The 66,374-nt window shown below is 44.1% G+C and overlaps 6 protein-coding genes across 11 annotated transcripts in view; 2 read left to right on the forward strand and 4 right to left on the reverse strand.

Annotated features, from left to right (window-relative positions):
* Positions 1-5,761, reverse strand: part of CACFD1 (calcium channel flower domain containing 1) — a 6,666-nt gene extending 905 nt beyond the window's left edge. The window contains exons 1-3 of the mRNA XM_010570829.1: positions 5,638-5,761; positions 586-658; positions 28-153 (exon numbers count right to left, since the gene is read on the reverse strand). Coding sequence (XP_010569131.1) covers positions 28-153; positions 586-658; positions 5,638-5,761 — 323 coding nt within the window. The remainder of the gene's footprint in view (positions 1-27; positions 154-585; positions 659-5,637) is intronic.
* Positions 5,762-7,410: 1,649 nt separating this feature from the next.
* Positions 7,411-28,528, reverse strand: ADAMTS13 (ADAM metallopeptidase with thrombospondin type 1 motif, 13). Of its 2 annotated transcripts, none has more exons than XM_010570831.1 (29): positions 28,057-28,528; positions 27,687-27,753; positions 26,570-26,850; positions 26,229-26,370; positions 25,715-25,851; positions 24,843-24,926; positions 24,633-24,757; positions 23,688-23,834; positions 23,219-23,353; positions 22,512-22,662; positions 21,742-21,846; positions 21,120-21,271; positions 20,929-20,992; positions 20,258-20,384; positions 19,886-20,034; positions 18,409-18,529; positions 17,757-17,837; positions 17,312-17,493; positions 16,733-16,868; positions 14,887-15,016; positions 14,037-14,226; positions 13,202-13,319; positions 12,723-12,852; positions 11,119-11,323; positions 10,307-10,613; positions 9,781-9,927; positions 9,124-9,300; positions 8,594-8,778; positions 7,411-8,311 (listed from the first exon to the last, which is right to left on the reverse strand). In XM_010570831.1, exons 1-29 carry the CDS (start codon positions 28,129-28,131, stop codon positions 8,153-8,155), a joined length of 4,209 nt encoding a protein of 1,402 aa, XP_010569133.1. In that variant the 5' UTR covers positions 28,132-28,528; the 3' UTR covers positions 7,411-8,152. The 2 variants fall into 2 exon arrangements, with proteins under 2 accessions (XP_010569133.1, XP_010569132.1); XM_010570830.1 differs by having other exon boundaries at positions 25,715-25,854.
* A 191-nt stretch (positions 28,529-28,719) lies between these two features.
* Positions 28,720-33,819, forward strand: REXO4 (REX4, RNA exonuclease 4 homolog (S. cerevisiae)). Its single transcript, XM_010570832.1, has 8 exons — positions 28,720-28,929; positions 29,273-29,631; positions 29,927-30,082; positions 30,299-30,492; positions 30,925-31,013; positions 31,604-31,678; positions 32,357-32,431; positions 33,173-33,819. Exons 1-8 carry the CDS (start codon positions 28,720-28,722, stop codon positions 33,284-33,286), a joined length of 1,272 nt encoding a protein of 423 aa, XP_010569134.1. The 3' UTR covers positions 33,287-33,819.
* Positions 33,820-33,868: 49 nt separating this feature from the next.
* Positions 33,869-48,354, reverse strand: STKLD1 (serine/threonine kinase-like domain containing 1). Of its 4 annotated transcripts, XM_010570834.1 has the most exons (19): positions 48,161-48,354; positions 47,535-47,630; positions 47,008-47,052; positions 45,520-45,594; positions 44,787-44,891; positions 44,514-44,584; positions 43,767-43,882; positions 43,173-43,285; positions 42,911-43,071; positions 42,335-42,465; positions 41,612-41,695; positions 40,169-40,285; positions 39,460-39,588; positions 38,411-38,539; positions 37,157-37,285; positions 36,106-36,234; positions 35,423-35,560; positions 35,033-35,112; positions 33,869-33,924 (listed from the first exon to the last, which is right to left on the reverse strand). In XM_010570834.1, exons 1-19 carry the CDS (start codon positions 48,173-48,175, stop codon positions 33,877-33,879), a joined length of 1,911 nt encoding a protein of 636 aa, XP_010569136.1. In that variant the 5' UTR covers positions 48,176-48,354; the 3' UTR covers positions 33,869-33,876. The 4 variants fall into 4 exon arrangements, with proteins under 4 accessions (XP_010569136.1, XP_010569135.1, XP_010569137.1 ...); XM_010570833.1 differs by lacking the exons at positions 33,869-33,924; positions 35,033-35,112 and having other exon boundaries at positions 35,240-35,560; XM_010570835.1 differs by lacking the exons at positions 33,869-33,924; positions 35,033-35,112; positions 41,612-41,695 and having other exon boundaries at positions 35,240-35,560.
* Positions 48,355-48,582: 228 nt separating this feature from the next.
* SURF4 (surfeit 4) lies at positions 48,583-60,587 on the forward strand. Of its 2 annotated transcripts, none has more exons than XM_010570838.1 (6): positions 48,583-48,764; positions 56,220-56,529; positions 57,678-57,754; positions 58,381-58,424; positions 59,400-59,586; positions 59,842-60,587. In XM_010570838.1, exons 2-6 carry the CDS (start codon positions 56,337-56,339, stop codon positions 60,106-60,108), a joined length of 768 nt encoding a protein of 255 aa, XP_010569140.1. In that variant the 5' UTR covers positions 48,583-48,764; positions 56,220-56,336; the 3' UTR covers positions 60,109-60,587. The 2 variants fall into 2 exon arrangements, with proteins under 2 accessions (XP_010569140.1, XP_010569139.1); XM_010570837.1 differs by having other exon boundaries at positions 56,343-56,529.
* Positions 60,588-63,023: 2,436 nt separating this feature from the next.
* On the reverse strand, positions 63,024-66,221 carry SURF2 (surfeit 2). The gene is made up of 6 exons (XM_010570848.1): positions 66,109-66,221; positions 65,592-65,746; positions 65,270-65,373; positions 64,631-64,822; positions 63,868-64,034; positions 63,024-63,127 (listed from the first exon to the last, which is right to left on the reverse strand). Exons 1-6 carry the CDS (start codon positions 66,214-66,216, stop codon positions 63,044-63,046), a joined length of 810 nt encoding a protein of 269 aa, XP_010569150.1. The 5' UTR covers positions 66,217-66,221; the 3' UTR covers positions 63,024-63,043.
* Positions 66,222-66,374: the final 153 nt, after the last annotated feature.

Raw genomic sequence — 66,374 nt, forward strand, 5'->3', positions numbered from 1 at the left:
CACAACACCCCCCAGGAGCATCCTCACCCGCAGTAGAAAGCGGCTTTCTGCCAGGGCCGCAGCTTGTCCGCCCTCGCAGAGACGGCATTCGCAAACTCGATAAACTGGCAGCAGAAGGGGGCTTCGCACAGGAACAGGACAAAGGCGTTGAGCCTCCAGATAGAGCAAACCAAAGTTAATTCTGCCCACTTGGCCCAGATGAAGGGTTGGCAATGCCCCCCAGTCTCCCAGAGACCAGCTGCTCCCATGGCCAAACGCAGGTAGAAGGGAATGGTGGTGCTGGACCCCACCGCGCTCCCTCCCCGCTTCTGGATCATTCCCAAACCCTGGTGCCCCAGACTTATTTTGGATAAGGGTATCTCAGTATTTACCTAAAAAGGGGTAAAGAATGAATGTAAACAGAATAAATCCAGCATCTCAACATGCCCGATGGAGCAAGATCTGGCAATTCACAGAGCCTGCAGTGCCCGACGGACATTTCCCTCACGTCCACTGCCCAAGCAGGGCAGCTCTGCCCCTTGCTCAGTGGTGTCTAATTAACCAAGCCTTCCTCCCGGCAGAAAAAAGAAAACAAACTCTGCTCACATCATCCACACGCCGGCCGCGATGTTCAGGGGATTGATGGTGACACAGTTCCAGAGACCAGCGAAGGCACAGGCTGGAAAGCAAAGAGGATTTTGGTGACCGTGAAGACCAACCCAGTGCGCCCACGGGGGCAGAGCCCAGCAAGCAGGGGTGGCTTCTCCTCCCAGCTCTGCCCTGCAACAGGACCTTGCAGCCACACCAGCACAATTTTGCTCTCCCATATTTTGGGCTGTTTTGCAGAGCAGGGGCTGCCCAGAAGACCCCTTGCCTTAGCCGGCACCTCTAGGCACGGCAGAGCAGCCTGCACCAGCACAGGAGGGTGGGTGGAAAGGTCTGATGGTCCGAACAGGACCCCGGGATGCAGGGGAGAGGGTTTGTTCCCAGCTCCTCCGGTCGGGTATCCTTTTGATCTCAACGGCTGGTTTTTCAGCGTGACACTTGCACAACTGTTTCACTTGCGTAGAACAACAGAGCATTTGCCTTTATGTGGCGTCACGTATGTGGCACTCTAGTTTTTCTTTGGAATTACTGCGTTGTCCTGGGATGAACAAAGAGGTCCCAGCAGACACCTGTCTCTGAGCAGCATGCGGAAAGTTCAGCAAAAACATGACTTGCAGCACCAAGGCACATGGGCACACACTAAATAAAGCAGAGGTGAACCCAGTCTCACACATGCTGCTGGTTCTGTGCAACTCCGCTAGAGATGGGCAGAAAAGAGCCAAGTTTGGGTCTCCGCTAATACAAATGGAAGCGGATGCCAGATAAAGCAGAGCCCAAAATAGCCCCAGCACTCCTGATTCTGTAATGCAAGGAGAGGAACGAGGCAGCAGCATCCAAGCTGAGGCTGCATGCACCTCCTTCATGCCTCATTAAACTTGCAGAGCGTTCCCGGCACTTGATACGGCCCTTTTCCTCCGGCCATGCCAACAGGCTGCTGCTGCTTACCTGGGAACCCGAGCCTGGGCAGGGAGGGCAGCAAGACACAGACTGAGTCCACAGTAAACACCCCCAATCCTGCAAAACTCCAGCTAAAACTATACAGCCCTTAAAGGCTGTCTTGGGGGTGATTAGCAGCACAATGAAGAGCAGCAGAGTCCATCTCTGAGAATGAGACCAGCCTGGGTTTGGGTATTTCAGATGTCTGCTCGTGTTTTGCTAAGGGAATCCCTGAGCAGAGCTGCTGCGAGCAATGCTGACCTTCAAAAGCCTGGCATGTGTTTGCAAGGTTTCTTTTAAGCAGCCACACTGCTGAATCTTCAAAGTTCCCTTAAAAATAGTTATCCTTATTTACCAGACTGGAAAACAAAACTACAGGCCTATGACAGGACCGATCTAAGGTCAGCCCAGGAGCAAGTGACCTCCTGGTTTTAGGAAACAACCAGACAGGGTTATTTTTAAAGGCTTCCTAGGACTATTCCACAGGACCCAAAATCTTTCAGAGAATCCTGCACAAACAAGATGAGCCACCAGAGGAGAAATGCCAGAGGACATGTTACCAGCCATGCTCCAAGGGCGCTCCTCATCCTCCCATCACAGAGGGACCGGTGTCAGTGTCCCCACACTGCAGGGGAAACTGAGGCACTGGGGTGGGATCATCTGTTCATAGTCACGCATGCAAACAGCTGGAGTGCTGGAAAAGCAATGGCAAGCAGGATTGCTGGGAGCAGTGGGCAGCACAGAGAGCAGGGCACGACGTGGCGGTTTCTAATTCTTCTCTGTGACCAACAGACCCTTGGACGCTGACAGGAGAGGAGCTATGGGTAAGTACCACAGGCTTGTGACACTTGCTCTCTCCCAGGAAAGCACACCTCTGAAAATAATGTTAAGTGACTTTCAGGCACTTTATAACTGGCAGAACAGCAAAAATCAGCTGCATCTCAACTATTCCCAAAATGCAGCCGAGGCTGGGGCAGAACTTGCCTGGTTTAACAGCACGGCAGAGAACAGAGCTACAAAACTGATCTCATCCACAGAACAAACCCGGGGAGGCAGAATGTTACTTTTTCAAGCAGGTTTTTGGCCTTACTCTTGTTTTAATCTAGCCAAGCAGGGGTTGTTTTGTCAGGGTTCTGGTTTGGTTTTGTCCTCAAACACCCCAAAACAACCCTTGAGCACTAAGTGTCCCTGTAGGAGTCTCAGCTAAGCAACCACCCCGCTTGCCAATGGACTAATGACCCAGCAAGCCTGAGCTGAGCAAGCCCCTACGTCAGCACGAGCACCAGCCAGCGGGAAAGGAGTCAAAGGTTTATAATCGCAGGAACACTGCACTCGCTGGCGGCTGCCAACAGCCACAGAGATAACGATTCAGTGACCTTCGATCTCCTTTGCAGAGCAGCGCATCCCACAGCAGCCCGGTACATCCTTGTCCCACTGGGACGGGATCGGCTCCTGCCTCTGTAGCCAAAAGGAGATGGAGCTGCCAAGCCAGAGACTTCTTTTTGCAGAACAGAGGCCTCGCAATAGGTTTAAAATGCAGATAATGCTCAATGGCACGTAAGCTATGGAAGACAGACAGTTCTGCCATTTGTTTAACTGCTGTCCCATCTCGAATCCCTGAGGAAGCACAAATAACTGGGAGCTAAAATGGGGGGGGAGAACACCACCCCCTACAAAGGCTCTATTCATTTCAAGCAGCTGGTCACTGTCCTCAACACAAGCCTATTTTTGCTCCTAGAGCATTTTACAAAAGCCACAGACTCTCCTCATCCTTTTACAAGCAGGAACACAAGGGAGAGAAGGGACTTGGCCAAGGTCGCCAAGCCAGCCTGGGCAAGAGCCCGAAACAGATCCCAAACCTTGCTGTTCTTGTTCCTGCTCCGGCCCCTGGACCTTTCTGGCTTAAGCAAGTTGTAGGCTGCAGGTGTTTGCCTGGGGTAGATGTTGTCCACCAGTCTCACCTCCACTAACCAAGTTTCTCATCCTTTCTACAGAGAGTTTTTCCTTCTGTAAGAAATAATCCAGCCCTGTAGCAGGACCATAAATCCAGTTGCTCAAAATCCATATAAATTATTTCTGCTCTTTCATAGCAAGCTCTGAAAATAGCAGCAAGCTCCAGCCTTGCCGTGTTATTAGTCACCCCTTTTCCAAACTGTCCACCTTCAACAAGGTGATGCTGAACAAGGAGCATTTTGCAGAGGGCCATTACTAGCACGGGACATTGGAGGGTTGCCTCTTTCCACAGTCCCCCATTTCCCTGCTCGTAAGAGGAGTCTGTGTCTCACACTGCCTCATTCTCTGCCTGATGAACTTCATGAAGGGAGACTGTCAGGGCTACAGAGCAAGCTGACTGACTCCCCAAAGCATCAGCAATCCTGTTAAGAGCCTGACACTTCTTCCAAAAGCTTCTTCTCACAGGCTCGCCCAAATACGTAAAACTCTTAGCTTCCTTTAAAAACAAGTCATGAGCTCCCAGAGCTGTGAACAAAAGGTTGGGAAAATAATCCAAGTATAATTCAGCTGCTTTGAAACGTGAAGACGGAGAAAAAAATATGTCTTCAAAGACTCGCGCTTTTAAACCACTCGTGAGCTGCTCTAGCACGAGGTGGGCAATGCCACCAACGCGACCCAACAGCCGTCCTCTCCAGCTCTTCACCCTCCATCCGTGTCCCCCTGAGCTCTGCACGGGCCAAAGCCACGCAAAAAGTGCCGAGGCTCCCGCTACAGCTCCAGTCCGTGGGAAAGACGCCGCTACACTAAACCCCCACCTGGGACCTGCGCCGAAGACACGTCCCAGCTGGTCTCCTGGCCGTCTGCCGGGACCAGAAGCACGGGGGCCCCAGGCAGAGCACGGCGAGGCCGGTACGTTTTGCCCCGTAAGAGCAGTCCTACCAAATCTTTTCACACCTCCGGAATTTCAGCACCTGAGACATAAAACAGTGAGAGTAGCATATGTTTTACCAGCCTAGCCAAAAAGGGCTGTAACGAGCCTGCCCAGCGATACCATGGTCTACAAGGTCGGCTGCAAAAATGCGGTGGGCTTGTGCAGTCAAGTCCCGAGGCAAGAGGCAGGCACGGGAAGGGGGCAGGGAGAGAGGGGGATCAGACAAAACGCCACAGCCGAGGGAATAAATCAGGGCTGACTGCACTGGCTGAGAAACACTCTTGTTTTACTAGAAGTTGTGGACCTGAAGCAGAAGAAATTCTCCATCCTGTGCTCTGCAGGAGATCAGACTAAGCGATCATAACAGTCCCTCCTGCTTTTAAGAGCTATTAATCTCCCCACAGAATGTAGCAAAACAGCACTACAGGACAGGCTGATTTCTGGCAAAGTTGCAAAGACTCTTTCCCTGGGAAAATTTTTTTCAGCAGCAGGTAATTCAGAGCGCAGCCAACTCACTTTGCTGTACACCGGCTCCCTTCTTTGTGTCCAAGACTAAACCCCTTAAAAACACACAACACAAACCAAGTCCATTATTCACCTTCAAAAAAAAACACAGGCAGGCCCTCTGCAATCAACAACAGGAGTAACAGGAAACACACTCCGACATTCAGGATGGGGAAAGAAAATAATTTGCAGGAACATACAAACACCCAAACAGACAAATAGGATGAACCAAATCTCGCGGCCCCTCTTCAAGCCCTGAACCTGGCCCTGCTGAGCACCCTGAGCCTGGTCCTCGCAGTAAAATCGTCATCTAGTTTATCTGCCCACAGCCCTCCCGCAGGACCAGGGGCTCGGCTGCTGCTCCCATCACTTCCAGTGAGTGCTGTATCCAAGAAGAAGCTCGAGGATTTGCAGATCCCCCCGTGACGTCCCTTCTCCCAGGTGCCGAAGTTCAGCAGGTTCGGTGAGCGCAAAGCACATTCCTCGTGTGCCAGCTAAAACCGCCCCACTTTGACACGTCCACGACTCTTCCTTCTGCCCGAAACGCAGCAAACTAACGTCTAGAGCAGACACAAAACCCATAACCCCAAATGATGGTTTCGTGGGGCGGCCCCCCTAACACAAAGGTGACCCTAACAAGAGGCAGGCGGGACCCCCGACGCGTGCTTTCGCATGCACGAGCGGCGCCGGGGGGGGAACCTTTGTCTGCAAGGGAAGGGGATACTTACACATGCCCCCGATGACCCCGGCAATCCTGCAGAGCCACCTGTACCACCAGGTCATGCCATCATCGGTGGAGGAAGCCGCTGGGTCAGGGGCTGCTGCTTGGAACTGCTCATCCTGAGAGCTCATTGCACCCCTGCTCCCGGGGGGTCAGGGGGCAGCACCCCGCTCCCCGCCTGAGCCCCAGCAGCGCAGGATGCACACCCACACCCCCCCCACACACACACCCCCAACTGACGCTCCCCCCTTGCCCCCCTCCAGCCAGCCCAGGACACAGTCCCTAAACCCAGCCCTGCCGCTGCTGGACCTCTCCCCGCACCCCCATGCAGGGCCTGGCCCCCGGCAGCCCCCCCCCAGGGCTGACAATGGAGGGTCTCTGCCTGCAGCAGCGATGCCAGCGGCCGTGGGAGCTGCCTCCACGTCTGCCTGCGTATTGCATTGTGGGTCCCCTCCTCCAGCAGGCAGGGCTTTGATGTCACTCTCATTAAAAGGCTGGTGGGCAGAGCCCGTCGTGTACATATTCATAAGCAGCCGCGCAGGCATGCACTCCATCCACGCCAGGGTCTGGGGTGCACAGGAGCTCGGGGTCCCGCTTCCCCTGGCTGACAACTAGATGCCGTTATCCAGGCAGCCAGGGCGTGCTCGGAAGAAAGGGAAACATGAATTTTCTGCATAACGTGATTTACAAAGTTCTGCCCTCGAGATAAGAGGGAAACACTCCCCTTAATCTGAATGGAATCAGGCTGTCTCCCTAGAAAATGGGAGCAGAAGTAGAACTTTGCACGTTAGAGATGTCCCAGTTAGCAACCTGTTGGTATCCAACCAAATGGTACAGGAAAACAGCCTTAATTCTCTTAAAGACAGCTGCATTTTTTGCAAATTAACATGGAGCATACAGTCCGTAACCAGAGCCCATCTCCGCAGACCAGGGAGTCTGCATTGTTGATCTGGAACAATAAATAGCAGTGAGACTTGGGATCCAGAGCACAGTGGGAAGATAGATCCCATCTGCTAAAAGGTTACAAAAAAGGATTACGAAAAGGATGTCTTTTCATTAACATCTCCTGTTAGACAGGAAATGAAGGCCCAGTGCCTGCATCACCCACGCACTGCAGTGGGATAGCTGATATATCCAGCTCCTCAAGGATCTCGCTTCAAGAATCTACTTTCTACCTCTTCCAGGAATGGAACGTAAATCTGGAGACTGGCAAGCAAAAACCTTCAGGCTTAACGAGCAAAAAACAACTAATAAGAAGACAGAAGAAAATAAGATTTTGTGGTTGTAAAAAGATGTCAGAGAATTCAACCGAAAGAAAGCAGAAGCATGGTTAAAACTGCCCAGGCAGAACCATTTATTGCATCCAGCATGAAGAGCAAGGGCAGATGTGTCCAGCCAGGCTCCAGGTGCAGAAAAGACCCCTTAAGCAATATATTGTGATTTTGAGGAGGATGACAGATTTGGACTAAAGCATGGTCCAATGTTCAAGGTATTAAATGTTCAAGATATTGAATAAAACCAACCTAAAAAACGTATTTAAATCAAACTTGAGTGAATATTTGTCACTGCTCTAAAATACCTCTTCCTGCTACAACTTGTATCGTGCAGTCTCAACAATCTCTCATTGCACAGTTCCTGTGAGAAGATACGAGCAGATTAGTAGCACAGCTACTATTGTTATCTGAGCAAATATGTCTCAGCAACAAACCCGTCATTAAGAGACAGAATTCTTTTATTTTCCCATAGAAAAGAAGAACTGGTATCACTGTCAGATACATAATAGTAGAACCACAGAAAGGGTGGCTGGGGAGGGACCTCTGGATGTCATTTAGTCCTCCCATACAAAGCCAACTGTCACCAGGGCTTGACCAGGTCAGCAGTGCCTTGGTATAGCCAACTCCTGAAAACATTCAAGCTTTCTGAGTGACCTGTTCTAGTGTTGCACTACCCTCCTGGGCAAAGAAACTGTCTTGCCCTCACATGTCTCTAGTCTTTTTGGGCTAACAGTTCGTCCTCACGCACATCTTTACCTTTTTTATAACATTGCAGAATTTCAATGGGCAGTTTTAAGGGGCATTTTAAGGGGCAGGAGAGTGAACTTAATGGCTAAACCATAATCATAGCTACTTGTGGTATACAGAGGTTTATAATGGGACACTGAGCCACTGAGAAATTAAATGACTATCCTAAAAGGTCACAGTGTACTACAGAAGCAGGATCCTGAGCCTTCAAGTGTCCAAGTCACTAACTGCAGACATGTAAACTGCATTAATACCAATCAACACAGACAGAAAATCTGCATGAGGACTATTTCTAAATATTTGGTAGTTATATGTCTTTTGCATAACCTTTATAACTATTAACTGAGAACCCAAAGGAGTCAGTAGATATTATTGTTCTTACTCAACAGATAGGGAAGCAGTGGCAAAAAGATTAAATGACTCGTGTGACCTCGAGCAGTGAACAGGCAGCAGTGACTAACTGGACCACAGCCCTTCTCAGTGCAGTGGCCCTCGCCCCTTTTATTTGGGCCCAATAGCACGATATTCAGCCCAGAAACTGGCTCGGTGATCCTTAATATTTTCATGAAATTCAATTTCAGCTTGGCTTCCTGTTGATTGCCAGAAGAATTGTTGTTTCCCATGGAACACCATCGTCTTCATGGTGCTTACATCACGGACCTGCGTAAAGAAAGACCAAACCATTCTATCATAGCATCCTACAAGTGAAGTACCCACAAAATACTGGGGACTTGCGAATTGGTCACTCAGGGGGAAAAGCTGCCCTACACGAAGGTTAGAAGAAGTACAGTAGACACCAGTAGTGCTCATTCACATCTGTTTACATAAGAGATCAGAGTCTGACCCTCTAGAATTTGTGATTGAACTTTGCATCTGGATGGAAATGTCTAATGAGATGAGTCCGTTCCTATCCAAATCATCCCCTTCAGGCTTCTGACTCACCAGGATGTAATTAAAATGCGTTTGGTTGCTCTCATTGCCCAGGTCAATATATAGGGCACGGATAGCTATGCGATGCCGAGGAGCCACATTGATGAAGGTCCGACACACTACTTCTTGCCTTTGATCAGCCAATTGCACAGGATTCACTATTTCACCTTGGGGACCAAACAGCTGCCTGTCACAGTCTGAGAGAGGGAAAGGGAGCAGAAAAGAAAATGATTTAAAGAAGTGTCCAGCACCTCCAAGAAAGAAAACATTTAAATTAAATACAGGCAGAAAAGTTTCTCTAAGGATTTTCATCTGGAAACCTCCAAGCATCAGCAAACACCTGCAGGAGGCTTGCCTTTAAAACGGAGGGGTAGTCCATAAATAGTATTAATTCCAACACTCCTCGAGAAGGGGCTTATTAGCTGCTAAAAATGAAGCAAGGTTTCTATAGATTTCCATAGGCAACCATGATCTGTAGAACTCTGTGGGCCTTGTCATGGGTGCCTCAATCTAAAGCAATAGCAAAGCTTTCAGTAAGGTACCTTGGTAATATTTTTTAGTTGCAGTTCTGCTGTTGTACTGAAGAATGACCCCATTTCCTGGCAGCAAAACACGCTGTTTCACAATCAGTGTATTCGTTCTGGAATTTATCAGTGACAAAGGGAGCTTCCTGCAGCCTGTCCGCCACATCATTCGCCCAGAAAACAGCATTACCTCACCTGGAATGGATGAGCAACAGGGACCAGAAACACTTTTACTTTAAGTAAAAGGCCGCAACCTATCTTATACAGGTCTGGAATCAAGTAATTTCTGCATCTTGTTCCTATCTTATCAAAATCTGTTATGAAAACAGTCCAGTTAACTAATCTAACTGTACTGATTCCAACAACAGGGTATATTACAGAGAGAGTTTTTAACAGGCCAAAGCAAGCAGCTTCTTTAACCCCATAAACTCCTTTCATCTCATATCTATCAACAAAACAGGTAAGAAACTATTATGTAGTGGGAGGAAAGGCATCAACTTCATTTAGTCCCATCTGGCAAAGACTTGGTGGGACAGAAAAAATGGTAAAATGGTTTCAGAGATTACACAGCCTCCAAGGTAGCAAGAACCATTCAGGGCACCAAAAGCACGTCGGCAAATGAGATGCAGATTTCCCAAAGGGCCAGGCTAGTCCCCAGCACACCCTGGGCAGTACCTGCACTGCAGTTGAGGGAGCTCTCCAGGACGCTGACTATTATCTCCTCCCCAAGAGGACGTCCAATGGCCACAGTGCAGTCACTGCTCTCTACACCCATCATGTTGATGACCCCAGTGGCATTAAGAAAGAGCTTTCCACAGACACCTGTACAGCAGAGACAGATGAGAAAAACATCCAAAAGGAACTACAGCTGCTGCAAAATATCCCCCATTCCCTTCGTGGCACTATGAACAGACAAGTGCCAACAGTGTGCCCACCTTCTGGGTGGAGCACAGGAAGAGTCAGCTGCTGCCTCAAGGAGTCCCAAGTCAGAAGAGCTTTGGGAAGCCCAGGGAAGGGAGTCATTGTTCCTAGCTCAGATAACACGGACAGCTCATGGCATGCTGGAAGGAACAGCATGTTGTCTCTCCTAACCAGGAGTATTCCCTTCCCATGCTCCTGTCCCTGTATGGCAGTAGGGTCACCACAAGCCAGCTGCACGCAGTAAGCACCTATCTCTACCTTTTGGTAGTGTCCTCCTCACCTCCACTGGTCTTTGTCTGTTCCCACTGCACAGCTGGCACAGCAGAAGGAGGAAGATCCAGGTCCTTGTTTCTCCCCTCTTTGGCAGTTGCGGCTGTCGTCAGCACGGCTGGCGTCACTGTCTGTAGTCCTGCTCCGTGGGACCTGGTCCCCACCGCCTGCTCAGGACAGGGCCCTGCGGAGCAGCCACGTACCACAATGGCCTTGGGGAAGTGCCTGCAGAAGATGGGGTTCACGTGCTTACGGGTTAGCGGGTTGAGACAGAAATCCTGCCGTGTCTGAATGCCATTCCCACACGAAGTTGAACACTGCAGAGGAAGAAACCCACAGGCCTTTATGCACGTGTTTCAGTTGGTATTTAGAAATAAACACATTTATTGGCTCAGGCATGATCTGGAAGGCTGATCTTTTGTTCACTGATGCTGTTCTGTCACTTGCCCTTTCAGTGCTCTAGTTTCATCAGCTATAAGATGGCCGACCTCGCAGGGGATCTTCCAAACTATATCTTTCAATTGCAGAACAACTTCCTAAAAAATCTGAAAAGATCTGCATTCCAGAAGAAAACATGCCAAGGACCATTTTTAAACTGCAGCCAAAACCTTAGCTGAGAAAGGTGGGAAGCAGACCTATGGCTGCTAAACACAGGGCAGTGGAAAGGATGGAAAACATCCCTAGAAACACTTTAGCATTTCTGTGGGAAGTAAATATACAAGGCAGAAGTGGTATTTCTCCCCTGTATGCTTTAGGGAAGTGAATGGCTATAAAACCACTGCAAAGAGACACCAAGTGCTGCATCTGAACCGGAGCAAATACCTCTGTCCACTCACTGAAGCTCCATTCATAAGAGCACATTCGGATGACACAGGGGATGCTGGTAAGGGGCTTCTCTGCCACAGGACACAAACGCTCCTCCAGCAAAATCTCCTCGCCTTGGTGAATCTGCACACAGGTGACCAGCTGAACAGCTAAGCCGAGCCCACAACTGGAGGAACAGGGGCCAGCTGGAGTTACCTTCCATCTGACAGAGGACATGGAGAAGAAAAATTCAGTTAGTGATGAATCCCCACCCTGTACTATCTCTCACTGTAGAAAATGCACTGCAACTCCCTCATCCTTCCCCCTTCTGCTCCTCAGCAACTTTCTTCATCCCTTCGCCTCACACACTTTGCTGCCTATGGTACTTAGAAGGCAGCCTTTGAAACAAGGCTAGGCAGTCTGGAGCAGGTTTGGAATTGGACCCAAACAAAGGGCATTCACATTTTGCAAGAAGCCCACACACTCGAAATATACATTGAATCTTACTCTGCATCCATTACAGTCTTCCCCAGGGTGACGTACACAGGCTTAACTGCAAAAACAACCTTATCTCCTTCCGAAAGGCACACCACTCTGAACAGTCAGATCAGAAACTGACCCAGGGTATTTCATCCTGGGAGCAGCATCCTGTAGTACTTAAATAAAGTTCAGATGCCAGTGGCTTTCCAGTCCCACAGCAAATAGGGTAGGGCAAGCTCTGCCCCATTTATCAACCCTGAGCCATATCCTAGATCACACCATACATGTTCACGAACAACTGCTCTTCCCCAGTGCATGCTCTTGTGACCCATGCGGCCATTTTGATCTCGGAGGGCACAGCTCCAAACTACACAGCTCCTGCTCCTCTGGGCGAGGCAAACCATCACACTGGACACCTGCCACAATTTCTTCTGCCTTCTCCCTGGCCTCCCTTGCGCAGGAGAGGACCTTGTGCATCACACCTCCTCCACAGCTTACACTGCATGAGCCCATTTTGTAATGCCACCTGGGAATAATGCAGCCATCAGTGAGAACCTCCAGCTGTCACCTGTCTTCACTGGATTTTAAATCCAACCAGTCCATGGAAGTACAACTGGAATTCTGTTAAGGCGCTCATACACACTGGCTCATGTTTGAGAGATCAGCAGTCATGCCACTGAGTGCACTCTGCAATACCATAAATCCTAAGGCAAGTGCAACCAATTTCCTTCAGTTCTCAGAGCAGCTATTCCATATTCTTAGAGCATTTAATTCTAGTTACTTTCCTTGATGCTATGTGGAAACAGTACAGCTGGCAAATATGTCACCACCTTTTGCAGTTACGGATTTGTTCCTACTTCCCCAGGGTAATAAGGGATCAAGAGGTTTTCAGTTTTTCCCTGGACTCAAACTCCAAAGACTTCACTTAGTTCTGCCTGAGAATATACCAGCCCAGGAAAGACTCTCGGTTAGTTTGCTGAGTATGGATCAGTGCTACTGTTTTTGCAGCTGGCTGTGCTTTCAAACCAGGGCAGAGGAAGATAACATCCTCAGAGTAGCTTGACCCTTACTTTACCATGTCCCTGGAGATAGAGGAAGGAAAGACCTCTCACTGGCTTGTTTTCTCCTGGTAACTGCTTTACCTTGGTGGGCAGGGACCGAGATCACAGACTTCCATCCTGCTCTCTGGCTTTGGCACTGGATGACAGTTTTCTTCTTGGGTTTCTTCTTTGGTGTCAAAAGCCACACATACATACTGTAGCTGAGTCTTACCTAGAAAGGGAAGTGATCTTACTGCATGGCATGCATACAAGGGTTGAAAATAAGCCAAGCAGTGTCAGTCGCATCTGTGTGTACAAAAGAAGCAAACTCTGCCCAAGCCCCAGGCACTCTTACTGCACTCATCCCCGCCAACGCTGAAGCACAGCAGCAGCCAGCCAGGCCTCTAAACTATTCCCTGAGCCAGGCCCCCTTGCCTCTTCAGGCTTAAAAAAAATTGTGACCACAGCTACACATGCACTTAGAACTGTAGAGGGGAAAACACCAGGTCCCTGAGGTTCCTAGGCACTAAGCTCACACCTACAGCCAAGTAACATTTCTCTGCAGCACTAAAAGATCTCACCTCTACCACAGGAGACGGAACACTCTCCAGCTAGAGGGCTCCAGACATACACGGTCCGATTTTCCAGCTGGATATGCCCAAGTGATTCCAAAGTCTGAAGTAAGCGTGAATCTTCCTCCTCAGAACAGAGCAAAAAGACCCAGACTGACATTGGCACCTGTTTTCCACACCGGTCCCGATCTAATGAAGCTGGGGGATACCTCCAGATCGAGCCTACAACATATTTGCTGTCCCTGAAGAAAGAGGCACATTTAAGCACCTTCTCCATTTTTGCAGAACATATAAGTATCAGGAATAGCTAAGGACATCCAACAGCCAAGACCCCTCCTAATTCACACTACCTGAAGAGAGCTACCTGAGACTGGAGATGCCTAAAGAAGTATCTTCCCCATCTGTAAATGTAAACCTGGCAGTGGCTCCCCAGTACGGACTTGGACCACTGGATCCTGTGCTGAGAAGCCCTCTTCCCTGCTAGCAATCCTCCCTACCATGTCAGAACCTCTCTGTTTGCCAGTGAGGTATTTCCTAGTGGACCAGAGGTTATTTCTGTTTCTGGTTTTGTTGGACTCTGCGAGGAGAAATGAAGAAAAAACACAGTCAACAGCTGCCTTAAACAAACCACCACTATGAACTGATGAATCCAGCAGCATAAATTAAGAGGGACACAGCTGTCTGAAGTGACAGGATGAACCTTTAACTGAGCAGACATCCTTGGTGCAAATCGCCCACCCAGACTCCAGCAGTAAGGTGGTGGCTCTTAATTGGTAGCCTCCTGTGGATCACAAGTGCAAAGCTCCCAGTGAGACTCCTGAAAAAGCCAAGCCAGTAAACTCACTTTGTCCCAGCCTAATGGGCAGACATTAACCACACACGGCACAATGGAGAGGGGTTTTTCTTCTGCTGGGCACAAGCTGTCATCCACAACAATCTCCAATCCATCACGAAACTGAACACAGGTCAGATTCTGCTGGGCAACTCCAGTTCCACAGACAGCAGAGCATTCATCTCTCTGAGACATCTTCCACCTAAATGGGAAGTAATTGTATCACCCTATTTCTCACCTAGATCATGGAGGTTTATTTCTCACACCACTGACTACAGAAATGGGTCCTACAGAGTATTCAGCTTCTCTATTTCAAGAGCCTTGTCTGGATGTGATTGAGAGAACAACTGCTGGAAATTAAGCCCTTGCACTGACAGCTCTTTAGGACTAAAAGCACCTAAGCTAAAGAGCTGTAGTTCACAGTGTAATCACTTCTTATTAAACACTAAAATGTCTATGAGATCAACGTCTGGGCAGGCTTGGCTCTTGGTCCTCTTTCCAGTCTAATTAACACAACTGTCTCCTCCAGAGTAAGACCAAATCTTTGTTGGCACAATCTTGGAAAGGATGTGAGCAGACATCTTCTGGCCATGCCCTCGAAGTATTTTCATTTAGTAGACTACCGTAAAATATTGGAAGGACTATCTCCCATTCATTCATTTGACATCTCAATCACCTCATAGGACCAGGAAAGACAACATGGTTTGGGATCCACTACGCCATTATAATTAGGAAGAAGCTACCTCATACCTCTCCTTTTTTTTCACCTTGCACAATGCAAATGAGACTTCAGAGGCTGGGTTAGCTGGCAGAGAAAGGACAAGTGAAGCAAGAATTCAGCTGAGCTTCCAGGAACACCAACCTGTACAGGCATGGCTCCATGGCACAGGGCTTGTGCTCTGAAAGGGGCTGTGGTAGCTCCAGACACCATTGATCCTCTGTTATTTCATTCTTTGTCTGGTCAAAGCACACATGATGCACTGGTCGCGTCCCTGGGATACAAAAAGAAAAGGAAAGGAAGTTATAAACAAAGTGAACAGTTCACCTCTAGTATGCTAGGAACATGCAGTAATTCCTTTACTCAAATCATCTGTGTAGGAAAATGGCATATTTGGGAATACAGACTTTCTATAAACACACAAACCCCTTCTTTCTGATATAAATTTTTCCTCAAGAGTTTTAAAGTGACTTTCCAAGATGAACACCCCAGAAGATGAAGTTTGATGGATAATCCACTGCCAAAATGGAAAGATTGCTCTAAACTGGTCGTTTGCAAGAACAAGGATATCAATCATAATTTGGTCCAAATTACTTTTAATGATCTTGATGTCTGACTGATGAGGGACGGGTTGCTGAAAATAAGCTTTAGCAATCAGCCATTTTTAAATGACATTCTGTAGAACTAATCATGTAATATCATCACGCTGCTTTTGTACCCAGACAGCACTGTGCCAGTGTACTCAAAGTGATCATCAATATCCAAAACTAGACTAGAGGTACTGGGAGAGAAACTGCAGACTTGCAGTGCCTGTGGCATGCAAGAAATAAAATATTGATAAACTACAGCTATAAACAAGATTTTTAACAATACTGAACCTAATAGGTAAAGCAGGTGAAAATCCAAACTCAAAAAACTTACAAGCAAAGCTGTAAAGAGTCTCCTTTGCAGTGAATGAGCTACCCACAAAGAGAGACAGGCATTCCTGAATCTTAAAGAGCATGACCCTGAGAAGCAAATGTCAAGAATCAATCAGCAATGTTATCTTTTTACTACCTTCCTTGTTTTCAAATAATGTCTATTGGTAAGGAGGGCCTGAGCATCACTTTCAGCTCTCAAGATGCAATTTCAGCTCGGATTCTCAACTTTCTGTTATTTTAAGTCCCAGCTTTCTCATGTTTTTTGTTTGTGACTGCATTAGCTGGGAGGCCCCAGAGCATTTTGAGTTCTTTACTTCAGAGTTTCAGCAGTCAGTTCAGCTGGGGAATCTGCTGGAGAAAACCTCTCCAGACATAACTAGTCCTATAGAGTGACTTTCACAACTATTCATTAATGCATTTTTCTAAATCCTTGTCATAAAAATCTTGAGAGGCTTGCCAGTGTCATCTGTATTATCTGGTAAACAAAATGTCAGACCGTCTACCAGAGTGATCTGTTACAATCTGCATTATGATTTCTTCAGGGAGACAGAAAGGATTAGCCATGGCACAGGAACAGAATTCTAAGAAGGAAGTTTCATAATTAGCTCTGAGGCTTTAGTTAGACACTAGATACCACTTTGGTCTCAGACTTTTGATGTTTAGCCAACTTCAAATTACAGTCTTCAATAACTTTGAAAAATCTGAGAAAATTATTTAGTCTTAAAACCAAAAGTTCGGTTAAAACCTATTTAAAAATCCTCTTCACGATCAAACGTTTTCACTATCATTTTATGTTTCAGCTCATTTGCTGATTTGCTAATTTAATTCAAAAGCTGTACCACTCTTTTCTTTTGTCCAGTTTAACACTGGCAACTGCAGCTCACTTTCAGCAATTTGCTTTTAAATTCAGTTCAGTTGTTTAGTAAGTTCTAATCAAGTATCTATCACTGATGTCACATGTCTTTCAGTCAGCCCAGGAGAGCCCATGGAGTAAAGATCTGGGTGACTACCAGCTAGCCAAACTAGAATTCTGCCCAGATCTCCATAAAGATTGAGTACTGCTGCCTCACCTTCCCCACAGGTCACTGAACATGGCCCCTGCTGAGGAATCCACGTATACGTCAGATTCTCTTTGGGGACAAAGTAGCTGAAGGTGATGTCTGGGTTGCTGGCATTGCCATATTCTTCTGCATACCTTCGATAGACCTGGTGAAGGAAAAAGTTGTGGTCAATGCAGAAATCAACTCAGACTCATTTCTTAGGATGGAGATAAGAGAAGCTAATCCCCCTGTCTTCCATCCAGTCCTGAGCCTCAATGCTATGACTCTCAATTCTTGCCAGATGCAGTCAGAGTACTCACCCTGTGAATTCTGTGCACAGGGCACTGAAAAAAGATTAAGCCAAGGAAAACGTTTAACTCAGTATGCTTTTCACCACACAACTATCCCCCAGAGCTGCAGAAAGCCTGCAGGCAGCCAACCCTCAACCTTTCCCAAGAAGAGCAACACCATCGCTCTTAGTGAACACCATCTCCACAGGCCTTGGACACGAAGCCTACTACACCTGGATTCTGCATGGCAGCAGAGCTACACAAACTCAGCCTGGTCAGTTCTGACTGGCCCCTTTCCAACTCCACTATTTTAATTTACCTGTATTTCAATTTCTTCTTGTGTTGGCCCATCCACACGGACTTCCTCCAGGCTTGGCAGGTTGTCCTTGGTGAGAAACACTTTGTATTTGATTTGGCTGTCCTCCAGAACTGACGGATAGGTGACATTCAGCGAGATTTTTCCTTTTCCAGCAACCACATATTCTCCTTTAACCTTCACAGCTAGAGAGGCAAAAGTAGCAGTGAGCTTAAGAGATATGGTGTGGTCCCCTGGTGCTGGCAGCTACAGACTGCCCACTTGCTAGAAACCAGTTTAATCTAAATCAGGCATCCCAAAGAACGTGGTTTCTACCACTTCCCACTGGACAACATCCCACAAACAAATTGCATCATCAAGAACTTTCCTCCCAGATTCCATTTTCTTGTTTTTACAAGCTTGTTTTAGCCCTGCCTGTAGTCCCTCCTCTCCCTTTCATTCAACTCACCCAAATGTGTGAAGAGTGGTCTCTGATTGGTAACATGGACCAAGGTGCTGTTATAAGGCAGGGACAGAAATGTAATGTACTCTGGAAGGATGGAAAGAAAGAAGACGTGGTCACCTTCCGTTGCTGTACCTCTGTTGAAAAAGCTGGGGATTACAGATCAACCCCTCTTCATCTTACTAGCACACTATCCATTGGAGGACAAGCCTTACAGGCAGCAACAAAGCTTAATTGCAGACAGGGGTTATATAGCTATTATTAAAAAAAAAAAAAGATACAACAGTGACGGCCAGCAGGCTAAATTCACACTAACCTTAGCTCTATCAGCTTGGCTTGAACATAGTGATGGTGAATACAGCAAACAAAGCAGAAATGAATTCTGTGTCCTGCTCTCACCTCTCTTTTGTTCTTTTTATCTTCTCTACTAATATCTACATGTGATACTGCAAGAGCCAGAGCAGTTGCTAAATGGATGTTTAACATCTCAGGAAGCATCTAACACAGCCACCAGCTCCCAGTAATTTGCTGGACTTCCCAAATGGCTACATTTCTGGTCCACGTCCAGAGAAGAACTATGACCAAAAAAGTCACTCTGCCTACACAACAGCATACAAACAGTACCATAATGTTGAGTCTGTGCGTGAGGACTACACACCTTTAGCTTTTCCTTCTGTGTAAGATCCACTCACTTCGGTGCAAGTGGTATTATCACCCCCACAGACCTTGCAAGAGTCCATTATCTTCTGGGAGTCCATCTGGCCATCACACCCAAATGCCTGAGCAAAGGGGAGAGTCTGTCAAGACTTGCCTATTCCGAGAACAAGTGAATGAAAGCAACATTGCCTAAATTCCTGAAACTGCCTTTTTCATTTGTAATTTGAATTTAAGACGACAAGGTAGACAAAGATGCATTTGTACCTAGATCTACCACTGTATGGCACTATGCAAAGCCAGGGATTGGAAAGCCTTAGCTGAGAGCACAAGTTTCATTAATTGTGTGACATTTTCTTTCCCATAAGAAGCAGCCCAGAAAGATTTCTCCTGTGACCTAAAACAAACGCTCTGCACTCCTTCTATTCTATGAATTCTTTCTGGAGGGGGGAAGGGGGAAAAAAAAAAAAAGCCCAGGAGAACAGTAAACATGAATGGCAGGTTCTAAAGGAATCTTTAGCTCCCCAGACCCAAACCTAGCTCACATCCTTCAGCCTGGCCTTCAATCCCATAGAGCTCAGAAAAGAGATTCTATCCTTATTCCCACGAACAAGACTAATTTACACAAAGCTACAGGAGGATCTCAGCAGGCTTAGCAGCAAAACATGTGCAACTGCTGAATTTATGCTAGAGGCACTGATCCCAGGTTTTGGATGCTGCCATAACATCCATACTTATCACTGTCGCCAACAGAACAGCCGCAATCAGACTAGCTTAAGCCTACACCCTCTGCTGTTCATTAGGTTGAAATGCATTACAAAACATTGTGAATACGACGATAATGAGAAAAACATAAAACTTTAAAAGTGTATTCTGGGAATGTAAAGAAACAACAGAAAACATACAACCGGGTCAGCATTGAGAAGTTACTAAAATGCAGACAGTGCGGGGGAGTTATATTCAAGTTCATCATGAAAGAATGCCTTTCTCAAGGCATTCCAGAAAAAAAAAAGTACTTCAGTTTTGATTAGTGATACTGCAACAATCAATTTGTCAACTTACGATTCCCAGGTTTTACTCCTTGTTTTGCCACTGACTTGGTATGTTCAAATCATGTAAACTTTTCTCTGACAGAGTCAGCGTTTTATAGGGCTATTTATACCATGCAAACTGAACAGCTAATGATGTCTCCTCAACTAATGCATAAACCAATTGCTTCTTGGATTAGGGATGAATAGCCTTATGTACTTACTGCATAATTAGCAGAATGTCTTTTCTAGAGGGCATTGGCATTGGATACACAGACAGAATAGTAGATTTGCTGGACTCCATCCAATAAGCTAAGAACAAAACTCTCTTCTTTTGAGAAGAGCTCGCTCTGTTGTTTGGGTCACGGTGTTTTCTTCCCCCGCTCCTAGTAAACTGACTTGTTTGGAGCAGATTACGTGTCAGAGGTTCACCTGGATTCCCCAGTCACTTACTCTGCAGCTTCCCATTACACACAAACTGAAAGCCCCATGGCGCTCAGAGTCATCCTGCTCACATCTGGTTCCATCTATGAAACTGTCTTCACGGCTTACCATGAATTTGTTTTCAACAGCCCTGCACATGTGCTTGCATAGCATGTCCCCTGGAGGAGGCAGACAGAAGAAGAAAGGAGTTACTCTTTCAGAAAGGCACGTGGCTGACCATCAAGCAATGGGCAGAAGTCAAAAGGATCTGACAGAAAGAGTATCCAGGTTTCACGTGAAAACTAAAACAATCACTGAAACAGCCTTTTGACTTCAAAGTACAGACAGGTCCATGAGCGCTCCCCTTCACAAAGAAACCACAGTTTCTCAGTCTCTCCTTACCTTTGGCAAAGCCAACAGCAGAAGTCCAGGTATAAAAGGATGGCACTTCTACAGTGAGATACAGTGGCTTTAAATTTGTTGCTGCACATTGTTCAGTCATAAAGTCCTGCTGGGTCATCAAACAGGCCTACATCCCAGAGAGAATTGTATGGGTAATGAAAGGGAGTTACTGAGCACAGAATCCCAAGCAGCATTTTACCCACTAGCTAAAGGCAGAAAGCAGTGGCTGGTAAGTAAAACACCATAACAACTGCAAATGAAAAAAACCACTTTAAAGGGACGCTGCGGGATATGCAGAGAATTGTGTTTGGAAGCTGATATCTTTGTTATTTCAACAAAATAAATGGATAAGGAAAATAGGAACAATATAAGAATGTTCCTCTGAAGAAAACTATCATTAAGTGAGTCACTATTTTCTCAGCATCTGTCCTGCTATGAAGGCATAGAGAAAATGCTTCATTACATGTGAACAATTCTATCAAATAATACTGCTGCCTTCAGACACAGTGGAACAAATAGCTCTCCTGTTGTCAGACAGATGGAGGCTGTATGCCAGATCTTTAGTCCTCCTTCTCAGATCAATCAGCTGTGAGAAGTACAGTCCCAAACCAGCTCTCAAAGAGTTAAGCGGCATTAAGAACAAGCTCAGAAGATGTGATGAGCTCCACTACCTGAGTATTGCACATCTCCACTTGGACGCTGGAACCATGGCATTCCTGCCCCCCAAAAGCAGGCCTGGAAATAACAGGAGAAGAACTCCTCAACAGAGGCAGGTTTGTCCCAAGCAAAGTGCAAGACTCAGACCCCACGGCTCCGAGTCGGACAAGAGGCACTGCAAACTTCCCAGCTCCCCACCTCTTACCTGGGGTTGTTACAGAACCGCTGCCTTATCACAACTCCACCTCCACAGCTGCGGGAGCAGGAGGAGAAAGGGCTCCAGCTGGACCACTGCCCATGGACTACAGCCATGGGGTTCAGTTCTTCCAGAGAGCTGCACTGTCCCTTGGAGCACCACTAAGACCAAGAATACACAAAATTGGCAGCAGCACCACAGTGAACCCATCAGAGGTGGGATCTACAAGGGTGGCACAAGTCCCCATCTTTTGGCAGGCCAGACTGTAACAGGGAATCCCAAGATGAATGAGGCACTTTCTCACAAGAGGCTAGAATAGTCCTATTTGTAATTATGGTCTAACATGAGGTTGGGGTTAAAACAAAGAGCTGATAGATCATTTCAAGTAGAAAGCAAAGCCTTGGAGAAGAGGTCAGGCTATAGAACTGCAAAGCAACCCCAGAAGATACAGACAAGGTGGAAACACCAAGATCAGCTGGTACCAGTTTGTGACTGGAATGTCTGGCCTTGGCTCCCTGGCTGAGGGGCAGTGAGTGCCATGTACCCTCCAGTCACCAACAGTGTCTTGCTGTCTAATGAGCTCCGTAGCACCCACACCCACTCCTGATCATCAGATCAGCAGCCTCCTTACCTTATTGATTCCACACTCAGTACCATCCAAGAGGGGAACAAGAAGCCGAGTACAGCTGGATTTGTCTCCTGGTTGTACATGGCATGACAGAACTTCACATATGTCCTGGTGTGTCAAGAAAATCAGGGAGTTCGGGGAGTCACTTAGGCTCATCAACACAGCAGTCCCAAAAGCTGCTCCATTTAAATGGTCCATGTCCCAGACGTTTGGTTTTCCCACAGCTACCCAACAATGCAAGCAAGTCCCTTCATTTCTCCTGCTCCTGGGCAAAAGTTGTGGGCATGTCAAAAGACCATCACTGCCAGCTGTAATGCTAGAAGATGGTCAACTGAAGCAATTAAAGTTCCACCCACCTTAGGGCTTCCTCATTAACAAAACATGTCCAGATGGCAGCTATTAGCTATGCTGCATTTCTCAGACACAGGGACTTGAGCAATGGTGGGGAAGCTGAAGGAATCCAATGAACAAGAGCTCCCTAAGACAGGACCCTGAGTAGGCATACCCAGCACTAGCACGGCCAGGCCCATTTGGACAGAAGGCTGTGCATACTGTGCAAACCTTAAAGGAGACTTATGTGGACGAAAGAGGTGATGGAGAGAAGGGAAGCATTTTAAAAGCCTTCAAAGGTTTGTTCTTTGCCAAGAAATCTGTGGCAGGAAAGCACCTTCCATCCCTTTAAAATAAAAATGTCCCCAGCTCCCTTTTGCTGAATCTTGGCTCCAAAACATTTCCCTGCTGCCCCTAGCAAGGGAGACAAACTTTCTACCTACAACATTGCTGTCAGCAAAGGTGCATGCTGTGGCAACACTCCCAAAGGCTATTTTACATTGCTCATCTGCTCCATAGTACAAGCCAGGCTTCCATCCAGGGATGCTGCTGTCCATGTCCGGCAGGTCATTTAAGCAGTTTGTTTGGCCTGTGCTGATAGAGACATAAGAAATATCACTTTCCCAGCTGTGGGCAGTAAGGACAATGACATGTTTGCAAACTTCTGCTGAGTTTCATTCTGGGAGTTGGCTGCTGCTTTCCCAGACAACACATGCTTACTGTGGGCTGTGATGGATTTAGCTGTAGCAGCTGCCTGGAGATGCTCACAGTTCCCTGCTGCTGAAGTTATAACAGAAACTCACGCCTGTTTCTCACCCAGCCAGCTCACAGCCCGCAATGCTTGTTTAAACCTAGATGCTCTGACATTTTAAACAAAATTTCCAGGCTGAGCTAGTGTCTGAGAAGTCCAACGCACTCCAGGCATGTTAGTCACTAACCAAAGTAATTTCCAGCTACTTGAAGCAAAAACTGGGTTTTAACTTCAGCAGCAGACACAAGTGGTAAGAAATAAATAAACCCCAAGTGTTTTACAGTTCCTCATTTTCCAGGCATGTCCTATTTTATTCCTTCTCTTTCCCTGCCCTCTCCTAAGCTCCCAGCACAGGGAAACACTCCCACATGGGCACACAGAACTCGACCATTCCCTTACCTGACAAAGGCCAGGAACTCTTCTCGGCTGCACTGTGACCAGGTGAGGTCGATGCTGTTGTGGTTTCCTGCTGAACCCATGATGTAACCGCTGCTGCTGCACTGATTCCCCTCACCATCATGGGGGATTCCAAGACTGTAACAGAAGAAGCACAGTGCCCTGAGGGGAAGAAACCCAGCGGCTGGGTTCCCTCAGAGCCTCTCTTCTCTAAGCAAGGGCTGAGCTCCCTCTGCAGCCTTTCTTTCTACTGTTGTCACAAAGGTTTTCTCTCCTCTTTGCAGCTTCTAATTGTCACAGAGCATGCAAGAATACAAGAAATGCAAGGAACTCTTTCCAAAAGTTTTGAATAATCTATAGGAAACCCCCTGTTACGCCAAGAGATCCTTTTCCTTCTTCTGAATCCTTGAAACTGGGCTATGCTTTTACCTGAATAAACCATACTGAGCTGCTCTGGGGCTTTCCTACTGACCTGTGCCCAATCTCATGGGCTATGGTGACTCCCAGGTCAAAGCCGGTGTCCTGGGTAATAACACAGCTCCAGAAGGAGGAGCAGACTCCACCTAACTGAGTCACTCCACGTAGCTCCTTGTTCCCATCAGGTAACTCCAGGTCAAACCTAAAGTAAGGGAGACAGATACAGAGGAAAGAGCAAAGAACCACTGCAGCTAATAATGTCAGGTCTAGACATTCAGCTGAATTTATTGGCACCTTCCTGATCTAACTTTGCCAGCTACCTAACATTTTTTTTGACACATGGAGCTCCCTGGGGCAAGATGGTAGCAGTAGGGTCCCAGGAACGCCCACTGTTCAAAATTTGTGGTGATTCTACATTAAAAAATCCCCATGACACCAGACAAGCAGAATAGAATAAAATGACCTAATCCTATTAGCAAAAGACAGAGCAGTATCATCACCTCTTTGAAGAAAGAGCACCAGAACAAAGCCATTACACTCAAGAAAAGTTTGGCTTCGACAAACTTAGCCAAGACAATTTAGAGCAAGGAGCCTGAAAGTCAGACAAAAAACATCTGAGTCAGAGTAGCACTAGAAATCTTCCATAGAAAACACCAGTGGGTTTTCACTTCCAGTTACTGTTCGACTTTTCTGCCCACAAAAAGCTGCAGTGGGTTTGGCTGTGCTGCTCTGGAAGCATAAAATGTCTGCTCCAGTCTGGCTGGTCAGTGCTTGGGGAATATTCCAGTTCCTCCAGAAACTGAAGAAACAGCACCTCTCACTAACTGCATTACACTAAGGGCAGGAGAATCAACCCCAAACAGGAGAATAAACCCATTTCCAAAGATTCTGTGATGCCCAACTGCTGGAAGACCCAGTGCAAATCCTTGTCACTGCACTAACAGCTAGACACCATCAGCCCTGTTTCCAGTCCCCTCCCAGGGCAGGGGAGTTTCAGTACCTGGTGACGTAGAGGACAATGTCAGCATGCCGGGGGTCAGAGTCATTCTGGGGGTTGACCTTCTTGCTCCACTCACAAACACTGATCAGCGAGGAGGTGATATTTGTGGTGATGTTTACCTCTGCCTAGAGTGAAGGCACATGTTTGCATGTTTCACACAGCTTTTAGCAACCCCTTGGACAACACTTGCACATAGTCCTCCCTGCTTACCTCTGGTTCTGTCAAAACAAGCATTTGCATAAGATGAACCCTGAAATGAACACCCAGTGAGGCATCTCTCAACAGCTCTGCCCCCTGTTAAAAGACAGAAAGGATTCAATAAAGAAGGTACCTCGGTGACTCCCGCTACCTGTTCCCAGTAACAGCGCTGCATTCACTACAAAGGTAACACACCTGGTAACCATAAGGGGCAACTATAAAATCACTGGGAAGTACAACGTTAAAGTATGCACTACAAATGTAAATAGATCTGTCAACAGATGAGAACTGTTGTTAGACTTGTCAGATACTCTGAAGCAGACAGAAGAATCGGCATGGAAAACAGTTTCATAGGGTAGGAGAGTGAATGCTAAAGACTTTTTTTGCAATACACAGACACAGAAAATGCATTAAAAAATCTTAATAATAGCAAACGGAGACATTTAGAGAAATTCTGTAATGGAAATAAAATGTTCAAATGTAAAATGTAAGATTAATTCAGTAGATCTGGTTCAATCTCACTGAAAGCAACAGGGACTGGATCAAGGCTCTGGTGATAAAACTCTTGCTACTGTATCTGACTTATAACAATATTAGTAATGAAACAAAGAGCTACATTTTTTACATGGGTTTTAAGGCAACAACCCCAAAGCCTCTAACATCCGCTTTTACTCGTGCAGCTCCTTGTACAAGGGAAAGCTTGCCATGCAGTGCCAAGGGAAGCAGAGAGAAACACCCTGCACATAAGCAGTGCTTTGTACCAGGAGCCAGTAACCACAAACACCTCTCGAAGTGCACTGACAGAGGTCCATCTGCCTGTGACATAGTCTGTGACACTGTGAGCTCTCACACTGGGACAGCAATCCAAACAGAAAGCTACTCACAATGTTCAGGTTGGTGAGAATATATCGCTCTGTGTCCTCTTTGTGGTACAAGTAAACATCTGGACCTGCTACGACCATCAGCTCCAGATGTTTGACAGCTCCCTCAGCCCTCTTCTGCAGGCGAGAAAGAAACTGCCCTGCTGAACAGCACAAAGGGACACAGGAAGTTTAAAATGCAAGACAACATAAAAGGTCCTACATATCCACTCGCTTTTCCTGAAAGACTAGAATAATACAGCTGGAAGACCACTCCTCCAGTTGCTTGCTCAGGTTTCCCACTCCTGTCAGTTTATTTCACCTGCCAGCATCCTTAATAACACACATATGCTATCAAAATAACAAATACCTGAATGAAAACACACTAGTTACACCTCAATGAGGCGAGAAACATATTCAAATATACTCATATATTTGTAGATACAAATTTTTCCTCTGAGCTCATGCAAGCAACCCCACTACCAGAAGACAGCTTTTCCAAGCAGAACAAGCAGGGCCTCCTCTCCATGCACGTTACCTCTTGCTGTATTTGCCTCTCTTGCGGCACTTCTGAAAAGAATGTGGGGTCTGGAGAAGCCAAGGTCCTTCAGCAGGGCCACATCTTTGCTTCTGACAGGCCTGATATGAATATTTTCCTCATTCGCAATGACGACTCCTTGCTAAAGGAGATGAAATTCCACCTCTGAGTTATTCCAAAGACATTTGCTATCAGTAGAGAACTGTGTGCCATATCCTTCCCATTTCTCCTTTGTAATGCTCAGATTTATTAAATGGATGGTTCACACACGTTTGGCGCATCAAGCTGCAAACCTACGAAGGCTGTAAAAGCTTGTAAGAATAAGTTCAGTGCATACTCACCAGCTGTCCTTCACAGTAAGTGACTCTACACTTAGCCCCGGGGGGTTGCAGTGGATTTCCACCTGCAAAGCAGTTGCCTGAGAATCGCTTCAGTAAGCTAAAGGAAGAGTTCACCACTTGATTGCTCACAAAGGAAGGTGAAAGGAGGGCATGGTCCTCTAGAAATTCAAAGGCATAGAGTTCTCCCCAGGCCGCAATGGAGCAATATTGAATACGACAGGACATCAGCCCAGCCTGTTCTTTACAAGGGCAAGTTGGCTCAGCAACAACAAATTCAGGTACTGAAAGAAATGAAACAAGACCAGAACAAGGGCAACAGTTATGAGAAACGACAATACACCAAAAACAAATGTAATGATCTATCTCCCTAGGAAAAAATACTCTCCAAATGACAACTGTGGCCTCTCGGGGTCATCGTGTCAACAATGAAAGAATTTCTATGCTTTCATGTATTCCAAAGTGAGGATAATCTGATTAGGAACAGACAACAGCTCTGAAACTGGCTCCTGATTTATCGGCGCTTTTGCTCTCTCAATAAGGAGAACAGTTCATTTAACAAAGGCTGAGACAGTCTTACTTCCTCCGATGTTAAGTATTACTGAGTGAGAATTATCATAATCCAGACAGAGACACTGGGATGAGCACCAGGTGAACTCACAAGTAGACAATATCCGTGCTTTAAGGATTTGAGAATTTAAAAACGTATCTTTATTCTGAACTACCATCATTCCAGACCCAGAATACTAGTCTCTCCATGTTTATTTCAAAAAAATTATCAAGTGCATTTAAAGCTATTCTTAGTCTAAAGCTTCCCGCTCGGAAGACCTGGATCTGTTAATCTCATAGAAAAATACCAATACAGAGAATAAGGACCGCAGGAGAAATGTGCAAAAAGATTTATCATATCTCCTTCAGCAGATTTTAAATACTGACCCAGTTCTTCGACAGCTTTCACAGTGAAACATAGGTCGTCTCACTGAGTAATGTGACTCAGAAATGCTAAATGCTTGTCAGATCAGGGTTCGTTAATAAGTGTTCTTAGCGTTATCGAACGCACAGCATTAGAAATAAACTGACAGACGTGTTCCAAAATCAAGAAGGAAGGAGCCCTGCATACCATCAGACACTGAGCTGGTTCCAAAATAAGAGAAAACATCTTCCGCATCCAAAGCGCCGAGAAATTTCTGCAAGAAGAAGAATAGCTTTACATTTTTTTAAGAAAAACAAATGGATGCAAGACTATCGCTTAACTGAACTAACCTGGAGGGAACGCCAGCAAACAACAAGTACCGATGCCAAGTTCTCATGGCTTTATTTTGCACTAAGCATGGGCTGCACAACAGCCACCCAGAGGAAACAGCTTTATCTTCTCGATTAGTGAGGTTTGATGGATTTTGGCTTAGAACACGTTGTGTTGTCTCTTCCTTTTTTTTCCTAGAAATAAAAAAGTCTTCCTGGAAACCGCATTTTCTGGAGGTCAAACTCACCTCTTGGAAAGCCGGCGGCCAGCAGAACCCCAAGGGGAGCATCACGAGCGCCCGGATGGTCAAGCTGACGATCATGCTGGAGGAGTTGCAACCAGCGCTGCGGAGTCAGCTCCGGCCCAGGGGTGATTAATACGACGACGTTTGGCCCAAGGCATCACGTGGAGCGGAAGGGAAGAGTGCAGGGTTTAAACAAACAGGGGAGCTGATCCTCTGCAGAGAGGGGCAGCCGGGAGGGGGGAACGGCCTGCAGCTCGAGGCTTTACAGGAACAGCTGGAGGGAGAGCGGTTTTTGCGCAATGTTTGCGACTTCACCGCAGCCAAAGAGCGCGGCAAGAACGAGCTCGGAGCCAGTCTTAGCGGCCAAACATACACGGGGCGATTAGGCGGGGGGGACGAGGGGCTCCGTGCCGTTCAACCTCCACCCTGACAGGCCCCACGCCTCCGCCGCGACACCGGCCTAAACCCACACCGGCCGCCGGGCCCTCACCGGGGCTAGGCCGCGGCCTCGCACGCCCGGCGGGCCCCGCAGCCCGGAACCGAAGAACGGGTCGACGTTCCCCGCCGGGCCGGTGCGGCGCTGCGCGGTCCCGCTCCCGGCGTGGCGGTGAAGCGGTAGCCCCGGCCCGTTTGGGACTGGTTCCCCCCCGCCCCCGCCCCGGCGGCATGGCGAAGCAGAGCCCCGCGGAGCCCGAGCCGAGCGCCGCGGCCCGCGGGAAGGGCAGGAGGAGGAGGAGGAGGAGGAGGAAGAAGGTCTGGCGAGGCGGCGGGGAAACGGCGACGGGGGCCGGGCCGAAAGGGCCCGACATGGCGGCGGGGGCAGCTCCCCCCCGCAGCCCCCGGGAGTTCTCCTCCAACTGGAAGGCGCTGCAGGAGGTGAGGGGGGACCGGGAGGGGGGGATTCGCCATGCCCCGGGGGTCTGGGATGGGGAAGCCGGCCGGGGCCACGCCGTGATTTTTTGACTGCAGTTGCACTTTGTGTGTAGTAATTAAAAGCAAACAAACAAACAAAATCATCTTTTTGTCACTAACTAAAGTGCTGCGGGCAGGGATGCGGGGTGTCCCGTTGGAGGTAATGCCCCTAGAGCCGTTTAGAGAGTGCAGGGCCTCAGCTGGCACTCAGGCAGAATGCCTGGAGACCTCGGAACGATGGCAGGGTCAGAAACGGAGGGACAGAATCAATCCTTTTTTCCTTTTTTTTTTTTTTCTGTCGTTTTAGGTACTGAAACAAAAGGCCAAGAACTCCAATGAGTCCATCTCTACGTGTCAAACAGACACCAAAAAGAAGCATCCACTCAAAGCGGGAAAGAGCCAAGAAGTTCCAGCCATCAATGGGAACGGGAATGTGGTAAAGGCCAAATCCACAAATAAAACGGACAGTGGTTCTGCTAAAGACAATCCTCCTTTGGCTAAGCCAAAATCCAAGAGGGTTGCAAGGGATACGAATTTAAATGGCACCAAAAGCGATGGAAAAGGCTGCAAAGAAAAAAAGAAAAACGGCAATATTTTAAAGGAGAAAGATGATATAAAACATAAGAGGAGGAAAGCTGAAGAACATGTGGAGCAGCAACCCAAAGAGTGAGTACTTCAGACATCATACAAGTATGTGAATATCTCTTTTGGGATGTGTACATAAGGAGCACGGAGCAGTACATTCAAAACAGCTGCACTCTTCCAGACTAAGTTTTGGGAGAAATAAGATGCACGCTGCCCCTTCTCCTCAGATATAGCAACAAACCTGCATAGGTCACAGTACTAGACTGATTTTCACAGAGCTAATTTCTTGATTTAAAAAATAAATATGCTTCTTCTACACTACAAAAATGCAAGACTGCTTTAAGACCGTTAAATGTAATTAATCTGTACTTACCAGGGCTGAAATCTGGTTTGATGATGTTGACCCAAAAGATATTGAAGCCGCAATAGGACCTGAAGCAGCAAAAATTGCTAGAAGAAATCTGGGACTCGAAACGGGCCAATCCAAACAGTCTGTGGAGCAGGTGCTGGTTAAAGAAAAGGCTTCTGAAGGGTGAGTGGCATTCTAGCGGGAAGGATGGCAGCAGAGGCATCAAGATTATATTCTAATAACTGATTTGCAGGTGCACAGCGTAAGCTGACATCTCCCTGAGTCTGCTAACAGACAACTGTTGAGTTTTCCCCGTTCGTATCAACGTGTGAACCTTGTAAACTCCACTATGTGGTCCCTGTAACAGAGGTGTCACCAAGCTGTCCTTCTGTCGTTTAGGCTGACACGAGCAGTAGCCATGGACTGTGAGATGGTGGGAGTGGGACCCAAGGGTGAAGACAGTATTGTGGCTCGAGTGTCCATAGTGAACCAATTTGGAAAGTGTGTTTATGACAAGTATGTCAAGCCTACAGAAGAGGTGACTGATTACAGAACAGCTGTTAGTGGCATACGCCCTGAGAATATAAATACAGGTAGGAGTTTTTTTCCCAAAAAATGTTCTTTAAGGAGGGAAAATTTAACAGGCTATCACAGAAGCCTCATTGGCTGAGCTTGGAAAAGTTTTAGACCTATTTTGGGAAATGGAAAACAAAATGTAGTCTGAATGCTAAGAAAAATTGTGGGAAGAAGTACTTTTTACAGAGTGGTCACTAATGCCCTAGAAGTTAACTTGTGGATTATGGTATGGCAATAATAGGAAGCTTATTTCCTTTTAGTGCTACACTCTTTCTTGAATTCTCTATGCTCTTCTAACAAGCAGAGGATTTAGGGTACTGTACAAATTTGTGTAACTACAGTCCCAAAGATACAATTGCCTTCACAAAAAAGATGCAATGTTTTAACTGTAGCTTGCTTAGTTGTCTTATGCATCTAATGGAAAGCCTTTCATTATGTGGTATTTTTAGGTGAAGATTTTAAAACAGTTCAGAAGGAGGTCGCCGACATCTTGAATGGAAGGATTTTAGTTGGACATGCTTTACGCAATGATCTAAAGGTAAATGGCTGCACATTTGTTATTTTGAAGACAAGGCTCCAAAAATTTAAGATCTATTAAATTTCTAATACATCTTTCTGGATCAGATGCACATACCTAAACTCCTAGGAACTACAGCTTTATCACTGTTATCTCAGTTTCTTGTCATGTCATGCTGCACCAATTATAGCCCTAGTCACTTGCCTACTAAAGTTCTCCAGCTTCCAAACTCTGTGGCTAATAGCACTGATCTGCTTACTGAAGAGCCAGGAAAGAAATATAATGATGAAAAAACTGTTTGCATGCTTTCCTTAGTACCCAAAGCTCAGCAGTCTGGTCATCGTTACCAGAGACAGGTATCTTATGTCCTGCTGTACCAGCACTGCAGGTAGTCTGCACAGGTGGTCCCTCCAGATTCAGTTCTGTTTCCCATGCTAAGTAGAACTGTGGTTCTTGAATCCAGCCAGAGTCTGGATCATTGTGGTCTTGTCCATTCATGGTTTTGAACTCTCTCTTATAATGGATGGAGGGAAACAGCAGAAGCTGTACATGCAGCTGTACAAAGTTTCATGCAACAGCACGCTTTGGACTGGAAATGTAATTTCTTTTAGGTCCTATTTCTTGATCATCCTCAGAAGAAGATACGTGACACACAGAGATACAAGCCTTTCAGACAGAGAGTCAAGGTAAGAAACTGACTCTTGAGCTGCTGACTCCCAGCTGGTAGCTCACTCCTACACTTGTCCCCACCTGACCCTGTTCCTCCTTTCCTGAAACAGGGATGCCTGCTTTTTGTTGCTTGAAAATGCTAGTCTAGTTGAATGCTTAGTGTTTGAAATATATCAATAAGTTAGTTCAGTACAAACATTGCCAGTAACACCTGTGCACAAAATTCATTGGCTTTCCCATTCTTTAGCAGTTGCATGGTCTTCATAATGCTCTTCTGGATAGCTAAATAAGATGCTACAGTTCTACTTACAGTAAGACTTGTCTCCTCAATGGTATTGTTTCCATAGGGATGTAAAAAAAATAGATGGCTTCAAGTTTCTGCTTAGACTGCAGGAGTAAAGGTTCAGATTATAGGGAGGTATTTTAAGTTTCGTAACTCTATACTCAGGTTTTCTTTTTCACAAAAAAGCACCCCAAACGTAAATCTTAGGGTTATGTTAATACACATAAAATCCTTTCAGCAGCGCATCCATAATTCTCATAATTCATGAATTCTTCTTGCCAGTTCACCAGTAGAAGCTGAGATGTGCTATACTTTACTGAGGAATACACTTAAACTAGTATTTTTATATGTATACACATATCTATATTTCAAGTAGTGTGAGACAGCATGAGTCTATCTTTTCTATTTCTAGAATGCGCGGCCATCATTGAAACTGCTCTGTGAGAGACTGCTAAATGTTCAAGTGCAGACGTCAGAGCACTGCTCGGTATGTATCTCATCAGAACATACATTTTTGGGTAGATCAACAAGGTACTACACGTTAGCTCTAGGATCTAAGTTCATTCCAGAATGCTGGGGCTTCATTTTAGCCTCTCAATGAAACTTAGCAAGCTCTGCTTGGACACCAGCATGCAGTAAGATTGCCATCTAAGCTTGCTTACTTACTGTTACATGTCTCCTACCACTTGGATTATTTCCTTAACTTCTTTTGCACAGTCAACTGTATTTTATTTAAATATTAATTCTTGTTATTTTAAGATCCCCGAGGAAAAAAGTAATTCTCAGGTATCAACTGCTTACCTTAAAAGCAGCATTCTGCACTGTTGTACTATGGCAGGTTGGATAAAATAGTGTGAGCGCCTACTACTGAATGGCAGCAGTTCGTTCCTTTCTTTCAGTGGACAGGAGGATACAGTAGAGGAATGGACTGCAAAAGCAGGGCAAATTGTGAGGGTATCTCCAAGATACTGTATCAAGAGTATTTTTTCATTATGGCTTTCCAAGTCACGATGAGAAAGAGCAAGTGCATAGCCTTGTGGTGGGCCATGCATTCTGAATACATATTCATCCCTTCCACTAGCCACAGAACCTAAATCTAGAAAGAAATTATGAAATGTTACTTGAAAGGATGTATTAAAATGATGGAAGATTTAGCAGCTTATTAATAATAACGTTCTTAAACCATGTCAACTATGTTTCATTAAGCCTCCTGTTTGTTCTGTTTTAGATTCAGGATGCACAAGCAGCTATGAGACTCTATACCTTGGAGAAAAAGAAATGGGAAGCTGCTGTTAAGAACAAATCTAACAACAAATCTAACAACAAAAATTGTAAAACTTGAATGGTGTTTATCTGCAGCATCTGCTGGTTTCATGTCACATTCCAGCGCAAATTCAGAGATAACTCAGAACTGACAGCAGCTACTTCATAAAATCAATCAAAAGACAATACTTCCTAACCTGGTACATGAATGCTGCCATATCAGAATACTGCTAGTATCTCCTTTCTGGATGGTACTTATGCCTAATGTCTACTACTGTGTTTAAACAATACTTGTAACAAATGCCTGCATTTGTGAAGTACTTCATCAGTTCAATTTCTGCAAAGGACTGAATAAGTTAAAAAAAAGTGTTTTTTAATTACGATAGATGAAGGAAGAAACTGTTGTTGCTTTGCTGAAACTCCCAAGACTAAAATCTTTATTTCAAGTATTTTAAATTCTACAAAGTAAGGTGAATTCTTAATTATTGCTGTTAGTCTCTCAGTTGTGGTACCTAAATCAACAGAATATATAACTGTTTATATATTATTAATGGCCCAATATTAATCTTTCTGGTGAGAAAAATCTTTTAAAATATTTCTGGAGCATCCAAGCTTTTATATTTGAGCCAGAAGTGTACAAGTCTTGTTCTTATACAAAAAGGTTTTCTTTCACTTCTGCAGTTTCAAAAGCGTTGCATCCACAAGGGTCATTATCTCCTGGAGAGAAATGTGAGAATTGTCAAAACAAGATTACCTTGTTGTTTCACTTATTTTTATATTCCTTTATTAATAAAAACACTGTGTCTAACATAGGTCTTTAAAGTGAGTGGTGTTTTAAACATGCGTGGGGTCTAATTCTACAAAATCCAAAGCAACTGTAATTGCCAGACTGAATACTAATGCTGTGATTTAAATAATCTACACAGATACTGGAAGGTGACAAGGAATGGGTTTCAGAGATTTAGCAGTTGCATGTCGCACACTGTATTGCCAGAATGAGAGTGTTCTGATCTTGTCTGTCAACAGGGAACACAGGGAACAAATTACATTTACAACAGAAGAGGGAGCTTTCTTCTCTTTTGTGATTCTTTTTCTGCACTACCTTGTAACTGCAGCGTCCATTAAATTGGTAGAGGCAATGCCTGCAGGAGACACTGGAGAACAAGTTTGTGTGTAACTATCTTTGAGACAAATTATGTAAGTAGGCTAAATGCATAACTAAAAAGAGCAAAGTTATAAGACTAACCAGTTTTATTGGCTTAATGAAAAAAACCTTGTAATTACTGGTTTCTTGACAGCAAGCCATTGCAAAGGAAATACTACTGTAACACATTAAATAGCTTGGATAACTGCTGTTGCTGGTGTTTCAAGTTATATTTTTTCAGTATGACTACTTGTTGGAATTTAATGTAAGTTAAATCTTCCAGCAAACTGTCACAAGGGTTTGTTTTGTTGTTTAGGGGTTGGTTTTTTTAAGGATGTTACTTATAAAGCAAAAATAATTGGATGTAATATACTTATGCTTTATTCCTGTAAACTTTAGCCTGTTTTGTTGTGAAGAATGTAGTAAATTAATGCAATGCAATGTTGCAAGAGACCAGAACAGTTTTAAAAAATTACAGCATAAAGCAAAGAAAAAAACTTCCAACTACCTGTTTCCAGTAGTTAGGAAGTATTCTTACAAACTTACTCTTCAACCCATATATACATAATTCTGTGAATTTGCTGCACTATATAATTCCAGCTATTTCAGAATGATAAAATCCATAACCAGAAGTAATATACTAAGCATACACCCTTTATTATCACAGTGACTTCTACATACCAGGCGAGATGTAAAACGGAATTTTATTTCAGACAGCAGTTCTTCCATTTTCTGGGACAGTAGATCTAGCACAACTTCATCTGTAAATGAACAGGGTAATTTACAGTTACAGCTGCCAATAGTTTCACCAGGAGCTAAAGGAGACCAGAGAGAGCGACAGATCTACACAAAGAGAAGGCAAGATAAGATGAAGTTAAAACATTATAACATCAGAGTGGCATTTATTCAAGAACAAGTGGGATGAACTCTCAGTTCCAATTTATCCTCTCTGACACAGTCTTCCCTGAGAGCAACTAACATGTCCCTGAGCAGCTACTGTTACGGTATTCTTTGCTACCTTTTGGGGGTGGGGGAGAGGAAGAGACTCTACAAGTAACACCACCGTCTCACCATACTGAACCATCTCGTTAGTCAGCATACAGATACTTTCCACCACTTCAAGATCATCAAAGTGAAGGTGATAGGCATCTTTGATCACGTTTATTCCACTGCCTTTTGAATCCGTTATAAATCTCAAAGCTGATATTTCTGAAAGGGAGACAAACACTGCTCGGCAAATCGGTAGCTACAGACTGCATTATCTGCTTTCCAACCCCTGCTGCATCTAGCACACGTGTAATATTTTTCCAGGAAGTCGTGCCCATTACTTTCAGTCTTCCTAAAAGCTATTCTGAAGAATATTTGGGCAACAAGTAGAAAACCATATATGCAGCTGACACTGTCACACATGGCAGAAGCTATTTTAATGTTTATTGTTTTCACATTGATTTAACTGTGTAAAAGGGTAGAGCTCAAACAACTTCATCATAAAATAAATAACAAAACACTCTGAAGTTACTAATAGATCAGATTGTGCTGATCTAATACTTCTCATACATGCATGCTAGGTCCATGGGAAGAAAAAAATTGACACCTCCAGTTTCACTATTTGCTCTACCAGTCCTGCAAGAAAAGATTAACTCAGGAGAGCAGATGTCAATCCCAATCCCACTTTGAACTATACAGAAACATCCACTTCTGAGCTGATCTGCAGTTAATTAAAAAAAAAAAAAAAAAGAATTGCTGAATGTTACCAGATAGCCTTAGCAGGCTTGCTAATGCCAGGCAGGCATTCTTCACCAGCACTGGTCTTTCTGGGTTCGTCCTGAGCACATCCAGAAGAAGCGCTGTTGTGGGCTCATACTCATTTTCAGTTAAGCAACCTTTAAAACAAACAAAAAACCCACAAACAAACCCCCTAAACTTCAATATACTCAAAAGCCTTTAAAACAAGACTCATCATCATTCCAACTTCTGCCTCCTGTTTCTGAAATGACTTCTTAATCATGCAGTAAGTTACAAAGAAAGCAAGTGAAAACCTGTATTGCAGTAAAAAAGGCCTAATAAAGTCTTATCATGAGTTGATCTAGGGGTTTAGGAGAATTTTCTGATACATCCTCTATGTCAAGATGCCCTTTCATTCTCCAAGCCAAAAGGAATAGAGAGTCCTGAATACTCAACCTATTCTGCTGGTGCGTACTAGAAACAAGATTGCTTATGGTGTTTTACTCAGCTCTTCCTAGTGGAACGATGGCATAAGCTCCAGGCGGTAGGTAAACATATGGCAATACTCTTGCATGAGAAAGAAATAAGACAGAGTAGTACTGCAAGGATGCGTTTCTTAGTGCACATGATAATGAGAGAGATATGCATTTTATTTTTTAATCTGAAATACTGTTCCCAATCTACAAAGCAAATGGCATAAAAACAAACCTCCCAGCCCATGCTGCACAACACTAACACTGTGTTCAAAGGAGTAACACAAATGGGATTCTTGGTCTCAAGAAATAAGCCAGAGAGAATGCTCTGCACAACATGGGTTGCTGTAGCTGCCCATCATTACAGTAACCATTAGCAGTATCTAGTTATATAATTGCTACAGCTCATCAAAAATAGCTTCATTAGGGAGTGTTAGAGAGCAAGTGCAGGGAAGACTGGTTAAGAGACGATGCAAATTCCTAACTCTGCTGCCATCTGCAGAGCCTGCTAAGGCCAAGCAGCCTGTATTTCAGGGATCACCACTGACAGCGTTCTGCATGCCAGCCTTTTCCATGCACAAGGGACAAGAAGGCTGGGAAAACACACCTTGGAGTGACAATGCCCACAGAGCCGAGCAAGCAGACTCCGTAACTCTTCCGTTCTGGAGGTGCTCTTGAAGGACCGCAGAGGTAACAGGCACAGCACTTTTCAGCAATGCTTGGTCTACATTATTCTCTGAATTACCATAACAAAAAGCAAATGCATCAAGCAGTTATTTAATCAAGTAATAATATCATAAGCACATTGTATGTCAAATTATATCAGTAAAACCTTCAAGGGTGATGGCATTGGAGTAATGCAACATTATTTTAGCATGGACAACAGCAGAGGAAAGGAACCCAAAATGTACAAAACCAAATCAAATTTTACAGGACTAATAAACAGTAATGTTTATTGCAGAAACTTCTCCATGAAATAGTTTTCTTTGCCATTTAAATTATACATGGGGATCACAGCAAGAGACCTCCAAAAATAACCACCTTTTTGACAGAATACGGTCTGCAGGATGGATATTGAGCTGGTCACATAAATGGGTGGTTTGTTGCACAGAGGGAATAAAACACACCAAGTGCAACTGCGAACATTCTGTGCTTTCAGCATTCCTTGATGATGAGAACACCACAGACCTATACAAGAACATATCACAGAAACGAATCTCCTAAAAAAACTCCCAGTGCGGTCTCCTAAGAAGGGGTCAGCTCAAGCAATCACCCATGGCTCTCCAACACTGTGGGATGATGCTGGTTTAGTTCCAAGGCAATGGGAAGAGTATGCTTGCCACCTTGCCAATCACATTTCTTTCGGAAAAGCAAGTCTCTAGATGTGCAACTCAAGATTCAGCCCAGTGCTGCCAAGAGAAGTGCAATGCAAAGAAATAAGATGCTATTAATTCCAAACGCTATTCTGATAACTAATCTAATATGCTGTTTGCACTGCACTCCCTCTGCTAAGAGCAGAGCAAAACCATGACTGACAAACCAGAAACTGTGTGTACCCTTTCATTTCTGACAGTCTGTTCACAAGCCATATCTTGGCCCAAACAGTAAAAATTTGACTTTGACACCTTATCACAAAAAGGGTTGCTAAAAAGTCTGCATTAGTTTTTAGTTTTCTCCCATTTAAGTCTGGATCACTTAAAGTTATTCTAGTAGTGCTGTGGAGACATCTCTCCAGAATGGGAGAAAGAAGAAAAATCCAGTCCCAGCAACAGGAATGTCTGAACTCAATTAGGCACAATATCTGCTGCCTTTCAGTCATATCACATGAGTCTAGGCACAATACTTGCTGTGTTCTGCTTACCACTCACAGCCAAGCTCCAGAGAACTCCACAGCAAGAGAGGCAGATCTTTTCATTATGAAGAAAATTTCTTAAAATTGACAGAAGGTCTGGAATTACTCCAACTTTCCTTAGATTCTCTGCAGCAACTTCTGAAAACACAGAAAAAAATTCTATAGATTCTGGTATTTTTGTCCCACTCACGGTCCTCACAACAGAGCGCGCTACTAACCATATTTAAACAGTGATAACAAACCAGTAACATGATACCATCAGCTGAACAAAAGAAAGCAAGAGAACAGACCAAATTCTTTAACAAGATGTGCTTAAGCATAGTGTTTAACACAAGTGACCCTTTCAAATGGATGTTTGGCCATCCCTTTTCCATACAGATCTGAAATTTACAGAGCAGAAAAGGAACCAAGAGGGTAAAAATGACTATTTTTCAAATGTTTGCAATGTAGCAATTCAAGCTACCTCAGCTTCAGAATTAGGAAACACTGTATAAAAATAGTTTGGTCTTAGATGGTAAGTTTATTTGTACAGGACACTTTGTACATAATTTTTTTTTTTTTAATTATCGCCTTGCTGCTAAGTCCTCTGTAACCATTTATAAAAAACAGTGTTCTGATGACTGTTTAACTGACACTGAAAACAAGTAAAAAATACTATAAATATTTAGCAATTACAACCTCAGGAGAAAAACCAAAGTAGAGAAATTAGGTAGAATGGCTTCAATTCACCATGGCACAGCCAAAAATAGAATCCAGGTTCTATGCCCCCATTTTCCCAAGCACTACGATTTGCATAGCTTGTACTTGTTTCCAAAACAAGATGAAATACAGGACCACTCTAATAGATACAATTCTGTAAGTACCTGAAGCCTCAGCAGTGTATCTTACACTTTCAGGAGTGTTATTTTACCCATATCTAGTCAATCTTACCAATAGTACTACTATTAAACTAATACCTACATCTCTCGATGAAATCATGAGTTCTGCATTATATCTTGGATTAGATTATAAAAGTCAAAACATAAGACTATTCACCAAAAATGAACAAGGTGACCCACCACTGGCTGAAATCATCATCAACAATGTGCAGACCAATGAAAGTAACTCTTCATTTTCAGAGTATTTTCTCACTGTGTCTAACAGAGAGCTGGTCACATTCTCATCCAGGGCCATCACCACATCCTGTTCTAGAGTTGTCAAAAGTAAACATTTGAACAGAACAAAGATTTCAGTGGCTTTGAATGAAGTCTGAACCCCCTGCTGTCAGCAACAGTAAAACATTCAATTAACAGCATTTTTTTCACATAACATATCCAGAAGTTACTTTAAATTTTCTTTTTTGAAACACAATTCTTACTATTTTCAAGCTTGTATCATTATCAGGTGTTATTGGGGTGAATTGCCAAGAAAGTGACAGCAGGGACCACACAAGAGACCAAAAAACACTTTTATGGTTTGAAATTCAAATACCAGAACACTGAGAGTCTCTTATTTATGCACGCTAGTATATAACATGAAAACAAACTTAGCAGCCTAATATCAGTAGCCTGTATTAAAATTAAGACTAACACAGAATTCATATATGCCAGGCCTGAAGAAAGTCCATAAGAATCCAGACTCTTATTAAGGCTGGTTAAATTCCTCTATTACTTTAAATTCATCCCCTAAAATCATTACTGAATCCATTTTAAACCTTATCTGCTACATCTAACTTTACAAGAGATAGGCTGTATTAACCAGAATAAGCTGGAAGTCTTGTAACTGTACCTTGACTAAGAATTTCAAGCAATAAACTGCAACCATCTACTTGTAACTTGAGAGAATCTACATGAGTCTTCATGGCAAAAGTGATCAATTCTGTGAACGTTCGCAGATAGGGCAAGGCTGTGGGGTAAAGAAATTGTTTGAGACAACATTCAGTTACACAGTTTAGAATGCTCAGTGGGTATCTATACTCCAAAACACAAAAGTTCCAGTTTCAAATAAATTTGAGTCCCTATGGACAATGTGATACAGCAGAACAACATTCTTAAAGAGAAGAAAGTGCAACTACAGATGGAACAATACAGAGTGAATTTTGTAGGCTCTGTGGGATATGACTCTTATTAAACACAGCTGCAAGGCTATGCAAGTTAAATGTAGCCAGCACGTTCCTCATTAAGTCACACTGGCATTGTTCACCAGTCATGTAGCAAGTTGTGGGGTAGAACATTGTGCATGAGCCCAAAACCATACTTTTCAGAACCTGTGGAGGAAAGTATTTCATCAGGTTTCCTAATTCTAGGAAGACTTTGAGTTTTTGAAATAGCTAATACAGCTATTCAGTGTATCCATAAATACATGATAAAATGTTGACAAAAAACTGGAATCCATTTTGAGCACCTTCAAAGATGTGAGCATCACTCATGGCAAGCCATGGTGCAGAAGTGCCAAACAAGTCAGTCAGATGTGGCACAGCCTTGTATTGCTGTCAATAGGATTGAATGAGAATCATGAAGGTCCATTCATTCTGTTATTTATAACCAAAGCCTCCTGTATTACTGAGTAAAGATTTCTTCAGTAACAGAGTTGAAGGTACAGGTAACTCTAAGGAAAAAAAAATGTATTATTCTTTTTCCTTATCAATTACAGATATGAACACCCCTGTGTTTTAACATCATAAGCCAATGCCAGCATTAAAATGCTATCACTATCAAATACCACTGCATTTTATAACTGAGGTAACATGGTGCTTTGAAAATATTAATCTTGATCTGACATTAATCTGAAAAATGTGCAGACGCTGGGAGAAAATATACAGTCTTCACTCACACAGCTTTACTAGACACATGTAGCTTCCTTTTGCTCTATCAGTCTTACAGCCCTAGGCATTACCCCCAAGTTGCCCCAACGCTGATATGAATTACCTTCCTCAAATGTCAGTTTGCCAATTCACCTTAGTTGCCAATTAAAATATCATTAAGTTTTTTTTCCAGTGTCCGTTTTCCTTATCCAGTAAAACACCTCTGCTGTTCAACAAAAGCATTTACAAAACAAGTACCAATACAATCACATCAACTAGTGGCCTATTCCAGTACATTCCAAAAAATGAGAAATAGGAAGAAAGCAATTTCATTCTCATTTATTGTCATGAGAAATCTTTTCCTCTTCCTATTGTCTCAAAACATAAGGAAAGAGCAGAATAAATAAATTAATAAAATAGTGCCTTACCACTTTTATCTCTTATAAAGCTGGCAAGGTGCTGAATGGCTTTAGCCTGTACTTCTTCTATATCCCAGAAAGCCTGCATGAAATCTACGTAAACCAAGAAAATTCTTCTAACCATTTGATACAAACACTTATAAAAAGGACTCAGGTTTTCTCTATTTTGTGCAAGATGTGAATTCATATAAATGAAAATAATGTAGTTTGTGATTGTTGAAGAGAGAAAAACTTTTCCCCAACACATCAAACATTTAAATATTACAAAGCGTTATGGTTCACCTGTATAATCTGTGTATTTGGCATTATATATTTTGGGGACTTGTTGGAATATTAAATCAGAGCAGGGATAGGGGCTTTAAATGCATTATTCCAATAGCCTTTTCAGATTAAGATAATATCTTCCTTACTTAAAAGGAAAATAATGGAGCAGATCCTTTGTTGGCATAAATTGGCAAACATGTTAGAATGCAGACAAAAAAGTGGGGCTCCCCAGTTTTCTGAGGAATAATCTTGATCCCATTTAACTTGTGCAGTAGGCATGGCTGGTAATCTTATGAAGTTATAGAGAAGGCTGTACAGTGATCCTTCTTCCAAATAGCATCCCATTTTATTTCAAGTAAAATGAATGTCCAATAATTCATTTTCAAGTAGAATGCATGCTGACTGGAGAACACATGGATTTATTTCCTGAAAAAATCACCATTACACTAATCTTATTTTCCTTATTACCTAGAACACTTGCGATTCCTCCCTCAAGAAGCACATCTATTATTTTGGGAGGCAAAGACTTTTTCAGTTTTACTGAAGAGGCACCAGCAACAGTCAGGCATTCCCTAATAAATGGAACATCAGCCAGATCCCTAGAATTGAGACACAAAAGCAGTACCAGTAAGTTAGAACTGGTAAGTTACAAAAAAATTTCTACAGGCTTTGTTTCATTTTGATATAAAAAGTTAATACTACTTCTTTGAAGACTGGATTATTTTTGACAGAACTTAAAACAATTTACTTCAAAACAGCTAATGAAAGAGCTTACGCTGAGCAAGCCATGCTTAGGCTTCAAGTAAAATTGCGTATAACATGATTTTATAGTGCAATGCCTCAAAAAAGGACACCTATGCATATCAGAATGCTCACTTCTGAATGAACACCAAGTCTTTGACTTTTTTAATAACTCAATGTGTCAAAGCAGTAAGATCAGCAACTTTGACTCAATTTCTTTCAAACAGTAGCTAACATTCCCGTCTTTGTGAAGGTAGGGGGGGTTTAGGACAAAAAAATAAAGGGAAAGCACCCAGAACTCACTTTGCTGTGGGTCTCATGCTGGGCTCAATCTGTAGCATCATAAATAAAATTGGAAATAAAGGCAAAGAGCTGTTCTCTCCGTTTTGCATTAATGTCAGAACTCCCTCAAGACGGCTGGTATCCTGTCTAATATCCTGCAGTAATGAAGTTATCTCTTCTGCCTGTAAAGGGTATAGTATCAGAAGAGCTTTCACATCCTTGTTTACAGATATCCCGGTGGGCCCATGACATTTTAAATCTATAATGAAACATTATTACATACATTCAGAACAAAGCAGGTCGTCATGTCAAGTAGAATACAACCTAGAGACCAGATGTCAGATTTCTCAGTAAAAGAAAAAACAAATGTTTCTGGAGCCATCCAATACTTGCTATCTGTTAAAATAAGAATCATACAGTAATGTTGCTGACATTGTACTATACACAGTTTTTACTTGCACATGTGTGAACTGCAAGTAATTGTTTTATATCTAAAAATAATTTAGAGATATTCTGCAGAGATTAGACAATTTTTACTGGTGATATGCCACAAAAAACCACACTATAACTAATGAACAATTTTCTAAGATGTTACTGTGTATGTATCAAGCTAAAAAGTATTCCAACTGTATCTGTTGCAGGGTTCTGAGACTCACAGACTTATCTATAGTTTTCAATTGTGAACAGAATTAATGCTGCAGGCAACTGCCTATGAATATCGTATTCATATGTTAGAAGACAAATAGTATAATGTGGAGAAAGGGGAGGGAAGATTTTTTTTTCCTCTTTCGCTGATTTTCCTCTGAGGACTAAAAATATCCACCATAACTGAATCTTTTAAAAATAAAGTAGAAAAAAAAGTAAAACAAGTATCTACTTTCTTCCACTCTTATTTTCCATTTCATCTCATCTGTCATAAGTGTTTCTGTACTGAAGTCACTAAGCATGAAGGATGCTTCACCAGTCACAAGTATGTTTGATGGCTTGAGATTTCTGCAACACAAATATTTTCTGTCAGCCTGTAAAATTAGAGTCTAATGATATATAACTACAGGTTCCCAGCATCTTTACACATCAGGTTTAGGGCTTTTGGGGGCGTGCAGGAGGTTGTTAGTAGTGTGTGGTTGGGGGGGGGTGTTGTTTTGTGTGTTTGGTTTTTTTAAATATACAAATGATAATCAACTGAAATACAATTATTTTCCTCTTTTATTGTGAAATGCTTTAAAATTTGTGACACAAATTTATCTGAACATGGAATACAACGACTGTCTCTTACTTTAGATACACAAAGTATACCCCATCCATCACAGCCACCAAAGTGTAAGCATTAAAAGAAATGGTCAATATTCTAACGTTAAAATTAATATTAGAATTTTAGCACATTCAAAAAAAACCCAAATGGAGAGAACACCTGGCTCAAATGGATAATATTAGACAAAACTCATGAAACAAGACAACTTCAGAAGTCACAGAAAACTAATCTACATATGAAGTCCGAAATTTCTACCTCCTTCTTCCCCTTTTGGAACAGTAAAATTCACTACCTCTGAACAGCCGTGCTGAACCAACAGTCACTGCAAAGAACAGTGACCTATCAGACAAAGAGTACAAGATTTCTACTTACCTGTGGAAAATACTTTGTTTGTGTATATAAAACAAAGCATCCACCATCTGCCCCAGGAACTTCACAATCACCTGTTGAAGGGAATATACATGAAAGTGTAACAGAGTAACTTCCAAATATCCTTTGGAAGACAGCTTCCAAAAACACCCTTCAGCAAAACACTGCGCTTTGAAGATTTTGGGGAGGACTTTGAGAAAGAGGGAATACAGAGGGAGATATAAAAAGAAGTGAGACTCTGACAGTTTAACCAGATGCCTCTTCTGTACTTTTTACCATGTCCGCTATTTTTTCTGACTTCTGCCTTTTTTCCTTGATTACAGATGAAAGATCTCCTTGGCCTGAGTGCTGCATTACCAGACAAAGGAACAGAGATGATATCTGCAAGAAAACATTACACCAAAATTGTCTAATTGTTCACAGGTAATAACATATTCAGGAAGAAAGATAAAACCAACCACTTGGCCAAACTGGTGGGTGTGATGTTCACCAATACCAAGGTGTTCTAAGATGATTAATCTCTCACAGAGGAGACTATTTACTTTCTTTTATTAAAAATACAGCATGTTTGGTTTGTTTTTTCTTAAAACAAAACACTATCAAGCATCTTATCTGAAGCCATATGGGACAATTCAAGTCAAATATACATCCACAAAATCAGCACAGATTTTGCCTGAGCACTGAATAAAACCTGCAAATAAAAAAGTCAGGGCTTTCAGTTTTCTATAGTCTCTTATAAAAGGGTTTTCATGCAGGCATGAAAATCAGAATTGCACACTGATTCACATCAGAATCTCTGAGTCAGTGTGCAATACTGCCATGGACTCCAGACATCTTCACAGCTTTTCAGCATGTTTATTCAGGAGTTAAGAAAGCAGGCTTGTTTCAAATCATATAACCTTTTTTAGCATCTCACACCAATAACCCCAAATTTAAACCTGCAAAAATGCTTACATGCCTACAACATTAACCATGTGTTCCAGTTTAGCCAATCCTATTTCATTCTCACCTCATTATCCCAAGTCACAAACAATTCCTTGTAAGCACAGATGTTTGAATGATGAAGTTTAAGCAAAGCCCTTGCCTGCATATATAAAAACAAATATAAAATCAAAAATAAATAAAAAATAATAATTATGATAAAAATAAAATAAATAAAATAATGATAAATTGATAAAAATATATAATAATAATAAAAAAATACAGAGAGCACTTTCTGTGGCTACACAGTCCTTCCCACCGAACATGACCTTAAATAATATCCTAAGCCAGTTCCTGACTCATTCATGTTACATGTCTGATCAAATCCTTTCAATTTGCAAGCTCTATTGTATATTAGTATGTGCAAATGCCAAGTTAAGGAAAATATTTCTAAGATTCTACTCAATATAATGCTCTAACAGCCTTGTGAGATTCAAGGATATAAACTGATCCTTAGGGAGATGATATGTAAACAACTCCCTTCATCAGTTCCTAATATACAAACCTGAAAACACATCTTAGAATATGAAAGTCAAGATGATTTTTCCCCACATAGCCATTATTTCCAGTAACCCCTGTGCAAGCTTGAACCACAGAAAATACAACAACACTACTGAGATGCTTATCTCCTTGAAGCTGGTTTCCATGTAAGGCTCTAACAATTACTGCAACAAATTTACTGATGATGTGAAAGGTAAAAATAATTCAACTTATTCTCCTATAGTTGTGTTTGTGTATGTGCAGACACAACAGAAGAACCGAGAACCACACTCCCAGCTGGGACAACTGCATTTATTTCAATAAACACGTACCTCAGCAGAAAAATTGGATCAAACTTTATCAGTAAAACCAGCCTCAGTACATAAAGAGGTCACCTCCCTTGAGTAGGATGAAGCATCTGTACTGGCATGTAGTCTCATCATTTTCAACTACAGATGTCATGCATACTGGACACTGTGAGACTAATCCATTATGAGCTACTTCACATATTTTGTTGAAACAAATTTTGAAATTTTAATACTATTTCTGATGTTGCTTCTTACTTGAGGCATTGAAACAAGTTTGCACAAAAAGAGTACAACAAAGGAAGAAAACCAATCAAACCATTCACATCAAAAAATGTCCAACTCTGAGAAATTAACATATAATGAATTATGTTAACTACAAATTGAGTTCTTAATAATAAACTATAAACATACCAAAGTTCTCCTTCAGCTTAAAGGCCAAAAGGATGAGCTTTGCTCTTTGTCTTCAGCACAAAACAAATATGAACCCTGAAAAGGGACTATCCTCTGAGAACAGCTGTCCATTTGAATTTACATATTCAAATGTAGGAACAATTAATACAAAATCCTGGCCTGAGCACAAGCAGAGGGCAGGGAGAACAGCCCTCAGATAGTCCTACCTGATTTACATCTTGACTATTTACTTAGTTAATCCTTGTAGATAAAAGACTTTGCTCTGTTAAGACTTTGGTCTTTGTAAGTGAAGTAGTAAAGAAGAACTGCACTGATACCTCCTTCAAGGCCTCATTTGCTTGCTTTTCCTCAATGCATTCAACCTGCACCAAACAAAAGACAAGGATGAGATTGTAATATAGAGACAGGCGAACTTTAAGCCAGACCAATCTTGCCAAGATGACTGGAACTGCAAATTGTGTATGAATTGGCATAAATTTTCAATAACTCCAATCGCTAACGTTTGGAGCAGTCTTCTTGTTGGGAGATGGCCAGAAAGAGAGCTTTAAGCGAGTGTGACAGCCAGCCAGTCCTTCTCCTGCATTGTCAAAGTAGCAGTAAGCTAAGGTGAAAACACACTGGATGGACCTAAATAGGCTGCTCCCCTTCTCCCATTTTTAACCTCAATATTCTTGTAAACTGATCTGAATTTTCCAATTTCCAAAACAGCAGCACAGTAAGATGTAAGCCTACTCTTACCCAGGCCAAGCTGCCCAACGTGTTTGTCTCTGTGGCCATCAGAAAGGTCCATGGAGATGACAAACATGCCAATGGACTCTTGTTTTCCTAGCAACCACTTTCTCACCTGCTTTATTACACATTTCTTCTCCGCACCCGTTTCGGTTTTCAATTCAACTACCAGCATAGTGCCCAGCGCCCCAGGCTGGAGCTGCTCCAGCACCTGCGGAGCAGAGGAGAGACACTAACGCACTTGCTCAACTGCAAGCGGTAAAACCACCAAGGCAGCAAGCCCCTCCAAACCACTTTCCCACAGACACCCTCCACGCAGCACACACCTCCAGGTCCCTGTAGCAGGACCACAGGCACCCCCACCCACACCCCAACTCTCAAGAGGCACACAGGCCTTGGCCTTCCCCTCCCTTCCAGAACTTTCCCCCTCATTTCCCCCCTGCTAAGCACAACACCCCCATCTCCCCAGGGCCGTCCACACCCCAGCGCTTCCCTCCCTGGGACCATGCAGGTCCCTTCCTCAGGGTCACTTACACCCTCTCCAAGGCCACACACCCCCCAGGGCCGCTTACCCTCCCTCCCCATGGCCATATACTACCCCCAGGGGTACCTACACCCCCTCCCCTAGGCCACAAAGCCCTCCCTACAGCCGTGTACCCCCCCCCCAGGGTCACTGACACCACCCACAAGGCTGCAGCCACCCCCTTCCCACCAGACAGGGCCCAACCCTTCGGGCAGCACCTCATATTTCTCCATGGTGGGACAGGGCCCGACCTCCCTGTGAGGCAGGACGGGTGAGGAGGAACCCCCAGGCCCAGGGCGGGAGCAGCCCCCTCAGCCACTGGTAAGAGACGCCCAGCGGGGCAGGGAGAGACAAGAACACTTCCCCTTTCCCTCAACCTGCACTTTCAGCCCCCAAAAAAAGCACCGTTATAGACCCCCGAACAGCAACAAAACCCTGAAAAAGCAAAAAAAAAAAACTGCCGAAGTATCTCCCCCTCGGGCGGCGCGGCTCCTTTAAAAACCCGGCGCGGAGGTGGGCGGGCCAAATGACCCCGGGAGGGGCGGGGCGGCCCCGCCCCGCGTGTGCGCCTCAGCTGCCGCCCGCGCGGCGCCTTTAAGGGCTGGCCTACGTGGCAGCAGCAGCAGCGGCGCGGCCGGGCCCGGCGTTTCTTCCTTCCTTCCCGCCCTCTCTCTCTCCCCCCCGCGATCGTCTCTGAGAGTGAGGCCGGGCCCCAGGCGCGTAGCAGCCGGTAACACCCTCCCCCTCCCCTTTCCCCTCTTCTCCCCCGCCGCCATGGGCCAGAACGATATCATGAGCACCGCTGAGGACTTCGCGGACCAGGTGGGTGTCGCCGCCCGCCTTTCCCTTCTCCGCTCGGGCGGCCTTTGTGCGTCGGGTCCCTTCCTGGGGCGCTGGGGCCGGCTGTGAGGGGGCGCCTCGGCGGGCTCTGCGCTGAGGGGACGGGGGGGTGGGGAGGCGTTGGGCCGCCGCCCTGAGGGGGCCAGCCTGGCCGCGTTAGGGGGGGCTGGGATGGCGGCGGCCGGGAGTGGGGGCTGTTCCTCCGGTGGGGCTGTGGGTTTCCTCGGCCGCGTCGTCTCCGGGAGGGGGGGGGGGGGAGGCTGGGGGCCCGGCTCCCCGCCCGAGTGGGGGTGGCCGGCGCAGGCCCAGCGGCCGGGTCCCTGCGGGAGTGGCTGCCCCCTGCCCTCATGCGAGCTCTGCGGGTGTTCTTGAGCTGCTGGTACGGCGAAGCGAACCAGTTCTCCTTGGGAACCGGGCTTCTCCCGGGGGGTGAATGGGTGGAAGGAGAGCAAGGGGCCGAGCTGCTCGCGTCTTCTTGTAAGCCGTCTGGGCTGGCAAATAGGGTGTAAAGGGATGTGGGAAACCGGGGTGAGGTGGTGGTGACAGGAAAGCAAAAAATCTAAACCCTGACTGATATCCGGAGACCTGGACTGGAAGAGGCTTGCCAGCACCATAGTACTGTGCTTAGCATTGGGGCAAAAGGAGAGGAAAACGACCTGATGTTGTCTTGTAATCCTTTATACATTTATTTCAGTGGAGGCCCTTGTGGATTTTTCTGTTTAAATAGAAGTTTGTGATCTCTTATTATATGTGAGAGCAGGAATATTTTGAGTGTAAGTAGCTGATCTGCTGGTGACGGTGTTAGAAAGATCTTCACTGTCATGGTGATTCATCTAAATGAAAGTAAGAGGCACCATCTAATCATATTTAGCAAGTTCTCTGGAAAATCTGATTCTGCCTGGTTCTACAACTCTGACTGAAGCAGTGTGATTTGTGTGGTGCACGATAACACGTCACAGCTCTGAGGGGGCTGTGCTGCCTCTGTGTCTTTAACTGAGTTTCACTGGGAAAACCTGTTCTGCACTTCCTCCCCACCCCCAGGTGGAAGACTCGTTTTAGAGACAGAGCTTCTCATGGTGTGTGGAGTATTCAGTTTGAGGGGTGTCTGGATCATCTTCGTTGTCCTCTGTTTACCTTTTCTTCACACTCCTTTTTAGAGGAGAAAATAAATTATCACTATAGTGTTCAAATCATTTGCCAAAGCTTACAACACTTGTCCTGAGCTTTTTATAACACCTCTCTATTTATTCCTGTGTGACTATTTCTAGATGTCTTTAACACCCCTTTTTTCATACTACTGAAAGCTCTTTTGTCCAGCTAAAAATGCAGTTTGCTTCCTCCTGAAGTGAGTTTTAAATGGCACAACTTTATTTGTGCTTGGCCACATTCTGTTTAAAGATGAGTCCTGTAGTACAGAATTTGGAGTATTTGCATATACTTACCCATCAGATTGCAAAACAATTTTTATGGCTTTCAAATTAACTAACTCCTTTGATAATTTTGCTTCCAAATAGCTGTCTCATAGCTCAATCGGATACTTCCAGTACTGTGTGTGCTGCGAAAACTCAGTATGATGCCAGTGTAGGAATGCAGAGATTTACTAAACAATAACCTTTGGTATATATTGAGAAGTTAACACTTGGCATTATGGAAACTGTTACTTCATCTTGGATTAAAAAAAATACTTGGAACATTTGCACTGAAAGTATGTTGAAACTCCCTTTGATGGAGGCGGAGGTAGTGAAGCTGGACAATGGCTGTTCTGGGAGCTGAATGCATTCTTAAAGATATCCTTGCTTTCTCCACTCCCTGTACTAATGTTCAAGACCTAATGAGTCTTAATTTCTGTAGCCTAAAAGCCCTGTGGGTAAAATGTTACAGCTACTTCCATGGCTTATCGGTAAATCCTGAATGTCTCTTACAAAAGCAAGAATAATCTGTTCCTTAAATTCAAACACTAAAGCTTAATTTTTCCCAAATACTATAAATGCCAGTTGAAATGGCAAATTATGCCTTGGATGCCAAGATACTGTCGGAAGTCTCCCCTGAAGTAGTAACAAATGGCTCTTAATCCAGAGGTGAACTAGTGCACTGAAGGTATGGTCTTACAAGGTGGCTAAGCTTGCCTGACAGCTAGCTATCAGTGAAAGGGGTTGTCCTACTTTTCCCAAGGTGATGTTCCCCTTTTCTCTCTCTCACTAGCACTTTCTGTCACTGGACTAGAGAGATGAACTGTCGGGGGGGGGAAATTGAGTTGATTTTTTTTTTCCTGTTAGTTCCAAGTATCAAATTGTTTGGGTCAAGTGAGCACCAATGCTGGTGGTGGGATCACTTGTGATGAGAACTAACCATTGGTTTAGCTTGGCTATAGCATAAGTTTGTAGCCTGCAGGTGCACAGTATGGCTGGTGAGCTGTTCCGTTCTGTGCTGTTGGCAGTTTCCAGGGACTGCAGCGGAGGAGGCAGCTACTTGGTGGGTGTTGGGGGTGGTCCTGTTGATTTCAGAGAAGGCAACTTATTAGATATCAGGGAGGGCGGGAAAAGCCATTAAGGGTTCTTAAAATCTAAGTGATACACAGTGCAAGGAAATCGGGATCTTGGTTCAGAATGATGCCCAGCTACAGGCTTTATGGATTGATTTGTTTTTAAGCCCCATAACACTAGCCTGATGTTATTAATTAAATAATTTACATACTGAGAAGTTAAGCCCCTTTTTAGTGATTCTTGTTAAAATATTACATGCTAAGTTCTTCATTGCAGTCACCATGTACTGCTGACAGTATTGTACTGGAAATAGCTGTATCTGGGGTCTGTACAGATTGTTTAGGGTTATAGAACTGGTTGTTTCTCATCTGTAATCCCATAAGAGGGAGCAGATCTCAAGCAACTTTTCTGGTGTCTGTAATCTTTAGGAATGTGGGTGCCTGGTATTTCTGCTGTTCTGAAAAAATGATGGACAAAAATGCAAGGAGACTATTGAGTCATTGTACTGCAGTGAAAGGACTCTAAGGGAGAACCAGACTCTGGGGGTTTTATTTAATTTTCCAACATAAATGCTGATGCACGTTGTTCAGCTAATTGTAACATCTCTGTATCCTATTTGGCAGAAAACAGAAGGGAAAAGAAAACATTTCATTGTTAGTCTGAACTTTTTTGTGGTTTATATTAAAAAAACCTGAATTTGGAAACTGTCGATAACATAGTCAGTTAAGGATCAGTGCACTGATCCTTTATCATTATAAATCAAATAGCCTATTCTGGTTAGGCTGGGGAAGAATCTTCCCGTGAAGAGAGATAGCAAAATGCAAAACATGACTAATAAATCCCATTTTAAAGATTTGATTAATAAATAGCCCTTTGGAAAAAGGAATTGGTATAAAGCATGCTTTAGAAGTGAAAAGCATTGTCATGAGACATTTTCCTGCAACTGAAAACCTGATTAAGACCTCTGGCAATGTTCTAGTGGACAGAGCTGTTGTCTTGCTGTTTGAAATAAGTGGGAAAGCCTCTGTTCCCAGTTTTCACAAATAACTTGTAGACGTTGATTAGCCCAATGTGATGGGTGTTACTGTCCCTGTGATTATTAGGTGGGATCTCCTTCAGTGGATATATACAGGTTGGTGAAAGGAAGTGATTTTTCTCTCTGTCAGAGGGCTGAGCATCCTATTCCAGAAAAGATCACTGGTGTCTGAGGCTGTTAGAGGTCTCTGTCCTCCCAGAACAAAGCAATCCCTTAAATGACTATGAGGTAGATATTTGGAATATGCCTTTATCAAAAGCTCTAGACTAATAATGCTGTGCAGCCCACAAGAGGGCTTTCTGTGCAGATTTGCAGACTGCTGTTCATCACCATGATCATAACTTACCTGATCCAAGAACACACACGTGTACACACACAGAAAAGGCTTCTCTGTTTGGACAGAATATACCTAGGTGACAGCACAAATTCCCAACTCCTGGCTGTGTATTGGTCTCAAAATACCTGTAATTATGCTACAGTATGTACACTTTCAACAAAATGGACTGGATTTTTAATAAATTTGAAACAGTTGGAGGTGGGATGTAGTTTAGAAAGGATGATATTACCTCTCTTTGGGGAGGCCTTTTTATGGATTTGACTATTTCAAGCCTCCTTTTAGAAGTATGGATTTTGAGCAGAGATTTGATTTAGGGATCCCTGGATCCTCTTGTGCATCTTTGCTTGTTAAACTGCAAGGAGCATTTAAATCTATCTTTGCCTTTCTAATCCTGTTAGAGGGGGAAGTGGCAACACAAAGCCTCTCTGGTTTATGTTAGTGACTTGGCTGCCAACACAGAACCAGCTGTTCTTTAAAATAGTTTTACTTTAGCATTTTGTTGTCTTTTCTCAAGATGTTTTACCTCTTGCAAGGAGGCAGTATGTGCCAAGAACAGTTGATGCAAAGCCTATAGCAGAATAAGCCATCAAAAGATTTGATGTTGTAAGTTTAACACTGCCACCTCCATCAATCTCAACAGTTTTGTTTTGACTTACATGTATTGTGCTCAGTGTAGTGCATGTTTTGAGTCCCATGTCTTAGTTGGATATGTTTATTAACTGCAGCTACCAAGTTTCCCGTATGTGCTGCTGTGTGAATCTTAAAGGAAATAGGAAGTGGTTTCAGGGTGCAGTGTTTGAGCCACATGTTGCTGGTGATGTATAGGGACAAAACCAGGGGGTCTGGTACTATTAGTGCAGTCCCACTTCTAGAGATCTGTTTCTTAAAAGTTACTCTGTCCTTACCTAAATTACTTAGGTGATTTGTACGTGAATCCTCTAATTGTAAAATCACTTAATGTCTGTGATGCTCTCTTGTTGTTATCTGGTAATTGTTATCTTCCTTTCTCTCTGGATCTCCATGGCTAGTTGTTCTTTTGGCTTGGAATTTTGTTCATACAGTCTGTTTCTGAAGCTTATTCACTTTAAGCTTGCTGCGTACAGGGGTTTCAACTTGTGTGTAGCTCAGTAAATGCAGCTACATGAGTTATGGATGTCCAAAGATGATGTGTGTCATGATAAGGTTGCTTAGCACTGCTGCTGCCTTGGGCTTCAGTCTTTCTGACTTGTCTTAAGCTGATTGGATGTGCACACTCATGTTTAATAGAGAGCATTAAATTCCCTCTATATACAACGAGAACAGGTAAATGTTAAATGCCGCCTTGGCTCCTTCACCTGGACTGTTGGCAATTGTTTGGCTTCTGGGAAAGGGAAGATGAGATCAGTTCACATGACCCACTTAAGAAGCAACAAAGATGAGGCCTGGAGGCAGATACCCTCTCTAATGTTTGCTTCTTTTTTCAGCCTTTCCACAGCAGTGGTTTTTTTTCCTTTTCCTACAGATGCCCGGCACTTGTCCTCTTTCATTTCCTTCTAGACCGAAGTTGCCTGTTCTGCATCTTGACAAGGCAGACTTATTTTACAAACTGCTTTTGGTTTTGTACTATTTCCAAAACAACTTTATCCTTAGTATTTCTCAGCAAGTTTGCCCCAATGCACAGTGAAATCCAGGAGAGAAGAAAGCTGTAAACCAAGATGTGGGTCTCATTCAGTGACAAAGATCACAAATTTTCTTCTGACTCATTCATCTAACTGTTGACATGGCTTAAAAAAGCCTGAAGTGGCAGCCCTGAGTCAGAGTACAGCTGCACTTAAAATACACTTGATTAACTTGAATCTTGACCCTTAGACTCTGGATGCAGGCAGTACAACTAGTGTAGTTTGCTCCAATATTAACTATTAAGCATGTTTGCTGGATTTTTTTCTTGTGATAATCTTCAGTTACGCAGTAAGCAAGCCTTGTCATTTGCATAGGATTTGGAACAGCCTTTAGTATTTGCTAATTACTGTGGCAAGAATAAACTTTCAGGAATGGCTTTAGTCTCCTTTCTGCATATTCCCATATATGCTGAAAGCATGCAATGCTGCCAGAACTTTAAAAAAAAAAAAGTATTCTGGCCAGAAAGAAACCAGTCAGCTGTATTGTCTAACCTGAAGTCAATGTAAATGCTGTATGGTGAAAGAGAAGGTTTGTGTGCCTTTTCTGTCCATTTTTTATAATATAGTTCAATGCTGTCTGGAAGACACCTATACACATGTGGGTTCCCCCACCCCTTTTCATGCTTGACGTATTCTAATACTGCATAAACTGTATGAATCAGTGTGCCTTACAACACAATGAACTTTGTGTGGGATAATTGGGGTTTGTTAAATGGCTCCTTCTCCTAGGAGTTCTAACACAGGGGTCTCTGTGGAGGCTGGCAGTTCTGCATGAAGGCTTGTGGCATGGGCATTTACCTTCACAAGTGTCAACCTGCCCAAACTGTTCCTGTCACCTGAAGGTAGAAACCTGCTGGATAATCTTGTAAAGTTAGTTTTAGATTAAATTTATGTTTGTTTCTTACTAGATTGCGCTTACTCAAACAGCGGCATACACTGACTCCAAATGTGTCCTTCTAGTGATCTGGCTAAGCTGAACCTGTGCATGAAATGGGCCAGCCAGGTGCTAGCTTGCATTCAGAGTGACAGTGCAAATCCTAGTGAAAGTCTCCATTAAGTAGTAACCAGTGCTGTTTAGGAAATGGGGTGACAGTTAAATGCTTGTCATGGTCCAGAGGCAGTAAGGTTTCCTGTGCACCTCACAGTCATATACACCATGTTAGTCTAGACCCTGTTTGGCAATTCTGTATTTGTTCCTTTATACTTACTGTAACTGTAGAGCAAACTAACCAGTGACCTTACAGGATGAAGAGGTATGTGGGACCAGATACATCTTGCATTCCCAAGAACTAAGGCTCAGCATCTGTTGCATGATGATATCATTTCCTTTTAACTACTACACTGAACTGTATATATAAATGCCTATTTTCTTTCTGCAGAGGGTGCTATTTTTATGTGTATAGTTGCCTAGAGGATAGAGGGTGCAATTTCATGCAACGGCTACACTGGTCTAATAGCTGCTTTTGCTATCCAAGTGCACATGCTTTGCACTGTTGCTTTTCTGAGCTGTTAGAGGGAACTAGCTTGGAAAAAGCTTATTAATGTTTTTTAATTTGTACAGAATTAGTCTTCTGTCAGCCTGACTCCCTCAATCAGTTTAGTAGAGGCTGTTGAGTGCCTGAGCATGTGGGTGGGAGTAGGATTGCCCTTTCAGCTCCTGGCTATCTGATAGTTGAGCTGTAACATGAAACCCTGAGACAGACAAACTAAAACCAAGGTCAGCCTTCATCTAGTAAGAGCTCCATCAAAACACAGTTCTTATATGGAAAGGTGCTGCTGGATTCTGCTTTTCTCCCAAGTCCCTGTCCAAAATGCTTTTTGGGTGGAGCATAACAGGTTTCTCCCACTGCTCCCAAGTGTTCTCAGACTGGAGTGGAGAAAAATTTCATTAAATCCAAGTCCCAAGTATGTGTTTCTCTCTAGATGTTGATGACCCTGTGTGCACGAGAACTGCTGACCTCAGAGTCTGCAGAGTGCATGGATCTGTTATGCCTTGAGTATCGCCTTGCCTTCCTTCCCTGCTAATGATGCTGTCTGCCCATGCAGTTCCTGAGGGTGACGAAGCAGTACCTTCCCCACGTGGCCCGCCTGTGCCTGATCAGCACCTTCCTGGAGGATGGCATCCGCATGTGGTTCCAGTGGAGTGAACAGAGGGATTACATTGATGGCACATGGAACTGTGGCTATTTCCTGGCCTCCATCTTTGTGTTCATAAATCTCTTCGGACAGCTGAGTAAGTGGCTCTAAGGCTGTTAAGGTGGATGCCAGAGTACTCCAGTGTGTCTGCCACCCTGGCTTATGTAAGCACTGTGAATCATGTAAGCATGGAATGCTTCACTGATTTCTTAATAGCCATTGACAGCTTAGAACTGATAGTACTACATGGGCTGAATGAAAAGAACTCTTAAATGACCTGCTTCAGCCTTTCCTGGAAGCAGTCTTAGAGAATTTCTTGTGACATACTACCTCTGAGTCAGAGATGCCAAGAATCCATTAGGACAATCTGTTTTCAGTTCTGTATGTGCATCTATAAACACATACCACACCCCCCAAATTCTGTAAATGAAATACTCGTTTTCTTAAAAAGGGCAGTGTTAAGACTTTCTCAGCCTCCTGTTTTTATGGGTATTAATCTCAATGGCAAAGTCTTATCCTGCAGTTGATACACTTAAGCCTTAGGTGCATGTGTTGGAGATTTTCAAAGCCCAGGAATCAAAATAAGCCCAGAAGCAGAGCTTCTATATGTGTGCTAGGTGGGCTTAGGGTATCAGAAATGGAGAGAAGTAAAATTCTTTTCCATTTATATTATGTCCCTGATCTACTGTTCTTGATTACTCTGCCAATTTCTTTTCTTGTGTCTGGGGGTTTTTTTATCCTCATATTTTTGTGTAGTGAGTCAGCATAATTTATTGTAGTTACCAGGCCTCATGTCAAAGTGGCAAAGGCTGTCAGTGCTTTGTGACAGAAGACTTGAGGAAGGATATAAAACAAAAGGTTTCAAGGAAAAGGAGTGCAGCATGTTTGCCCTAAGTTATCTCATTTTAAAAAAAAAATCCATGATGAGTTGAGGTTTTTTAACTACTTTTAATGCTTTAACACTGATAGCTGCTGTACAGTGCTGTGTGTTGGGGACTGCATTCAGCATGTGCTTACCCTTTGTAAAATGAAAGATACTTCTGGAATTATATTTTAAAATGCACTAAAACTTCTTGGTTCTCAAACTGATTTGTGCCAATGTGCCATTAAAATTTCCTGCCTGATGTTTCAACTGATGCACAGCTGAAAGAAATCAGTCTGCTCAGTTCAAAACAAGTTAGCATTCCTGCAGCATCTCTTCCTGTTAAGCCAGAAGTGTAACTGTGTTCAATTTCCCCAACTCAGGCGGCTGTATCCTGGTGCTGAGTAGGAACTTTGTGCAATATGCCTGCTTTGGACTGTTTGGAATTATAGCATTACAGGTAGGAGGCTTAAGTCTTCAGCCCTTCTAAACGATATCTTTCAAATCTTCTCTCTTAGCCCCAGTACTACCAGCATGTATTTAAATACAACTCATTCATAACCCTGGAATTTTTCTCCACCGTGGCCTAGTGGCAGTCCTCACTGGCATTGAAATGTTTTGCTGCTTCTGTTCTGATGTGCCCAATAGATCCTTGGCTGTAATTGCAATTAGTCAGCTGGAGACATTGATTCAATACTTGACCTTGACCAATTTAGCAGAATTAATTTGCAGTTTACCTGTATGTCAGTAACATGCCAAATGTAGAACTTGTAGTTGCTTTGGCCTTCAGCACACTGCTTTTATAAAGGACTTTCCCCATCACAAAGGATCCTAGCTAGTAGCCTCCGTTGTGTTCAAAACCAATTAATTTTTGTGGAAGCTAAAGCACAAGTCAAATTTTGGCTTCTATTCCCTGTTTTATACTGACTCACTGGACCACACTGATGTAACCTGCCTTGTTTCCTTCTGTATAATGTACTTGTAATTGACTTCCGCTATGGATAGTACAGGCTTGAGATTATAACATAAATTCAGAACTTCAGTGTAACTTATATGGTGTTTTAACCTGTTTTATTTTTTACCTAGACTATTGCATACAGCATTTTATGGGACCTGAAGTTCTTGATGAGGTATGCCTACTTCTTAGAGTTTTTATCAAAACAGAACGAAGACTGTTGTCTGTTACTGCCACTAGCTGACAGAAGAAATGATCTTTGTACATAGTATTTACTAGAAAGATATCACAAATTATGCACTTACATTGGACAAGAAATGACAGCACTTAAAGTCAGTAGAGTCTGTGTTAAACCATAGACAGCAGTCTCAGTACTGTAGAAGGGAAAGACTAGTCCTAACCCACTATGATCTAAATGCTTCTGCTACTAACCTCCTTGCTAAGAGTTTACAAAAAAAACTGTCTAAACTGGATCAGTGAGCTGCTATTATTTCCTAAATGGCTAAAATAGCAACTGTGCTTATGCGTGACTGAAGCCATTTTCCAAGAAAACTAAAGCATGTGGATACTAGAGTGGTTTCTGGGATTCTAAATCTCTGATAACTTCCCTTAAGTAGAAGACAAGGTTATTAAACATGAGCTTTCTTGTCAAATCCTGAGTGATGGTTGGCTGTTACCTTTTCACCTTTCTCCTCGTGAGAGGAGGGCAGGGGGCAGCACAAGAACTATACTCCAGGCTTACTACAACCCTGTAAATGTGTAACTTCTTTTAGCAGCACTGCTGTTCTGTTTTCTCAAAGCAACCTCTGAACTACTTTGGCATAAATGGCTAAACCTGAGGTACAGAATAACTTCAACTCAACTGAATTTGTGCTGTAACAGATGCTAAGCAACGGTGCCTGAGCTGCAGGTGCTGGACTTCCCTGGTAGGCTGTATGTGTCTGCACAGGCTGGTGTAAATTGTTGTGTAGTGCTGCTGTTTCAGCTGTGAAGTTTAATGCAGACGTGCATCACAAGGTGCAGAGTAGGTCACTCCTCACTAGCATGCAGATTCTTATTGAGTTGAAATTGTCAGATAAGACTTTAAATGTATAGATCACTGCAAACTGTAGTAAACTGCTTTTTTTAACCCATTTCTATCTTTCTGTAGGAACCTTGCCCTTGGGGGAGGCTTGCTGCTGCTTTTGGCTGAGTCGCGCTCAGAGGGGAAGAGCATGTTTGCTGGTGTCCCTACCATGCGGGAAAGCTCTCCTAAGCAGTACATGCAGCTGGGGGGCCGTGTGCTGCTGGTCCTCATGTTCATGACACTGCTACATTTTGATATGAACTTCTTTTCTGTAAGTATCTCAATATAAAAGTATGAGTTAAGGAACTAGAATACAGTACCAACTCCCGGATTGGCTGCAGGACCTGCTCAATGCTTATCATTCAAGTCTATTTTTTAGTAGAATTAATATTTAGAAAAAGTTATTAGATCATCTATGCCATGACAACCTGTTCTGCTGAACCTGTCCATGCTCTGTTCTGATGCTTGTGTATCTATTTAAGAACCACATGTAAGCTCGTGTTGACTTTTTTTTTTTTCCTTGCAGATTCTGCAGAACATTGTGGGCACAGCCCTGATTATCCTCGTGGCAATTGGCTTCAAGACAAAGCTGGCTGCCTTGACTCTAGTCATCTGGCTGTTTGGCATCAACATCTACTTCAATGCCTTCTGGACCGTCCCAGCCTACAAGCCCATGCACGACTTCCTCAAATACGATTTCTTCCAGACCATGTCTGTAATTGGAGGGCTCCTCCTCGTGGTTGCACTGGGTCCTGGCGGAGTCTCCATGGATGAGAAGAAAAAAGAGTGGTAACAGGAATAGCAACACTTCTTGGGACATAACATATTAAGTCCAGAACTGATTCTCTATGGATTCAACAAAAACTGCCAGCATTTTACACGTACATGCCCCCTTCCTATTAAAGGCACAGATGTTTTGAATTTGATTTACAGTGGCACCAGTAATATAATAGATGAAATCCTGTTTCTTCAAGGAATGTTGCCTAGGCTTATTCTAACTTCCTAGATTTGGAACTAACCCAAGGAACCTGCATTTTGCTGATGCTTCAGTGAGTTGCAGTAGAACAGTTGCTGTCTTTAATGTCAGCAACATTTTAAAATTTGAAGTACTGTGAGCAGATACAGCTGTATCATTCAGTGTGCTGTTGGGTTCTAGCTATAACTAAACAAGTGGATCCCCTTTCTCACCCTCTTCAAAACTGTCTTGTGCATAAGGAGTTCCATTGCTGGTTATAGCATTGCTTATCAAGGTGGAAAGCAGCATTAAAAAAATCACTGTTGTTTTGCTGCTCAGAGCCCTTTAATTCCATTTTGTTTAACAAGAGGGAAGGTCTTTCCTGCCCCCAAATAGAAGGCAAAAAGAAAACCCTGAAAGTAGTTGTAACCCCCTCTAGGTAAGAAAATGGAGAGGGTTTTCTAATGTGTCCCAGTTCCATTCTTGATGGTAACAAGGGAGAATCCTATATTGCTAATCAGGAAGCCTGTATGGCTAATGAGATTTCAAGAAGGAAGGGGGGGGAGATACTCCTGAAGAGACAGAATGTTAAATTCTGTGAAAATTCTGTGCCAAAAGAACTCTTTATTCAGCATTCTTTCCCCAAAGTTGCCCCTCCTGAATTCCCAAGAAGGGAGCTAAGTTGTGCTGCAGGTTCCATAATAAGAGCTCCTTTCTGCTATTAACCAGCTTCCATCCGTATATGCCCCAAATTCGTATCTGAATTGCAGGTTATTGGTGAAAGTGTCTTCAGAATTACAAAAAAAAAAACCAAAACATTTTTCCCTGCACTCAGTACATGCAAGATGAGAGCAGTCAATCTTCTAATCTGTAGTCTTTGCTTCTTAGATTCACTTCTGTCAGTCTCTCAGCTGTTGACTGAACAGCTGAAGAGCTGGGGTGCTGAACCCTGGAGTACAACCCCTTCTCTCTGCCATCTTGCACCACACCTGAGATGTGTAGGGAGGAAGCATGGAAGTCAGCTGTGTGCTGCCATAGCCCCAGTTCTCAACTCTGTATGCAAATGGTTATAGCTGAAGAATGCAAGTGCAAAGCCTGTGCAGTGAATAAACAGCCAGGGATGTAACTTGCATGTTCAGAGGGAGGAACTCCTCAGCAGAATGGTGAGGAGAGAGGAAGGCCCTGTTTTCACCTCTTGGTGCCATGACCTCTGTGCCATGAACATGCTTAGTGCTGCTCAGAGGAGGCATTTTGTCCTCTGCTAGTCAACTAGGTGAACCTCTTTCACTAGATTATGAAAGAATTCTAGAAAGCGTGAGCCCTACCAACTTGCTAACATTACATTGATCCTTGCACTGTTGTCTCCCTTGAGAAAGCTGCTCAACTGTTTGTTCAATGAGTAATTCAGCTGAACACTGCCAGCAGGAGCTATTTACCAGGGTCTCCTGGTAAGGACACTAACCTGGACAGTTCAGCTTAATGGTTGCTTTTTAGGAGAAAAAAACAGGCTGAAAGAACTGATGACAAATAGAAGAGCACTGTTGAATGTTAAACCAGTGATTTTCATCATCTTAAGGAGAAAATAGCCTATGTAATAGCAAGATGTGCTGCTGCTGAAGGAAACAAATTGGTGTGGGGGGGGTAGATGGGAGGGGGAGACAGCATTTAAGTTCAGGTCATGTAGAAAGCTTTCTTTTAAATCAGTTTTGCAGGAGAAGTTCACTGTGCCTGTCTTCATAGCAAAACAAACCGGTCCTTTAGGTTGTGCATACACAGCACAGGATGCTTTTGCTCAATTTCACTGCAGGTCCTAGAATGGTTTTAGAATACATCGAGGCAGTCATTCTCAGATATCTTAACTGCTGTTGATGTTTGTAGTATTTATAAATGGAATGATAGAAATGACTCCCGTAAGTAGCCCTTAAGTTGGCTTTTTCAGCTTGTGTCCTGTCAAACTAAGGAGCTGGATGATGGACTAGTCTGAAATATTGACCAGTTTCCTCTGAAAATCAAGTCCCCTCTCCAACAAAAGGCCCCAGAAAAGGAACCAACACTGTCCCTTGCAGCAGAAATATTTCGGTACTAAAGGGGCACAGTTAAGTGGAAGGCATTATAAGATATTTCTAGGCAGCACAGTATGCAGACTTACTAACTGTGAGTCCTGATACAGAAGATTCTGGTTTCCTACATGCACTGCTGTATTCATGCATCTCCCGAAAAATACAGTGACCTCTCCCCGTGGCTGAGAAGCTCTCACAAGCAGGATGTCAGCTATCAATTGGCTCTGCAAAGTGTTCTGGAATTCATTCTGAATATATTTTTGCTTTCTATGTGGAAAAAGAAATAAGTATAAATTCTCATTTTATGCTGTATTTTGTACCTTAGTTGTGTTTGAAAATGTTTTGATTTTTGGAAACAATCAAAATAAAACAATGGCATCTTTGTATCCACTTGGCGTGTGTGACTGGTGACACTCCACAGGCTACCTGGAAATGCTGGCTAGTGGTCTTGTGTGCTTTCTCTCCCACCTCCTGAAAACCATCTTTCCATAAGGAGGTCCACGCACTGGGCAGCCTGTGCTTGACCGCAGCAGTCATCCTTCCCTTGGTGGTGGGGGGTGGCTCATGGCTATTAGAATACAACTTAATTCCACCCTGCTATTCCCCTCCCCAGCTGTAATGGTTAACTGGAAGGAGCAAACACTTCAGCCAGCCTTGTGCCCCCTGTAGAATTGTTACACAACAGGCTTCAGGCCACATATTTATCATAAAATTTATTTGCCATTTGTTGCTTTCTTGAAGTTCTTGGGGTTTTGATGATGACTCTTGAATTTCTTCTTTAAAGGGCCTGACTGTTTCTATAGGAAAAAAAAAAAGTTAATCAGCTTATTTCCAAAACCCAAATCCTGCCCTTCCCAAGCCAGCTTAAAGAAGAGAAATTGAGTGTGGTCTCCTGGTCGCAGAGCCAGCCAGTTAGCATCCCTTTCTCTGACAGGCTTATGGTTTCATTAGATACAGTGACAGTCTCCCCACAGCAACGAACCTAAACTTCATCCAGCCTTCACTTTCCACTTGATAGTCATAAAGGATCCAGCCCCTTCCTCAGGCTGCCTTAGAGATTTATCCATCTTTACATATGTAACATCTGCCTGCTTCCCAAACTAAGAAGTATCAGGGTATGTCCTCTAAGGCAGGACCTTGCCAGCTCCTCAAAAGAGGCAGAAAAAGGGGTCTAGAAGGACCCTGTGACTTAAAAAGGGTTTAACTTGTGTTTATCTGTGAACGAGGAGGAAGATTACAGAACCCACAAGACATGCTTCAGTCTCCCTGTGAAGGCAGTGTGCGGCAGAATCCCACCAAAGCTGAGCTATTTATACAGGCAGGAACACCCCTAGTTACTGCAGGCAGGATAAACATTCACTGGTAGTAATTCACACCTCAGGATGGGAGTTAGCGGCTAGCACATGGGGAGAGTCTATTCTGAACAGCTTTGCACCTTCTGCTGGTTCTCAGACAGGAACAGATCAGACAAACACCTACAGGATGGGATCCCAGCTCCATGCTCCCCTCCTGCTGCACGCAGCAGTGTGACTCCCACCTTTCCCCTTTTGTTGCCAACTGCTCTGCTGACATCCATTCTTCCACTGTCCTCTCCGTTCACATCACCATTCTGCTTGGCCCCGTCATCCTCGCTGTCTGTTGCAAAGTCATCACTGCCCTTTGTGGTTTGTGGAGCTGCTGGGCTTTTTTCTGGGAAGAGTGCAGCTAAAATAGAAAGATTTAGCTCAGGATCAGTCCTCTGTGCACACAGGCTCTGCCTCCTCCTAACTTCACTTTGAGGGCATCTTAAGGGTGATTCGCCAAGCTGCTTCCAGTCTCTGAGCATATACTTGTCACTACTCAAATACCTGGGAAATAAACACACTGGGGTTTATTAGAAACACGCCTGGTGCTCTCACTAGCCTCGTTCTGGGAACTGTCCGGCACAGGTGGTTCTGTGGTGTTACACCTCTGCTCTCCTACAGCAAGGCAGTGCCTCCAGATGTAAGCAAGCAGCACACCCTGAACAACTTCTGTCAGACCCGAGGACTTGCTGAGAAACGAGGAAAGTAGAGATACCTAAAGCAGCAAATCCCCATGGATCTTGTATCCCTCCCCTCTCACCCTATGTGATCCAGCTCTGGTTATTACTTAGTGATAATTGCTATTACTGATTTTGCAGTGGTCAGTTTTTCCAAAACCCAAGAACCCCCAAGTGGATGGAAGTCACATGAGTAGCGGGGAGCAGTATAAAGAAGCCTGGACAAAATTAGCCGACGAGCTCCCTTCAGTACATAGATGATACCAACGTTCTTACTCACGTGGGTACAGGTCACTCATGCTGTCATCCGTCTCCTCTCCATCCTCATCGCTGGACTTTGGCTCCCAGAATTCCTCTTTTCTGTAAGGCTGTCTGCTCCCGTTCATTTGCTCATCAGGGTGGTGCGTCCTCTGCTTCTTCTGTCGCAAGCAGGCAGGGACGTACTCCACTCCTTCCTTCTGGCACTCCTCATCTAATAGCACGAGGGGTTGGGCAGCACTTAGCAAGGCTACCCAGTCACCCGAGTACTTTCCATTTCCAGCTCTAGCATATATTAAATGCAACTCAAAAGTATGTCAAGCTCCAACTCTAATATACATTCATGTAATCTACAGTGATAGTATGGACCACGAAAGGCGGGAAAGACATTAACACAGAGACTGTGCTGGATGTGTGAACCACCCTCTCTGGGGAAGTTTTAGAGCCGCTCCTCTCAAGTAAGGATGTTCCAAGGTATTTGCTAGTAGCTGATTGCTCCCTACATCTGGGATCTTCCTTCCTAGCTGAGAAGCACACACAGCAACAGCAGTACATTACTGTCAATCTAAAGAAAACTGACCCCCTCCCTTCATGTAGAGCTACTGGAATCTCAGGTCAGGGAAAAAAGTTGTCTGGTTTTATCTTCAGAAAAGCTACTTACATGTTTTTAGGGCCTTCTGATAGCGCTTCCCTTGGACATGACGCAGCACGTGCTCTGGAAACTTGTTGATGTGTCTGAGAGTGAGCTTGCAAAACAGCTGGTGTCTGAGAAGACACAGAAAGAAAGAAAGAGCCAGCAACAGAGTTTAAGTATGCTATTACTTAATAACTTTTCACTTATAAGCACTGTGCTCAAAGCTGATAAATACTTTATAAATACTTTCCCTGTCCATAAAGACTCAAGAACTGTGTAAAGCTCAACCACTTTATGCCTGAGATTGAACAAAGTGTAAAGCACAACACAGAGGAGGAAGAATACGTACAGATTCTTTGTGCTGGGCACTATATGGGGCTCAAACTTGCCATAGTCAAACTCTCTGGCTGTCTTTATCAGCCGCTGATACTTCTTGCCATTAGTATAAGCCTGCAGCTCCGACAGCCGACATGGCATCTCGTGGCCTGTCAGCCTGCATCTCACCTGAAGAAAAACGATGTGTGGTCAGGGAAGCCCAGGGGATTGCCCCAGAGCTGGGGAGGGCAAGAGAGGCCTCCAGCTCCCACCAGCATCCTCCTCTCCGGCCCTCCTCCGACTTCCACAGCGGCAGAAAAGCCTCCGGGCCAGGGAGCTTACTGGGCCCGAGCCCATCTGCCGGGGCACCCTCCCCGGCCTGCTACCAACCGGCCTCGTCCCCCCTCACGGCCCCCTCAGGGAACGCGGCCCCGGCCCTCCCTCACGAACCCCTCAGGGAGGCGGCCCCAGTCCCTCCCAGGGCCGCCTCCGGGGATGGCCCCGGTCCTCAAGGCGCCCCTCAGCCCCGAACGGCCCGGCTCCATCCCCACCTTGCCCGGTTCCGCGAGGGTGAGGAGCGGGTGCTGCCGCAGGAAGAGCCGCTCCTCCTCGGGCACCTCAGCCATGGCCACGCCGTCGGCGGGCCCGGGCCCGGCCATAGAGAGGCGCCGCCAGACAGGAGAGCGCCTCAACTTCCGGTGCCGGCCACGCCGGGGTGCAGCCGGCACCATAGAGAGAGGCGACTAGAGAGGGGCCTGACTGCCTGCCCCGCACCGGGGAGGTCTGGGCCGGAGGCGGGTGGCGGCGCGGGAGACGG

Source organism: Haliaeetus leucocephalus, unplaced genomic scaffold, assembly GCF_000737465.1.
Source record: "Haliaeetus leucocephalus isolate CR32 unplaced genomic scaffold, Haliaeetus_leucocephalus-4.0 Scaffold306, whole genome shotgun sequence".
NCBI lineage: Eukaryota > Metazoa > Chordata > Aves > Accipitriformes > Accipitridae > Haliaeetus > Haliaeetus leucocephalus.

What these genes read in the sequence shown, in the direction of transcription:
- ADAMTS13 (XM_010570830.1), bottom strand. Translation starts at nt 28,131, where the DNA reads ATGATCGTCAGCTTGACCATCCGGGCGCTCGTGATGCTCCCCTTGGGG. An exon ending in ATTGTCCTCTACGTCACCAG is followed by an intron (nt 23,835 to 24,632) that starts GTACTGAAACTC and finishes CCCTTACTTTAG; the next exon opens with GTTTGACCTGGAGTTACCTG. An exon ending in GCTTCAGTGAGTGGACAGAG is followed by an intron (nt 10,614 to 11,118) that starts GTATTTGCTCCG and finishes CTTCCTCTGCAG; the next exon opens with TGTTCAACTTCGTGTGGGAA.
- REXO4 (XM_010570832.1), top strand. Translation starts at nt 28,720, where the DNA reads ATGGCGAAGCAGAGCCCCGCGGAGCCCGAGCCGAGCGCCGCGGCCCGC. An exon ending in GTGGAGCAGCAACCCAAAGA is followed by an intron (nt 29,632 to 29,926) that starts GTGAGTACTTCA and finishes TGTACTTACCAG; the next exon opens with GGCTGAAATCTGGTTTGATG. An exon ending in CTTTACGCAATGATCTAAAG is followed by an intron (nt 31,014 to 31,603) that starts GTAAATGGCTGC and finishes AATTTCTTTTAG; the next exon opens with GTCCTATTTCTTGATCATCC.
- STKLD1 (XM_010570833.1), bottom strand. An exon ending in TTGTGACTTGGGATAATGAG is followed by an intron (nt 44,892 to 45,519) that starts GTGAGAATGAAA and finishes GTTTTCTTGCAG; the next exon opens with ATATCATCTCTGTTCCTTTG. An exon ending in AGGAATCGCAAGTGTTCTAG is followed by an intron (nt 41,696 to 42,334) that starts GTAATAAGGAAA and finishes TGGTTTACGTAG; the next exon opens with ATTTCATGCAGGCTTTCTGG.
- SURF4 (XM_010570837.1), top strand. Translation starts at nt 48,717, where the DNA reads ATGGGCCAGAACGATATCATGAGCACCGCTGAGGACTTCGCGGACCAG. An exon ending in AAATCTCTTCGGACAGCTGA is followed by an intron (nt 56,530 to 57,677) that starts GTAAGTGGCTCT and finishes TCCCCAACTCAG; the next exon opens with GCGGCTGTATCCTGGTGCTG. An exon ending in GACCTGAAGTTCTTGATGAG is followed by an intron (nt 58,425 to 59,399) that starts GTATGCCTACTT and finishes ATCTTTCTGTAG; the next exon opens with GAACCTTGCCCTTGGGGGAG.
- SURF2 (XM_010570848.1), bottom strand. Translation starts at nt 66,216, where the DNA reads ATGGCCGGGCCCGGGCCCGCCGACGGCGTGGCCATGGCTGAGGTGCCC. An exon ending in TCAGAAGGCCCTAAAAACAT is followed by an intron (nt 64,823 to 65,269) that starts GTAAGTAGCTTT and finishes TCGTGCTATTAG; the next exon opens with ATGAGGAGTGCCAGAAGGAA. An exon ending in CATGAGTGACCTGTACCCAC is followed by an intron (nt 64,035 to 64,630) that starts GTGAGTAAGAAC and finishes TTTCTATTTTAG; the next exon opens with CTGCACTCTTCCCAGAAAAA.